This window comes from Vipera ursinii, assembly GCF_947247035.1.
Source record: "Vipera ursinii genome assembly, chromosome: 2".
NCBI lineage: Eukaryota > Metazoa > Chordata > Lepidosauria > Squamata > Viperidae > Vipera > Vipera ursinii.
In genome coordinates, this window is record NC_139513.1 from 56,020,830 (window position 1) to 56,092,918 (window position 72,089).

Genomic DNA, 72,089 nt, shown 5'->3' on the forward strand with positions numbered 1-72,089 from the left:
CTGCTGAGATATTGAATAATGGAACTAAACAGTAATAAGTGCTTGTGCTGTTTTAGCCATTCCTACCATCTTTAGCCAAACACTCATTAATGCTGAAGTGCTTCGTAAAATCATAAAGCAAACGAAATTCAAAAGCAATCTCTTCTCCTTCCCACTTCCCAGTTTCAGAAACTCTGGAGGCCACGGTCCTTTTCAGCTCCGGAATAGTTTCCCAAAGTACAGAGCAATTATCCTACAGGCGCTGTTCCCAGTCAGAACCCAGGATAACCATCCCTGGTGCTGGTACTGGTAGGGTTCCATGATTCATTCTCCATCCCTCCTTTCTAACAGCTTGTGTCAGTCTTAGAGACAATTTGTGCCACCTGGATTCTTTTGTGATAAAAGCTAGACTTTATTTAAGCAATCACATTCTGTACTCCCACCCACAGACTCATGGTGCTTGATTCTGAAAACTAAGATGCAGTTGTTATATAATTGGCATTCTGAATACATAGGAACTGAGGGGAAAAAACCAACCTCAGGACAAGAAACAAAAAAGAACAGCAATCTTGTATTTGCAAGAATCCTCCATGATGTCATTTGCCAATTCTACTTGGATGGAAATGAATTTGACTCTCCACTCATCCCTTCTGTTTTGATATATATACACTGCTGTACTTTATATAGTTTCAAAAAAGATACTGAATTACATCCTGAAGGTATAGAATTCCATCAAACCTGCTGTTTTCTGACATTCTTCCTTGTGGGCAGCACTTTTTGACAAACTGCATTGATTAAAAGAAGACAAGAGCTGGGGGCTGTGCATCATCCAGAGGCCCAGCAGTCTCCACCACTCCCATCTGGGAGCCACTGAACTGACATGCAACGTCCAATTTTCATGACAAGCATCAAAAAAGAGTTGGTGACTTCCAGCCTTTGGACACTGTATTCTGTGAACTCTGACATGAAGAACTGAGTTAATTATGAGGAAAAAATCAGGGCCTAGACTTTCAGATGAAAGATATTTCAAAATGGCATCTGAGTGGACTTGAGTTAGTCCCTTGCCTCGAGCAAAACTCACATCACCCACCAGTTCCAAATGAAGAGGAAAGGTTAGTTGTGCAAATGTAAAAAAAAAACTAAAAGAAAAATACAACATCTATTTTGCACAGATAGATTTTACAGGCGTAACACAGAATAGACTGGCTGTAAAGACATGTAATTTTAAATGTGGCTATTGCTACATTAAGGCTATTTCCCAAATAACTCTGGGAAACTCTCCCATACTCCATTGCAGAATTTATTCAACTGGGTCCAGGCTAAAATAATTGCACTTGGTGCTAATGAAATCTGTGGGACTTAACAAACTTTAGCAAATCAATATTCCATTAACCTGGAGTGAAATTAAATGAACGGTTTCCATTGATGAAACTGTTTCTCATCATTGGAATTGGGAGTGGATTAATTATTTGCATTGTGGCTCTCCCACCCACCAGCAAAAATATGAAGGAAGAAAACCTTTTTCATGAACGTTTTCACTTGTACACCCTAAGTTTGCACAGAATGAGAACCAGCAGAGGCAAATACATACAAGATGTTCAGAATGACATATTTGGGGAATGGGGGGTGTTCCTCCACTGGTATTTTTTTAAAAAAAGCCAATTTGATAGTAATGAATGGAACATTTGAAAACCTTAATATATCAATTAACAGAAAAGTAGTCACACAATATCCTTTGCAGCAAGCTGATTTTCATTTAGATCCTATTGTTTACAGCAGAGTTTCCCAATCTTTCCAGCTTTGCAGATCAGTGGGGGGGGGAGGGAAGAGGGGATTGTTCTGGGCGAGTGGGCAAGTGTGCACGCATGTGCAGGTCCATTTGTGTGAGCGGTGTGCACGCACACCTGCCACTCATACAAATGGAGCACGTGTGCACTTCTGTGGCCCAGTTGCAAACAGCTCATGCCCCATTAGTGGGCCATGGCCCGGGGATTGGGGACACCTGATTTAGAGTCTCAACACTGTAAGGTATTTTTTGCCTGTATGAGATTGCCTGATTTATCTCACCTAAAATCCAGCCCTTTTCATTGAAACCAATTCCATCCATACGGAGTCATAACATTTTGAGCCACAAAGTGTTGGGATTGCAATCAAATGACAGCAATGGATGTATGAAATGGTTTGCCTAATCTGAATTTGCATGATTTTCATGGCAAATGCAAGCCCAAGTGGGAAAGTTTTATGGAAATAGAGGGAAATAATGAGGCAAAATAATATCTTGTTCTGAGGTGTCACCAGGCTGTTTTGTATTTGTCATCCACTCTGCCTAATCTTACTTGATTTTATAGATACTGCTAGAGAACAGGTAAGAATTCCCCTTCCATCCACATCAGAAGCTAATATTGCATAATTAATTAAGCCATTACAGATAATGGCAGTGGAATGTATGGGCCCACCCACAAACCTATGGCTAAATTCTATTCAGTATTTTTTTTCATGTGGCATTTATTGAAAATATGTATTTCTCTCCCCTAATGACCTCTTTTTAATAAAAGATTTCATAAGGTAGCTAACAAAAAACCCTCAATAACTGAAACTATATTCAATGTCTTAAATGTTAACACATCTTTCCACCAAATTATTTCTATTAAATTATTATAAAGTGATATTACCAATAAACCAGAAAAATGAAAAAAAATGTAAATAATAGTATAATTCCGGCTGTATGGGAGGGATTTTTTCAGAGATGTTTTTCTCTGCAATTCCGATTTTGATATGGCACATTTTCAAACTCACACTTTCACCAGTTTCTCCCTGCAGATCAAATTTGGTTCCAGAGTCCCAAGACACTTTGCACAATTGCTTTTTAACATTCCATTGCACTGAACAGGAAAAGAGCCGTAATTATACCTGATAGATTTTCACTGTTCACAGCAGAATCACAGCTATTGACCTATATTGTTTCTCACAATAGGCAAGCAGTAGTTAAAACTAGAAAATGCAGAGTACCAGTTACAGCCATTCCCTACGACAGTGATGGCGAACCTTTTAGAGACTGAGTGCCCAAACTGCAACCCAAAAACCCACTTATCGCTGGGTGCCAGGTGGGCGTAGCCTACTAGGTGGGTGTGGCTGTGGTGGTCATGGAAGATTGGGTGGGTGTGGTCACCTCAATGTCGCTTGTGGAGAGGGACACCTGTGGGGGTGGCTGGTTGAAGAGAGACAGTTGCCACCCTCAAGGCATGGCACAGGTGCCCACAGGGAGGGCTCCGAGTGCCACCTCTGGCACCCGTGCCATAGGTCCGCCACCACTGCCCTACGAGATAGCCTCCAGAGCATTGAAGGCAATGGGAGTTACAATCCACCACATCAAGAAAAAAAAGTGAACTCAGCTTCTATTTGTATTTTATATTTCAAACAATATAAATGGTTTATATAGTTTTTAAATATAGTTTTTAAACCATATGAACCATACTTACAATGGTTCAAAATATTTTTTTAGTCAGTAAGAGATTGGACAGCCTCTACATGGTTGCCCATCTTCCACGACTGGCAAGCTGAGGATGCTGCTTTACCATTTCAGTTTTGATCTGTCGAGGCACTTTTAAAAGGGGCGATGTGTACCCAGTGAATGGAATTCTATGGAGTGGTTGCGAAATTTTCACTTTTAAAAATCAATGTGGATGATTTCGTTCAGAAAATTCATCGTACCCTTAATTTTTCACCCAATAATAAAGCAACAGTACCTTGAGCTTATGGATGCCATTATGGGCAATTTCGTAGACCGAATTCAGATGAGACAGGATGACTAGTTTTGGGGAATTGCATGGTGAGGAGAGTAAGTTTCCTATACATGCAGAAGTCCTTTGCAAGGAGGTAGTGTTAAGTTTCCAACAGACCTAAGTAGTGTCACTTAGCTGAGCAAAGCAAACCTCCAAAATATTAACCAAGAAGGAAAAGCATGAAACAGAATTATTAGCAAGATGAAAGACTGTGGACATAGGCAGAAAGATCAAGACTATGGGCCTAGGCAGAAACACTGATGAAAGTGACACCAGGTTCTAACATCTACCTGCATCATACAAAGCTCCAATGCTCGGATTTTAACAAGGATGTGAGACATCCCACATATCGCATCCCACTTGCTGGGGAGGTGGGAAAGAAGTGTCAAATTTGTTTTACTGTATTTTTTGTGACCGTGTAGACCATGTACTAAGAATACATTAGCACTGTGTTTCGAAAATAACTTATGAGGACCTCAATTTAAACTTAAAGAGTGTGTAACGTAATAGTAACATCCAGGATATTTTAATAAATGACCGACAGATTAGAAAGAGGACATCATCATTTGCAATGAACAAAAATATTTTATTGATACATATACACACAGGAATAACGGAGGTATCTGGATAATCAAATATGGAATGTTTACGAGAGTTAAAATAAATAATAAAGATACCCAGATGTGTCAGTGCTAAATCTAGCACCACTAAATGGAAATGCCCTCTTTTGAACAGCTCTGACTCTGATGGGGCTATCCCAACACAGATTGTACAGGCTGCTACCACAAGAAAGTGGTCAGTATTTCTGGAATACAAAGAGTCATTATAGTGCTTTCTACAGTTTTGCATTCTAAATGTTTATCCGCTACTTTCGTCCCTTATTTCTTTAATAATAAGTATTAAGTTTTGAAGTCCAAAAACATAACCCGTATCTTGGCCCTCGTGCACCACGCTATCTTCTCCGTAATACCGGCATGTAGTGTGGGCAAAGTCTATCATTCGAACATCAACGGAACTAACTGTAGGCTTGTAGGCATATGCACGTGCCGATTCATCTGATGATTCTTCTGAAAGACCTTCAATGTCTTCTGGGTCCGAGTCCACCACAACATCTTGTAATTCCTTCCCATCGTAAATAATCAGCAAAGAGCTGGAGTAAAAGCGGTAGGATTCCTGCTTCTCTAAGACTGATTTTAATTCAGTTAGTTTCTTTAGAACAGGTTCAAAGAGTTCTCGTCGCAAATATATGCCATTATGAAAAAACTGGTAAAGTGCTTCTTTAAATCCTTGAACTGAAAGTTTTCTCCCATGATATTTATTCATAAACATTAAGTGGCCAGAACTTGGCTGATAAACCTGTAGAAAGAAAAAAGAAGGATCTATTAGCACTAAATACAAAGGTAGCACTGAAATAAAATGGTATTAATGGATTTGCAAGCTACTCTACGACAGCTGAAGCAAAGTGGAGATTATCCCACCTGCTACCAATTCTCCAATGCATTATTTCTTCCCCTGCAAAGTATTTTTTCAGATTTACACTGTTTAAAAATAAGATATAACTATTTTAAGTAGGATTATAAATGTTTGCCCACTGTTTTGAAAATCAAGTCCTAACATGCATGTCACTCCATAACTCAGCCCATAAATACAAGTATCAAGCCTGTGCTTGTTAACTGTGTTGGCAAAGTTACTGGCACTTAAGTACTACTGTTTAGCATATTCAGTGGCCTATCCTTGAAGGAGAAAAATAGTATTTAAAATTATAATCACATGGTGGCCCATATCACACCTAAAATAATACACAGAACAAATCTGTAGTTTGAAAGAATTGACCAGAATGCAACATTTTCTACTATTTTATTACAGTGAATCCAGACTAGCCAGCACTTGTAGATCAAAACATAACTCATATCTTGACCTCATGCATCATACTGTAATCATGCAGTGTAATTGCATACAATATGGACAAAAACTAATGTTCCTCAAACAAAACACGTAGTGAACTAAGGGTGAAGATCCTTGCTGCTGAGTGCTACTCTGATTATTTATCTTGAGTAATGAAATGTCTGCAAAAAAACAACCAAGCTCCGAGAGCACCAAGGACCCCTCATTTCTACCCTGAACTACAAATATTCTCCTGTATTGAACTAAGGGTTTTCACAGTAGTGTAAAATTGAAATGGATTTATTTTTATTTTTCACATTTCAAAACTGCCCATCTCTCTCACAGAAGAATGCTGGGTGGTGCACAAATACAAATAAGTAGATATTGGTTTCATACGTGGTCACTTTTAATTGCAAGCTGATCACACCAAGTATGAGTTGTTCCTCCGTTTAAAACTTACCTGCATACCACACACACGAACTCCTATAACTGCTGAAGTACTTTGCTGGCATTTCCGGATCTGATTAGCCTTTTTTTCTTCAGATGCATCATCTCCGTGCTGCCGGGTCCCCATCTTGAGATCCAACACACACGGCACCTCATATCGTGAGGTTAGGTTTTCCAGTAAAATAAATTCTATTTAGTTAAGGAAAAATAATATAAGTAGTAACTTGTTTACACTTGAAATAAAAATAAATCCTGTAAACCAGTATTCTCAACCTGTGGTCCATGGACCCCTGGGGGGCAGCAATGTCGTCACATGAAATCTGCGAAGGTTTAAAGAAATGTTATGATTTAAATCTTAAGTAAAGTCTTGGGGGTCCATGGCCATAAAAGGTATTTAAAGCGGGTCCATGGTGAAGAAAAGGTTGAGAACCTCTGCTGTAAACAATAACAGGGATTATCAATGAGTGGAATCTAACATGTTTGATGGGACTTTCTCCTCCACTCCTGGCCACTCTTGTTCCCTCAAAATCAGTTTTGGAGGTTTGGGTGACCATCTCTGCCAGGGGACAGATGGGATCGTCTCTCTGGGTAATTTGTCATTAGAACTAACCCACGGGGTTTGACTGAAATGATTTATTGTTGTGCACCACATAGAGTCCAGTCCCTCAGTGAAATGGGCGGCTATCTAAATTTTATTAGTAAATAAACAAACTAAAATATCTGCCTTCAACTGAAGATAAGCATGTTTATTACATTACGTTACAGAACTACCATTTTAAACTGAACTGGCTGCACATAAGCCATTTACAGCCTGGTATCTTGATTTTTAAATTGTACCAAAAAAAAGTCCAAGGAAATGACAAATATTATGAGAACACAACTGTTCAACAACTGTTCTCAAATCTTTGGAAAAACCCGCAGATTATCAATTAAAATATTATGAACAGACACTTCAACCAACCCCCCTCACACACAATCAAGATGTGATCAATTTACACTAAGTGGGGTTTAAGAATGAAATGAGAAGCTGTTTCCCAAAAATATAAAATGGAGTAAACTCGATAGGAAATAGCATCATTTAAGAAATATGTGCCTGTATCTTAAAACTATGCATAAAAAGGCAAATTGATCTTTGTACTGACAAAACCCAAAGCAAAACTGAGGTTCTGGGATGACAAGCAGTCAATGCCTCTGCTGGTGCTGAGAGAGTCGGTTCATAATCTAGATTTGAACTCTAGCATATTCTTAATTTTAAAATGAACTGATATAAATACAGACAACTGTCTTGGAATGCCTTTTGATCTGATACAGCTCCTTCTTTATTGCAGAAACCGACATAATAATCAGTCCTGTCCTCAAACAAGAGAGGACACAAGCTAATCACAAGAAGCGGCAAAGGCAATTGACTTGCAAGGATATGCTAGGGAATACCTCCTAAGAAATATTATAACAGCCGGAATGCTCAATAGCAGAAATAATCCTTTAACACTGGAGGAATGCATCAGACTTCCAGAGTTTGAAATGTATGTTTGCTTTAAGTAATTTAATATTTCCTAGGTTGGGTTTTTTTCCAGTCTTTGCACAAATAGTATAAGTAGTATAAAAGTATACAAGTAGTATAAAACACACAAAGGATACTATATTGATTTCGATGTTTTGCATTTTCCTTCATTTGCTGGAGTTGCTGCTGATGGCACTTCATACTCCAAGGATTATGGTGCTTAAACTGTGAACTGACATTCCCCTTTTTCTCAACAGTATAATACAATACTTCTGATTTCTTAAGCAATTCAAATTCTTCCTCTAATTTGTGACTGAAACATAAAAGCAAACAATGTTTGTGGTCAAATACAAGTATCAAATACTTTCAAATATAAACTAACTGTGAATTGAATAAGGTGCCAACTTTCACATTTTCTTCATATTTATAAATGAGTGATGACACTCATTGGTATTATTTAAACAATTTGCTCAAACTCTCTCAATCAAGATTTTAGCTTTTTTTCAAAGAGCACTTGCATCTTATCAAGGATGGTTAAGACACAAAAGTTCACACTGTAAAATATATTTTATAGCTTTTAAATGAGAATATGCTTTTCTGAGCATCAGACTAATGTAATAAAACCCAAATTTAACCCCTTATATAGTCATCTGATACCGCAAAAATTGTTAGAGCATTTTGTTACTTCAAAATGTAAAGTATATTTAATGATATAAATTGGCATAAAATTCTACTTTCAATGAGCTCATTCCAAGCAAGTACTTAGTATGCTCTGATCCCGCACAAAATTCCTCGATATAAAACATAGGTTTATGCTCCAAATTAAATACAGGTGAAACTGCTGGAGGTCTTTTACAATCAAGAAGGTTTAAGTATATATTTTCAAAAATGAGGAAGCAAAACATTCAGTCAATTACCTTTTCATTTTTTCTTCTTTTCTATGCTGCCTGACCCATTCTTTAGTTAACTTTTCATTTTCTAGCAAAACAGTCTTTTTATTACTCCACCGCAGCAATTTACTTTTTGGTTCACAGTCAGAATTATCTATACTTTCCAAGTTATCATGATCTCCATTTAATGGATAGGCTATTAGACACAAGTTTCCATCTTCATCCTCTTCAAAGCTTACAGATACCACACCTTAAGAAGAAACATGAGATACTCAATTAAGAATGGGAGAAGTAAAAACAAAAACATCACAACACAACATAATTTTGCACTAAGAATATAGCAACTTTGGTTTTTCTCTTACCCCAAATCCTTAGTTTTTTATCTTGCCACAGGCCAAAACTCATCTGTCAACCTAACAAATATCAAAACATCTAGACAAAGTTGACACCTCACAGAGAAGACAGTTTATCATGAAGACAACACATTAATTATACAGGAGGTTCTTCTCTTTCTTGTGAGCACAGTAAGAATCAAATAATAACAGGAGACATTTTCAATTATTGAAAATTTTTATTATGTTTTAAAAATCTGTCTTATCTGACCCTAGGAGAGATGTAAAACATTGCATATTTACATCTTGCAGGGGGATATGCCCTGCAGAGAAACACCAAAGGCTTTAGGTTTTGCTCCATAGCAAATCTAAAAGCATTCATCCAAAACACAGGCTTTTGGGAATATTCTTAATAGATTCCAGAGAAAAGGAAAAGCTTGCAAGAGTAGAGCAAAACAAGGAACAACATCACACATTACAACAGACAACTAATTCAAAGGCTTCCACTCAGAATCACCACGTTTAATTTACAATGGTTTATTTTTCCTCTGGGGAATAGATTTTATTGGTTTCAGTTACGTAGCATCTCATAAATGAAATAACAAAATGAAGTACAAAACAAATTTAACTCAAGATACATCAAAACATGGTGAACCTTGAAAGCATTTTTGCCTCCTCATCTCAAAGTCTCTAGAGCACTGCGTTACTTTTGAGAGGACAGTTCTGATAGGAATGCAGCCCCGTGCCATATAGAAAAGTTACGGCAGAAGTTGTAACAACTGGCTGAATGGGATATTTTTTTCCTCAGTTCTCTCTTTATCCTGAAATCAATCAATCTGCACATTCTTGCCGCTCATCACTAGAGTTCGTGGCGAGAGGCTGGCACTTCTGAGCAGGGCAGGCAGCTGTGGGGCCTACAGGAGCAAGGGTAGGGAGTGCAGAAGCTCTGACTGACAGTCCTGCTGCCCATAGGAGAAAGAGCTACAGGAAAGGGGGGAAGCCAGCTAGAAAATGGCCTTTGGCTTTATCCTGGAAAAAACAACAGAAATGGACCAAATAATGCTCCCCCCCTTAATCCCTCCCGTACATCTCCACAAGAGAAAAACCACACCTGCTAGTACAATTTATTACATTTAATCAATATCATAAAGCACACATTCAACTATTAATTCTGAAAGTTCATAATCATAAACATTCAAATATTCAGTAAGCATGAATACCATTACAGAAATACAGCTAAAAAGCATTTTATCTTAGTCTTTGTTCCAAATAATGTAGAACAATTGGGGAAAGGGTGGTTTATTAAATGAATAAATAGGATACAGTATCAAAACTTCAGAATTTCAAATTCAAGTTATTGATAATTAAATTTCCGTCTTGGTCAACTAATACAATGGTAAAAAGAACTGGAATATCCACTTCCACATACCATCAACCTTTACGGCCTCATCAACAGTACTTCACCTTTTGCCTACCTATTGGCCACAGTATTTTTTTTTCCATTTCCTTAAGGGTAAAAACAAGCTGATTATGTTTAACAGTAATTTTTAGTTTTCATTACTCTGACAACTTGTTTATATAGCACGATCGTAATGTAAGCATTAGAGATCATCTGAAAATCCTTGTTAAGCTTCCACTAGGCAGCATGCCTTATACAGTTTATTTAATACAAGTTTTTTTTTAAAAAAACAATATGGTTTAAAAATCAGCAAAGAAAAAAAAAGATTATTACTAAAAGCACTTACAAGCTGTTATCAATATACTTACCTACCTGTGCCTAAGGGCGATTTATAGGCTATCAGCAGCAGTGTTGTTCTACTCTAATGCTGTTAGTCAGCCCAAAGACCCACTGGCAAGCATCTCCACCCTGCATCTCCACAGCCTGGCTCAGACAACATCAAAATATATGAAAAGAAACCCCCTAAAATCTCTTATGCAAAAGAGATTTTAAGGACAAAAAGAACATTGGACTTTACTAAGTGGATTAAACCCAGCCCCCTTCTAAAGGTGGCAACATACCTTCATACTGAGGAGTGAATTTACGCATTTCGGCGGGGAGAGTCTCATAGAACTGATGTTCTCTCTGAATAAGGGGCTTACAGATGGTCTCGTCATTAAACCGGAGGACACAGGAGTGACCCCCGACCTGGTGAACAAAAGGCTCCAGGAGGACGCCTTTGGAATAATGCTCCACTTCCATAGCTCCAAATGCCGGACTCATCCTTGTAGGACATTAGACAGACCCAATGGGACGGTGGTGAAGGCAACTCTCACAGAACTGTTCCTCCAGAGAGTATTTTTTTCCAGGTTAGTAAGTCTCTAGAAAGAAAAAAGAAAAAATAATCCCTGTGTCTTTGTTCTATTTTGTCTGGAACACCAAAGCTAAAGATTCTTTCGTTGCATCCAGAAAAGAAGCAGAAGCGAAACTCTCGGCACAAAAGCTGAAACTGAAAACAGACAACCGGATCTGAGCACTTAGACAAACAGGAGTGAGGTCATGCAAAAGTCTGCACACCACGCCCCACATGGTATTTAGCCAATGAGCATCGGCAGAGAAGCACTAGGTGTGTCTCTTGCAAAGCAGGGAGAACGTCAGCAGAAAGAGGGGAGGAAAAGCGTTACTCACACTTCTTTCAGTGGTCATGTTTGCTTTCAGCCAAGTTTCTTATCGCACAGGGCAAAAGGAGATGCATTACCCTTTTCTACTTTTCCCAGTATCACAATACCGATAATGAGCTAAAAAGCATTGTAGCCTAGAGTTTCCATTTAATGTTTTTCCCTTTATCATCTAATACATGCACACAGACATTCACATACTATTTAAAATAAAATTATTGACTGTAGCCCTTCTAAAGCAACTCTTACCAAAAAACCAAAAATATTGCTTAAATAATAGTTTCCCTTTAATTCCTGGATTTTTTGAAGTGGACATCAGAGAGAAATACAGCACAGAACAAGAAGTAACAGATGGAAACTTATCAAGGAGAGATCCAACCTAGAACTAGGAAGAAGTCTCTTGAGTGCAAGAGCAATTCATCTTTTTTAATTTTTTGCTTTAATTTTAAATTGTTGTTTTAGAATTTTATTCCAACTGTTTTAATATGGGCAATTATTTAATCTTGTTTTAACGTTTGTATGTAGTATTTTATTCTGCCCTGTGAACCGCCCTGAGTCCTCAGGGAGAAGGGCGGTATACAAATATTATTAAATTAAAATTAAATTAAATCTGTGGAATGGCTTCCCTCCAGAAGTCGTGGGTGCTCCATCGTTGGAGATTTTTAAGAAGAGATTGGACAGCTATTTGTCCAGAATAGTACATGGTCTCCTGCTTGGGCTGGGGGTTGGACTGGAAGACCTCCAAGGTCCCTTCCAACTCCGTTATTTTGTTATTCTTGCTAAAAACCTCTTAAGGCTATCAACTTTAAATTCAAAAGTAAGTTGAAAAACTACTTCAACCATTCCAAAGATACTCTATGAAAGCACAGAGATCACATTTAAAAAAAGATTTCCTCATTTTTATGACTTTTGAAAACTTGCCATGTAATTTTACAAATATTTTTATCATTAACAAAAATGTCCCAAAAGCATACAAATGATTTTAAGTTTAACCTAGTAAGAATTTATGTACATGTAAGGAAATAATATTTAAAATTTTAAATAGTACAGTTAAAAATTCAAAGACCCACTACATTATTCAACGTATTATCTTTGAAGAAATAAAAAATATTGTTTCTTAGCAGTAAATATAAGGACCTTTATACAAATTAAGCTACTGATTTTATCATTTAATTTCTCTATCTAAAAACAACTTGGTGCTAATTGCAGAGTGCTAAAAAGCATTACATGAATAATAATTCACTTAATTCTAAGAGACCACAAAGTGTTCTAGGTCACAAACCTATTTTTAGACATACTTAAATATAAGATCACAATGTACAGAGCATATTAAGTCAAAAACGAATCTCACAGAATTAAGTTATGTTTATTTCCCAAGAAGTCCACCCAGGATTGCAACTATCCTGTAACTAATGCCAAGGCATTACAAAAACCATTCATTATTTTGTTTATCAATAGGTATATTTATAGAAGCATAGGGAGGGTGAGGAAGTGAGGCTTTCAACATTGCATAACAGAATCTGTGTATATCAACTTAGCAGATCATCATGATACCAGCATTAGAAACTCTATTAAGCAAAATATATTATTTAAATTTACTGAAATAAATGAAATGGAAGAATGCCTACTGTAGCATAACATTCATCTAAAAGGTAAGCAGTAAGCATTTTTAATATTTATTCTTCTAGCTTGTTACTAGGGCTAAAAGTTCTCAATTATTGCATCAAGCTCATTTCTGTAACAAAGAGGTGTCCAGAAGGTGGCACTGTTATTATTCTTCTGTCAAGAAAAAGTACTTATTTTTTAAGATGCAAGAGCTATGTGGGAAATCAAACACATCCTTGTAGAAGGTAATGGGAAACCATTTCCATATTAATACCAAGAAAAAAGCAGGGACTTATCCATTAGGTCACTAGAACTGAAGTTTGAAATGAAGACTTGACTTTATTTATGTCTAATCAGCTGGAGCATAAACCTGGTGGGCCTTATTTTCAAATAAGCAAAGATCTGTTGTTGTTGTTGTTTTAAAAAAAAACCTGATTTACATTTAAAAGTTACCAAGTTATATTCAAACAATTTTGCTCTAACACCGAAAAACACACTTTGACAGAGAGAGAACATTACACCCAGTAAAAATACCAAAATCGTATCCAGAACTCATGTTCTTCAGAGAAAAGCATACAAGAATAAAAAAGCATACTACTCTCGTCTCACAATCATCCCTTGTGAACTAATTATAACTTGTTTTCTTTCAGCATACCAAACAACGTCCATGGGGAATTTTGATATCTGTGAATTTACAAACCTGAAGCCTCTTATGTATTAGCCAGGGCATGATTCAACAGATCTGCATCTAAACACACATAATCATTAAAGTTCTGTCTTATGCTAGGTAAGCAAAATATTATCCATTTTTGTCAGAACAGTTTAAACAAAATATTTTGTAATACTCTAGTTAAGGTTAAGATAGAACCTTGAAAATGTTACATCTCCTTCATGACTGAAAAATGTTCATAAGGACAATATGACTTAAAGCAGGGGTCCCTAACCCCCAGTCCATGAACTGGTACCGGTCCATGGCATGCCAGCAACCGGTCCACACAAACAAGCAAAGCCCCATCGATGGGATGCAGGCACCACAAAAAACCACACCTGCTCCGGTCCATGGAAAATCCTCTCTCCGTGGAACCGGTCGGTCTCTGGTGCCCAAAAGGTTGGGGACCTCTTACTTAAAGAACATAAAACAGACTTGCTGGGATGACTCTTCTGAACTGGAATATAGGAATTGGAGGATATAATTTGTTCAAAGCATACAGAAACAATAGGAAGAGAGCTGTTGCACTAATGTTACAATTGTCCATCACTGCTCAAGAATCAAAGTGAATCAATTTGGCAATTTTGCAAAGAACATCTGGGATAAAATAAGTGGAGAGCAAATAAAAATACTATTGTTGAGATCTACTCTCATCTGCCTAATCCAAGAAAATATATGGACTACGTTTCGAAAAAGCAAAATGCACGTCTTTTAAAGAGGCGTGAAACATACTTTGGGTGTTGGATATTGATAAGCTCATCCTGTGAGGTGTGATGATGGGGCATTGCAACTGTTGTTATGTCTGTTTTTACTGCTATAAACCATTCAGAGTTGCATTTTTGTGAATTTGGCAGTCATGTAAATCCTGTAACTAAATAAGTAACTTTTATATTGTTCTTTCTTTTTTAGAGGTATAACCTTCTCCAGATTTCAAGGGAAACTAGAGCTAAGAGTAGTAGTATTTAAATTGTGTAGGATTTTAATAAATTCAGAACAACTGAACTATTAAAACATCAATACATCTTAATATGACAATAATATATTTTTTATTCCAAATAAGTTTATTTTATCACCAGATTTAACTCTAAGGTGAAATAATTTTAATTCCAATGTCCTTTTTTATATGACATTTCTCCACCCACCCACCTCTCAAGAACTAGAGCAATCAAAGTGATTAAAAGGAAAAGCTCTAAGTCTCTAACATAAGAAGCATCTGTAACTATCCATAGCAAGATCAACTGCTAGAAAACATCTTATTTATTCTTAACCTCCCAATGGAATAATAGAGAAGCTTTGGCTATAAAGAATTGCCATGATTTAGATCTTGGTTGATTTAGCACGTTTGTCTCTTCCTGATTAGAAAACCCTAGTTCAACGTTTAGCTAAAGAGGCTAAAAGTCCATTTATCAGCATTAGATGGCATATACGAATAGAGACTTTTCAAGATGTTAAATTCCCAGAAGTAAACAACAGGGGAAGAAATAAGCCTGATTTTTAAAAAACTAAATCCAAATAAATCTGTCCAGAATTAACTAGATAAAATGGGTGGCCTATGAATATATATTAAAAAAACCAGTCACTGCATCCTTCTACAAAATTTTACCGTGGAGATAAATATGCAAATTACTTCAATTTTTTTAAAAAATATTGTTAAACATATATGAAATTAAGTGCCAAGATTTATCAAATAAATTATATGGGAACATGATTATATAAACCTGAAATTAACAAGAAAGCTAGTTTGGTCTAGTGGTTGGTCTACCATCCCAGACTGGTCTCTTAGCAGCCATATTTGTCTTTTTTGTTGTTGTTGTTTGCTTGTGGCCTGCAGCCCACCCAACTATTTAATACATAAGAATGCCTCTACAGGCTAAGTAAAATCCAAACACATTCGATACTTAAGGGTAGGGTTTTGTCTTCATTTTTTGTTTCCATTTTTTATCATTATAAGGATGTCACTAAAATAGGTGATGCAGAAAGTCCCAACTAAAGTGTCAGTGGGTCCTATAGACCAGAGGTCCTCAACCTTTTAGGCACCAGGGACCGGTTCCATGGAGAGACTTTTTCACCAACCGGAGGGGGTGTGGTTTTGTGTGTTGCCTGCATCCTACGGATGGGGCTTTGCTTGTTTCTGTGGCCCAGCTGCTGGCATGCCGCGGCCCAGTACCGGTAAATGGACCGGGGGTTGGGGACTCTTCACTAAGGATTCAGAAATCCCTCATTTAGATTATTTTTAAATTCTTTCTATGAGTGTTGAAATCTTTACTACACCCATTTACTTCAGGAAAACTGCAATAAATTATGTGATACTACAGTTACAGCAAAACAGATCCAGATGATATATTAGTGCAATGTTTGTCTCTGTGTCAGCTGTGCCCTTTTCTGGATTGTAAGGCCTTGCACTCAAGACACTCATGCCCTGGTCATCTCTCATCAGGATTAGTGCAATGAGCTCTACATGTGAGCTACCTTTGAAGAATATTTGGAAGCTACAATTGGTCCAGAATGGAGAGGCATTGATAGTTCTATCGCTCCCTAGGGTGGCATATGTAACACCACCGTTATATGAGCTGTTATGCCAACAGGTCCAATTCAAGGTGGTGGTTGTCACCTTTAAAGCCCTTTATGATATAGTATGAGGAATTATTTTGACCTACAGGACTGGCATGTCCCATTCATTCTGGCAGAAGGAACCTATTGCGAGGCCCCATCACACAAGGAATTTTGGCTGAAGGAGTCTAAAAGAAAAGTGTTTTCTGCCACAGTCTTTAAAACATCTTGCCCTGGAGGCAAGATCCATCCCTATCCTTTCTGGTCTTAAGAAATAGGCTTAAAACCTGGCTCTGCCACTGGATGTGGGGACCCAGTGGAAAAGCTATAAGCTGGAGGTAATTTTATTTTATTTTTTTAATCCCATTTATATCCCGCCCTTCTCCGAAGACTCAGGGCGGCTTACAAGCTTAGCAATAGCCTTCATTCTATGCATATGCCTGCTTATTAGGGCTTTCGCCCCCCCCCCCCCCAAGCGGCATTATTACAAAGTCAGCTTATTGCCCCCAACTATCTGGGTCCTCATTTTACCTACCTCGGAAGGATGGAAGGCTGAGTCAACCTTGAGCCTGGTGGGATGCGAACCTGCACTAATTGCAGGCAGCTGGTGTTACTTAAGGATGCATTAGCCCACTGCTCCACCAAGGCTCTTTTTAATTGGTGCAGTAACAGAAAAGGCACCAACCTGCTCTGCTCTGAGGCCATGATTTTTTTTCTTTGTATTTTATCCTTTGCAATTTTACTTTTTATATTTCTAATTTTTATTACATTGTAAGTCACTCGGTCACTTTGGAAAGTGAGGTGAGCGGCATATAGATTTAATTACATGTAGTATCAGTAGATATACACACAATACTACATAGACAATGTTATCATAGACATATATTAAGTTTAGGTAACAATGATGCCATTGTGTGTAGGCTTTTGTCCTTCTTAAGATAATCATCTCATTAACCACAAGCCTTTTTTATATTTGCAAATCTATGCATCTATCAGCAGTCCATCCAGTTGCTGCTACATGCAAGGATAGCCAACATTATATTAATGCTAATCTTTTGAACTACAATAAAAGGAAAAAAGTAAGACAGACTTCAATATTTCAAATAAGTTATAAATGTCAACGATGACAGTATTAACCTGATGTTCAGCAAGTATACAGCAACCTGATGTAAGAAAAGCAGTGTGAAAAACCCTGTACAAGAGCCATTTTAGCAGTTAAAATTTGAGCATATAAACAGTGCTTGTCAGTTCAACATGAAGTTTATCAGGTAAGCTGAATTAGTGAAGTGAAAGTATTGATATCACTAACTAAGGCTATCGGATCATACATTTTAGTTACTTTCTTCCAATGATTTTCATTTACCAAAAAATCTGAACTTCAGTTAAGAATGTAAAACACTTACCGTATATACTGTAATACATATTTTTAAATATGTGGAATCAACCATCCATAGGAGCCTTGGTGGAGCAGTGGGTCCACCAGGCTCAAGGTTGACTCAGCCTTCCATCCTTCCGAGGTAGGTAAAATGAGGACCCAGATTGTTGGGGGCAATTAAGCTGACTTTGTAATAATGCCGCTTGGGGTGTGTGTGAAAGCCCTAATAAGCAGGCATACACATACAATGAAGGCTACTGCTAAGCTTGTAAGCCGCCCTGAGTCTTCGGAGAAGGGCGGGATATAAATGGGATTAACATAAAATAAAATAAAATAAATTCTTTTTCTTACAGGCCTATTACAGCATCTATCAGATTCTAAGGGCTCATCTTCATGTCCTTCTAAGCGAAATATAAAGATGCCTTGCTATTGCACATCCTCATGATTTCACCTTCAAATGACACCTGGCCCAGCATGGAGGCAGCTTAAATTTGCATCTAACTTCAAAAGACCATGTGAAAATCCTCCTTGGGAAAAAACAGGAGTGATACTTGTCCCATTTCTGTTAGCACTTCACCGTGCCACAAAAACCAACAATCACTGCTTTACAATAAATTTCTAGAACAGAACCGGTTGAAAATAGGCTCCTTGTGGATGGCTGAAAAGGCCAATAAGAATAGAATCAATTTTCCTATTGCATAAGTGTTAGCTGCCTGCATTTAATGTTGATCTAAGACTTATTTTCTGGGACAAGTGACATATAAGAAAGACTTTCACTTGCAGACTTCATTATTTGTGGAAATGGCATAAGAACATAACCCAGGGTTACTAAATTGACTCATATAATATACTGACTATAAATAGAACGCATGGACTGGATTTGCACAACACATTAAGACTAAAATCTAATGGTCAGATTTGCAGTTCACTATGCATGAAATCATAAAATATGCCAATTTACAGAGGTTTCTATAAAGCAGAAAAATTGTTTTGAACTCAAAACCAACAGGAAATTCAGGTTGTCTTGCACTTATTTTAAGTCAGCAACAATTCAATAGAAGCATTATCTCCTCTCCCAACTTAACATAACCCCCTAACCAATCCTTTTCCTTTCTTTCTAAATAGCCAATGTTTAGATATCCTACAGACCTGCCTGCCGCAATCCCAAGGCCTTCCTGTGACGGTGCAGTGGTTAGAATGCAGTATTGCAGGCTAATTCTGCCTATGGCCAGCAGTTCTATTCTCACCAGTAGTTCAATTCTCACCCGCTAAAGTTTGACTCAGTCTTCTATCCTTCTGAGGTCGGTGAAATGAGGACTCAGATATGAGGACTCAATATGCTGAGATTATAAACCACTCAGAGTGCTATTGCTATATGAGTCATGCCTTTGATCCAGAAAGCACCATTCATTCATTTCAACAAAACTTCAAATTGCATCACACATATGCTAAAATACTTCTAGGGCAGTGGTTCTCAACAATTTCTTCACCATGGACACCCTTTAAATACTTTTTGTGGCCATGGGCAATGGCCATGGACCATTAAGACTTAAGATTTAAATCATAACATTTCTTCAAGCCTTCGTGGACTCCATGATGACATAGTGTCCCCTCAGAATCCGTGGACCACAGGTTGAGAACCACTGTTCTAGAGCATAGTCCTGCAATCTGGTACCCTCCATATTTTTGGAACTACCTCTCCCACAATTCCAAGCAAGCATGCTCATTCATGAAAAACTGTGTCATGATATAATGGTGAATTGTGCTCACTCCCGTAAAATAACGTGGTGAGTAATGCTGGAAATAAAAAGTTCTCCTTAGAAGAGGGTTGTTGGCAGGTCTATATGCACAGATTAGCATTATCTGTGGATCCAAGATGCAAATAAAATTATTTGATACAAAGGTAATTTATTGCATATCCGAATATATTCTTATCACATTCTTTACCACAGTTGAACATTTAGATCCACTGAGATTTACAATTAAAGCTTGCTACTGCAGCTTTATCTTGTTTGAACAAAATCTTGACACATCTTTTTTATCAATACCAGTTATTTCTGTGATTCCAGCACTAAGAACGTATCAGCTGCAATACCTTCTAAGCTTATCTATAATGGCTAGCCTAAGTCATGTTTTTTTTTTCCTGTACACTGGATAGGTCAAATCAATAAAGCAGATTCTCTCAACATTGTGGAAGGCTCAGTTGCTTTTCAGTTCCATTAATTCTTTGCAACTGATAAATGCAGCAATACTGTACCTGTTTGTTACATCATTATCTAGCCACCTGCTCTTTGCAAGAGTTCAGATTAAACCAATAGATGATTGTGCAGTCTCTATTTGACCACTTCTACTAAAAGGCTAATTAGCTCTTTTAGTAAACCACATGGAATGTTTTGCATTTTTCAATCACAGCATACAGTAGAATCCCTGTGTTTATTTTATGGTGCACACTGATCTAATAAAGTTAAACAGTATTCATTAATATTTGGATAGGGACCATTGTAAAATCCCATTAAAGGAAAGAAAAGAAAAAAGACAACTCAGGAAAAAGACAATGGAAAACCCTTTCTGAATTGTTGCTAAGAAAATGACATGGTTTTGTCCAAGGAGTTGAGCTCAAATCAAGTTTTTTTTACCTTTATATTACGGTATGTAAACATAGCCAATATTAAGCTAAGACAGGAAATGTAAGTTATGTTTCTACACTGATCACATCTTTGATTCCCTGAATGTACTGCAGTTCCCATACATATTTTTATTTATTCAACCTGTAATTAAATCCATGTACTTTTTATTATTTGTTAGATAGATTTATGTCCTTTCTTTTCACCAGGACTTAAAGTAGCATACATTCCATTTTTTCTTAAAACCATCTCCATGAAAGGCAACATATTCTACATTTATTGAGAGATAACTTGCCTGTAAGTCACAAAGTAAATTTCTGTGCCCAAGAGTGTTCCTGAATCTAGGTTCCCTGGTTCTACTCCACCTCAACTATACATGGTAGTTATTTTTGCACTATTGATTACCACACTGAGGTATCATATAAGTACTAAGTTGACAAAAACAATTGAGTAGTTGTAGTAATAATATATTAATCTTGCATGTCACTCAAGTCTCAATTATTCTGTAACGTACTGGCATTTGGTGAAGTTTAGCAAGAGCAAACATTATTTTTATTCATGAGAAGAAATCTCTTTAATATGAAGGCTTTTGTATCTTACAAAGTGGCTATGGTTTCATTATTCCATGTATACCTTAATACAGTTCATTTCAATGTGTCTGCACTGTTTTGTCGCTATGTATTGCTTTGAGCTCCTTGTTCTGAAAAAAGGAGCACATGTGCACTGTTATTAAGTGATTGCCAAGAATCCAGCATTTAGTCTGTGCATCAAACTATAAATTCAAAATGCATGTAGAAATGGGCAAAACTACTGTTCTGTGGAATAGATCTTTTTTAGCTTGGTGCCTTCTACAGCACATTTTGAAGAGAGTTCGAACTTTATTGAGCTGGTCCCAAATACATAGCTGAAGAGGCTTCTATTATTTATAATACACTGTATTACTTATATGATATGCATCCCAACATATAGTTCAGAAGAACCTATAAAAAGCAGACTCAGTTTTAAAACATCAGAGTAGAAATACAGAACACCATTAATGTCAGCAGTGCATAACAAAACAACCTAATACCAAAAAAAAAAGGCCAGGTATGTGTTTTTATTTAAATGCAAAGTAATATATTTTCAGCATTTTATTTTACGAGTCCATCAATGGAGAAGTCCATTTAAAGTTACACACCTCAGGGGAAAAAGCTTTGCACGAAACACAATTCAAAGCGTTTCAAAACTGGCAATGCAAAAATGTAAACACAACAGAAGGACGTGAGTATGCGAAGAGAGAAAGGCAGGCACGTGTGCATCTTTTAAAATTCCCCAGGAACAATGAGTCATATTATTTCCTGTTGCAACAGAAGCTTTGAAACTCGTCGTCCACATTCAAGTTTTAATTAACCCATCTTCTTCTGACGCGCTGCTCCAGTGCACCGATTTTTATCCTCCTGGCTGGACCTTCTAGCTCAGGGGTCGGCAACCTCGGCTCTTTTATGACTCGTGGACTTCAACTCCCAGAATTCCTGAGCCAGCTATGCTGGCTCAGGAATTCTGGGAGTTGAAGTCCACGAGTCATAAAAGAGCCGAGGTTGCCTACCCCTGAGCTATACTAAAAGGCTAATTTTCGAACTAGAGAAGAAGGAGGATGCTTCTTTTTGCCGGCCGTTATTTTGAAACACGCACCCCCTACACACACACACACACACACACAAAAAAAAAATCTCCTCTGTTTGCTAAATGCCTTCCACGCACCTTGCATCCCACTCCTGAGCCACCCCTATGAACGGGAGTTGTGCAATGCCAATTCTACCGGCTGGGCCATTCGAAAGAAGCCGGCGAGAAAGCCCACACGGATCCCAAGCGTACCCGGGCGGGCAGCCGTCTGGACACAGGCAAAATTGCTTTCTTATTGCAACCTCCCAGACTCACCCTTGAAACTTCGCTCGAGAGGGAGACAGCGTTGGTATGCCCTACAACCCTGGGATTCCTTTTCCACCAACCTCGAAATCGAAAAGCTCGCCCGGGCCGCCCCCACACCTTGGAAGTAGGACGCGGGGAGCAAGAAGGAGCCAGTTTCGACTGCGTTCCCTCAGTAAAAAAAAAAAGGGGGGGTGAAACTGGCAGCCCCAAACCGCTGCCAGTTATTTTAAGACGTACGAAAAGGCAGCGCGTCTAATACGGCTCTGGCAACCCATTGCAGGAATAAAGGGCACCGGATACGATGCGGCTCTTTCGGCTTTGCCACCTTACCGAGCACGCTCTGAGGGGAAAAAAATACACAAAACACGAATAAAGCTTCCTCATTACCTTCCAACCGGCTCCAAACCAACAGCCACCTCAACTCTTTTGTTCCTCACAGGCCAAAATGGCGATGCGGAGCGGGACGGCCCTTCCCCCGCGGATAGAGGGTAAGCCCCGCCCCGCCCGTCGCCATTGGCTCAGGGGGAGTCAGCCTCTGCTGATTGGAGGCGAAGGTACCAGACTCTGTTACTAGGGGAGCCGAGGCGGGCGGCCGGGCATCGTGCGCCGCGTGATGATGGGGAAGGGGAGGGTTAGAAGAGGAGAGAAGAGGACTTGGGGAGACCAGCAGAGTGTGGGGGGAGGGGCCGTACAAGAGTGGCGGGCGACTGGTAGCAACCACAAGCGGAGGGAGGGGAGAGCGGGAGGATGTTTCCTAAAGGAATTGTAGCCCCCTGGAAGCTTACTTCGAGTCCTTCAGCTGTTGCCAATGCTATTTTCCATCAACATATGTCATACCCAGCCTTAGGCAATGTCTCATCTTTGTTTTCATTCCGAAAAGCCTGGGTTCAAACAAATTTGTCGGTTTCCTGTTCTTTCCTGGCATAAAAATAATAAAAGCAATAAAATGCAATTTTCTATATAGGTTAGAGCCAGGAATTCATTGAAGTGGTTAACGGGAGAAGAAGTTTCTACACTTAGGGCATCCCAATACAAGTGCCAAATGGAGAAGGTGCTTGATCTCTACTTGCCTGCACATTGTCCCTTGTCTATGAGCTCAAAAAGCCTGTGCATTTTTCTTATCCAGATTGCAGTGCTGTGTCAGGGCACCTGATTGGTTGTTAAATTTCCATTCCTCTCAAATATCACAGATCACAGGCAAAGCTACCCCCAACTGGAATGAAGACCAATTTTAGAGGTTTTCTCTTATTATGCAATCAGCCCCATGGCCTTAGCTAAGTCATGCTGTCAGTTGCAATGGTGCAAAACTACTCGTTGCTTGACAACAGTGCCAAACCTACAGAACTTCCTCTGCAGATACACACTTTCCAATATGACTTCCTGATGGGACCATATCTGCAGTTGTAATGGTCATTCTTGCTGGACAGTGATATATACCTATTGGCTCCTGAAATCCCTTAGTGCTCTGAATTCCATACACAACAAGGCTTCCTCACTGCAATGTGCTGCCAGCCCAGAGAAAGTCTGATTCTGTGATTCTAAGCAGTGGCTATGGTATAGCTTCAAGATCGTGCTGGCCAGTAGATCCTTTTCCTCCTCTTCAGTCTCTAGGTTTCTTACCTGATAGGCTGCAGATCCATACACAGTAATTCAAGGGGGACTTCAATTGACTCTTTTGCAAACATCATGGCAACCATCCCGTGCCCATTAGCCCCCAAGGTTTCCAACCAGAAGAAAGTTGTGGGTGACTGTGATCAGCCATGTTGGAAGGACTGCCAAGCTGTGGGTATTGACCCATGTGCCCAGCACTGATCTTCATAGCATAATATCCTCCTGCTGCTGCATGCCACAGGCTGCTGTTTCCCTTTGCAAGGCACTTGGAAGGTGTTGAACCACAGGAAGGAAGAGCGGGCTGTTCATCAGACAGCAATTTTGTGCAGGGGGTGGAAGATCCTTCTTCACCTTTCTACTGGCCCTCAATCATATCTGGTTTGATATCATACAACCATTCCTTATCTGGGTTGTACCACCATGCAAAAATGCAGATTGGCTTCTCTACCAGCACAGAGTGATCTTTCATAAGTCCAGCTATGGACTGCCAGGATACAGTCATCAGCAAAAGGCCAATAGCCAACTATAATCCATAACCACATCTTATATAGAACCTACATTTTATTTAGTTAGTGGTCATTTGCAAGGCATTAGGAAAACGTGCATGTTGTATTATCAAATGTACAAATTGTCCTTTGCTGTTTTTGAATAAGTGTTAGGGGACTAATATGAACATTATGCAGGAACTGAAACTACTCCAAGTGTTGTGGTCCATGTATGTGCAACTGCCGAGGAACTAGAAGCAGAAGAAATTACAGAAGGAGTCAAGAATCCAAAAACAAAGTGTTCCCACTAGACTCATTATACTCCAGCACACTGAAGATAAACTACATAAAGCTTTCAGTTCCAAGCAGACAAGGGCCGAGGAGGCACTGGAAAAAAGGACATGTCATGAACTATGATGTATAGGTGGAAACAGAAATTCTTACAAAGAGATCCTTTTTAGACAGTGAAGTTTTCCATGTGTTTGGGTATTTTTAAAGGACTTATAATAGACTTCTTGAACTGTTTTGTAAAATAATCAAATTGAGGCACCAGTATAGACCTATATACTTGGTGTTTAGGTATTCAGATATTTTAGATTTTAGTGCAAAGCATAGAGTCTTCCCTGCTTATGTCTCTGTCCTATGTTAAATTATTCGAATTCATAAGCTAGTATTGTTGAATTTCTAAAATGCAGTCACATCTTATTGGAATCAATGAATCATATTAGTATGCGTGCTAGGGACTGCAGCTGGCATATGGCATTTGGAAATACAGCGAATGTTTAAAACCTGAATTATGAAAGAGTTGATCATTTTTCAGATTAGATTTTAGACGCAAGATTGCCTTCTTGCAAGCCAGGTTTTGAGCTGTAAGGGACAGAGGGACCCAAAGTTGCATTCCTGAGGCAATCATTACCCCAACTTACACAGATGTAATTAGCAAAGTGTCTCCTGCCTTGTCATGCATGAATATGCAGGCAAGCTCTTCTACTCACAGAGAACTGTACAGTACATAGAGGAATGTTTCAGTCCAGGCCATCATGTGACACTCCCCCCCTGACAGATCGCAGCAAGGGTATGGTGGGGGAGGACCCTGGCTTGAGGGGAAGAAAGAACATGATGTTTCCCCCTTTCATGACTGTCTAGTCTTGCATTGGCAGGGAGTGTGTAGGAAGAATGCTACAGTTTGCATGTCTTCAGTCTGAGTGCTCCACCTCCTTGGCACTCTGTTTACCCAGCATAGAACCCACATTTTAAGCAGAGTAGTAGCAATAGCACTTAGACCAGGGGTCTTCAGATGTGGCCCTTTTATGACTTGTGGACTTCAACTCCCAGAATTCCTCAGCCAGTGTGCCTGGCTGAGGAATTCTGGGAGCTGAAGTCCACAAGCTATAAAAGGGCCAAGTTTGAAGACCCCTGACTTAGACTTATATATCACTTCACAGCGGTTTACAGCCCTCTCTAAATGGTTTACAGAGTCAGCCTATGGCCCCCAACAATCTGGGTCCTTGTTTTACCAACCTTGGAAGGATAGAAGGCTGATTCAAATTTGAGCCAGTTAGGATCAAAGGAATCAAACTCCTGGCAGTGTGAGGAGAGTTAGCCTGCAATACTGCATTCTAACCACTGCACCACCACAGCTCTCAAGCAGTTTTCTCTCTTCTCCATGTTGTCCCACCATGACATTTTGCTGGAAACTTATTAAGTATTATAAAAATGGTGGACTCTGGAATGAGCAAGGGGGCACAGAGAAATATAGCAGAGCAGTGGAACAGCCAGGATGACTAACCATGGAAACCTAAGGGAACAATGAGGCAGCAGAGAGCCTTCATGGGAGATGAAAAGGGCAATGACATATTCTAGAGGGGGAAAAATCAATGCTATTGTAAAAGCTCCTACTTCTGAGAATTCTGCAATTGAAAAGTGCTTTGGTGGGCTCTTCCAGATTCCATCTTGCCCACACTTTCCTACAATTGGCCTACAATTCCAATGAGAGCCTATGGGAACCATAGTAGCTTCAAACCTCTCTATGAATTGTTTTCAGGTACAAAGCCCTCCATGGCAGCAGTTCAGAATGGAAAAACAAAACATATATACCATACATGTTCACAAAGCACCCTAAGAATCACTGGCCCCACAGTTTATTGTGGTTCAGCCCGATGTAGCTAATTCAGAGACCTGGTCATTGAAACAACAGGATGGTATGATAAATGATATTAACTGGGTGAGAGGGAAGTCACATTTTACCAAGCCACAGAACAACTGTGGGATATGAGTTGCTAGTATTGATGAAATGATGGAAATGAGGAAGATATGTGCTTATATAGTACCATCAAGCAGTTGACAGAATATATATATATATATTTTAAAAAATAAAAGGTTGAAAAAGTTTCTCCTCCTTCAGATCTTCATACAGGAAAGCCCTGAATGGGCAGAGAGGAGGGTGGCTCTGGCACAAGGGGAAAACAGTGTCAAAGGTCCCAGCTGCTTCTGCACAGAATGAGTCACACCCAGCAATTAGTCCAATGTGAACCAACTTAGCACTCCATGGTGAGTGTACATTCCAGCAAAAGATGTAAAATAATGGAAAACTTTGGTAGAGGATTTACTGAGCAGTTTCTGATGCACTTTTCCTATTCTGTAGGTGCTGTGTGGCTTTGTTGTGAATGTCTGAAATATTGGGATTTCACCAAACTCACATAGCAAGTTTTCTTAAACAGGCTGCCCCAAAACACAAAGCGGAGGGGGGGCGCTTAGGAGGGGGGACTTCAGTCAATTAACCAGCTCATTCTTGTTTTCCTCAATTCTGTAAAAAAAAAAGCAGAGGGATGAATATGTTTTCCCCAACATCACTGCTAGTTACTTTAGCCAGCATGGGGGATCAAAGGGCACCTCATGCAATGTTGAAATAAGTTAATAATGTAAATGACATTATTTTCTAGGTATAGAAAGGTAATAAATTTCCTTTTCTTTAAAAATGACCGTCAATTTTTTAGAGGAGTTCTGGTGTCCAGAGTCAGGCCTGAAACTCTGAAGCCTCAAATTAAAGTGAGCCCTTCTGTTTTCAAGAAGATGCTACGGCAGCAGCCCAGGGCCAGGGTGGGGGGGGAGTGGGGGTTGGGAGGAGGGAAGGACCACCACTCAAGCTAGGAATTGAATCCTACTGTGTCTTTAAACTGCCACAGAGTTATTCTATCTTTTTCTGTAAAAATCATTTTTTTTATTTTTATTTTTTTAATTCCATTTATATCCCGCCCTTCTCCGAAGACTCAGGGCGGCTTACAAGCTTAGCAGTAGCCTTCATTCTATGTATATGCCTGCTTATTAGGGCTTTCACACACACCCCAAGCGGTATTATTACAAAGTCAGCTTAATTGCCCCCAGCAATCTGGGTCCTCATTTTACCTACCTCGGAAGGATGGAAGGCTGAGTCAACCTTGAGCCTGGTGGGATGCGAACCTGCACTAATTGCAGGCGGCTGGTGTTACTTAAGGAGGCATTAGCCCACTGCTCCACCAAGGCTCTTGGTAAAAATCATACAAAATTCTATTCATTTATAAGTTGTTCCTTATTGTTGAGAGAGGTGCTAGTAAGTTGAGCATACCTTAAGATGGAAAGTTCCTACTCATTACTATTTAAAAGGCTTGGTGCATTACTTCAATCTTTTTTATTTCTTTTTTTTTGACCAGCATTTTAAATTTGCCAGTAAGAAAAAAAAGAGAAATTGCTGATTGGCTTCTGAATGAATACTAGAGAATTCCAGTGAAAACTGCATGACTGCAAAATAAAACGCTTATCAGGAAGCCTCCTGAACAGAAAAAGATGCAGGAATATTTTTTGGCCAGCCACATGGCCTCTAGTTTTTTGTCTATAGCCTATTTCCAGTTCCTACAGGACTACTGAATCTTGTCTCTGGTGTGCTTAAATCTAGCATTCCCATGAACAGAATTTTGCTCACACTGGAGAAATGGAAAAGGAAGCACTTTTTTTCCAATTACTCCTAATTTTACCCCCTGGAACCATGTGAGAAAACAACAAAAATTGCTTCCAGATGGAACCTCTACTAAATTGCAGTATTTTATGTTAACAGACAATATCCTTGTATCCATGGCCAAGTTCATGAGCATCTGACAACAGCAGTAGTGGAGGAGAATGTGCATCATGATGTGATGATGTCATCACAAAATTTAATATGTGATTGCGTCAATCACTGAATTCCTTCATGATGTGTTTCATCACTTGATGTTATCCTGGCTTTTATGGACACTGCTATAAACCACAGTTTGCAGGTCACAATAGTTGCAGCCATATAGCATTCTAAGCCAGAAACAAAAATGTACTTTCAGCCAATATGTTCCCTAGGCCCTGATCTTTTTCCATTATTTGTAATCCGTTTTTTAAAAAACCTTGTCAAATTCAGCTACAACTCAGCAGCTGAAAGAAAGATTTTCAAAACAGAGCTCACTAGTGGCTATATTAATATAGAGTGATTACATACTAATAATATCCTTAATTCTTGTATAATTAAAATATCCCTGCCATTTAACTTAGTGCAGCATTAATTAATTTTTCATTATCCTGGACTTTTATATGGATTATATAAGCTCATTCGCCAATCCTTTCTGCCTAAGGTCCTTACTGGTTTAAGGAAGGTGCTCATTTTGACATAGGCAGACATGGATGAATCTAAAGGTCATCGTTTCTTTACTTTTTAATTTTACATTTCTCATGTTAACAATAGCAGGCATTAATATATCATTGGCCTTAGCAACAGCTGTTATTTGTGGATAGTCAAAGACATCCATGGAAGGGGAGGGGTGCTGGTAAAAAAAATACATGAAAGATGGTGTCTACAACCATGCCATCAAACATTTTTAAAAAGTGTGTTTGTGAGGAATGACTTTAATCCTGTCGCGACCATTTGTCTTTTTCACTTCTCTGGGATGCTTGTGGGGGCAGCCATATAATACTGCTGCCCAACCACTGCAGTTTTTCTATCTTTTCTTAAAGTACATAATTCCCTTTTTCCTAGCCCTAAAAGATTGGAAGAGCAATTCAGCCTCCGTACATTTCAGTTCCTTCATGCTTGTCTTTATGTCTTTTTTTTTAAAGGGCAGGTTTTGACATGATGAGTGACCAGTCAGGGAGGTTAACTTTACCTCTCGTTTATGTTGGCCCTGTATTATTAGTCCTGTATTGTAGGGTACTGCAAAGCGCAGCTTTTAATATACAGTCTTTATGTCTCTTGGTGTAATTGTGCAGAAGAGTTTATCCAAGTGATGTCATTTTTTCCAGTTTTCTCCTCCTCCTGTTTTCCATCTATTTCCATTTTTTGTCTTTCCTTTGAAAAGCACTTATGAAGGACTAGCAAGGTTGAAGCTCTGTCAAATGTTGATAGGAAAAAAAATAAGAATCTAACTATAAACCTTTTTCAGATATTTTTCTGACTTGAAAAACATTCAGAACTCAGCCTGGAGCTTCTTTCTCTCCCCATCCAATATATGCTCAAGTCCAAAGAGCTGGGTCGGTGGGCTGCACATGGGGTACCAGCAATAAACCAAAATAGGTCTAATGTAGAAATGGCCAAAGCAACCACCTTTTTTCCAGATGGTTGTATTTCTATAATTAATTCTCTTTGTTTTAACTTTTCAGCAGCTGATGTTTGCATGGTCTCTGGAATAATATGAATATATTGCCTTTTGTTAAAATGTGCTGGGTTTATTTCTTTAAAAGTTCTTTTAATGCTCTATTATTTAAGTTTTTGTGGACACTTTTTTTCTCACCCATCACCTTTCTCTATAACCACTGTCATTTTGGGCAACGGGTGGTATGTACGAAGGTGTTAAATATGCCCTCTTTCCTGAAACCATCTGACTACGTGCCAGGTCAATGGAGCTGTCATGAACAGCAGCTGCAAATATTACAGATCTGCTTGCCAAGTGGCAGGAATTTTGACAATTAACATAATTACCATATTCCACCCAATTAATCATGTTCATGGAATTACTAGCTTTGTGAGCTAATTTTAAACATCTCCAAAGTCAGCAGGCTAAAATGGGCTGAAGCAAAGAAATTTCCTTTCTCCCTTGTGGCACATTTAAGAATTCTATCTGATCAGCAACAATATTCCAACATCTTGAAGTATTTGCAAAGAACTGCTTCATGAGTCAAGCATGAGATGGCACTATATAGCATGTTTCCAAATTTTGATACAAGATGGCCAGGGGAAAGCAATTTTTTAAAAAAAAAACAATAAAAAAGACAGTCATAGATGCAAGTCGAAGCTCTGCTATTTTTTTCTTCTGTGTGGTACAAATAAGAGACTGCAAAGTGGGGCAGAGCTTCAGTCATATGGACACGGCCATAATTTTGACCTCCCCCATAGATGCTGGAAAAACTGCAAATGTTTTCCCAAGAAAAATTAAAAATAAGATGGCTGACTTTTCAACAATAAATAAGATGTCAAAAGAAAGAATACTCTGTCACCACCTAAATCAGGCATGTCAAACTGTCAGTCCACCGGATGCATCATGCCGAAACCGCACCCACCCCATTGCCAGCAATGGGGGAAAAGTCGAGATACGTCATGCGACATCACGTGATGTCACGGGTTTGACATGCCTGCCCTAAATAAAGGACAAAAGGGGTTAGGGCTGTGTAACAAAGACTGAGCCATTCCCTTTAGAAATCTAAGAAAAGTACTAAGATTGTTTCAGATGTCAAATAAGAGATGGGGGGTTTGGGCTGTTTAACAGTCCCCAGAGTCAGAATGTTTGTGTAGCTTATTAATCAACAAAAGACCTTCTGACTTCATAAGATCTGAAATCTGGAATCTCATTACTCAGACTTTAATTCAGGTCATTCCATAATGTTTTGTGATTGTACAAATAATGTATTCTTTATAGTTCAATCTGAAGACTTTCAACCTTCAACTTTCAACAGATACATTGTGAATGCTGATGAAGGTCCATCACTTGTACTAGAGATCAATTGAGATGATGCAACAATTGATAGTTTCCCAGAAAATATACAGAATAAAGAGGTTAAAAGAGTAGTAGCTTAGCTTACAGAAAGTTATTGATACCATGATCACATCTTTAAAAAATTGAGGCTTTCCAGGCCTGTCTGGTATAAGCAGAACATTCTAGTACATGAAAAATCAAATTGTTTGGCTAATTTGAGCTCTAAACGATAGTGGATAGGTTGGTCATGGCCATGTTGTACTACAGTTGGAATGATTATGCTATATGAGACAGATTAAAGCAGTGTTTCTCAAAATGGAAATGAGGTGCAGTCATAGAGGCAATGGGGACAAAATGAAAAGGATACATTGTTAGTGTAGCCTTTATCTAATTCTGTAAATCAAAGAACCTGAGACAAATTTTTGTAGTATCTCCCCATCCTCTCAAGACAGCGCTTCTGTTTCATGGGTCATCCACATCAAGATACTGACAATGATGAAGTCACTGAAATAGGCCATATCACGGTTATTGCTTAGCTTTTGCTTTTTCCCTTTCTTTTCTATTCCCCTTCTACATTCCATGCCTTTTAGAGGTCACTGAGAGAATTCAGGTTTTTTAAAAAAAAAACTTTTGGAAGAAGAGACTGCTGTTTTTGTTTTTATTTGGAAACATTTTGTACTATGGCATGCCTCAGGATTCATCTAGTTGTTGTTGGCATTCAACCATATGACTGTACTATTTACAGAAATAATGATTACAGCTATGACTATGGTCCAGAAGCTACTTGAGAAAAAATAGCTCTGAGATTGAAGCATGCATGCCTTTGAGCCAAGCTCCTGGCTTCCTGACAGATGAAATTCTTTGCTGTTCCCGTTTGCCAGTTCAAAAAAAAAATTAGCCTAACTCTACAAAGTATTCAAATGAATCTGTCTGTTGATCTAATTATTTCCAGCAAGAATCTCTGATATTCACAGCCACCACCTCCAGCTCTCATCTGCCATGGACCAAAATTTATAGTTTAAAGACTATTTTAAGATCTTCCTATTCTGGTAGACATTTTTTGTGGAAAAGAGGTGAAGGCAGGGAGATGAAGCTGATTATTGATCCTTGTTGACTGTATGATTTTGATTTGATTTTTCTTTCTTATTTTGTATTAAAAATATAATCATTTGGTAGTGTGGTATTCAGTTTCTTTCCTTTTGTCCTTTTTGCAAATATTAGTGCATGTGTTGAAGAAATTATGTCTTTTAAAACAAATGAATTTTAAGAAGCCATCAGAGCTATGTTGGTCCATGAGGAAAAAAATCCAAAGTCTATAGTTAGGTGATACTTTTATTAGCAAAAAACAAAACATGTGTAAACTGTCATATCCTCTAGCAGGAGCACCTGTGCAGGGCAGGAGTTACCAAAACTAAAGGCAGGATGGAGATACAAAAAAAAATGATACAGGAAGAAGGAAGACACTTTCTTTTTTGAATGTTTAAACCATTTAATCTATAATTTGAAGAAGGACTGGCAGATTGCTGGTAATTAAACAAAGTATTTGAGGATGGTCTATTAGAAATCTTAGTATGAGATTTAGTGCACTCAGTTTCAATCACTGTATTAAGTGTCGAAGTTGTTGTCCAAAACAAATATCATATTAACACTGACCACTGTTGGATACACTATGCTGTACTGGTAATAGTATAATAAAAATACTCCTAGATTCCTGATCTAGGAATGGGTACGAGTGGCACACACAACTGTGCAAAGGCCCTTCTAGCCGCAACTGCTCTTCAGCAGGAGTTGTGAATCCAGGAACACCACCAGATTGTGCACCAGATCTGTCTCAGGCAACACAACTCCAACCAAAGATGGCATAGTCTTTGGCAGGCCAGGGTTCAGCTGAAGCCTGTTGTTCCTCATATAGACCCTCATAGGATCCAGGCATTAGGATAAGATGTTCACAGCACTGTTTAATTCATTGGGGGAGAGATGTATAAATAGTTATTGTTAGCATATTTATCATACTTCACCCCATGGTGACAGATAAACTCACCCAGCAGCCTCTTATAGGTGTTAAATAGGAGAGGAGAGGGCACCAAACTCTGCAACACCCCACCTACTGAGGGCAGGACCTCTCTTCCCCAATCACCACCAATTGGTATTGTCCCGGGGGGGTGGGGGGTGGGACGGGAGGCGAATCAGCACAATACTATTCCACCCATCCTCCATCCCTTGAGCTGATCCAGAAAACCGCCATGATTAATGGTATTGAAAGCTGGTGAGAGGTCAAGTAGGTAAGGATAGATGCATGATCCCCAGCCCTCCCTTGCCACAGGTCATTGAAAAGGGCAACCAATGCCATTTCTCTCTCATACATAGGCTTGAATCCAAACTGAAAGGGATCCAGATAATCCACTTCTTCCAAGACCCTCTGATGCTGCTATGCTCGACTCTCAAGCTACCTGCTCGACCAACTTCTCCCAAGAGCGGAGGTTAGATACTGGCCAAAAGTTATCCAGTATGGTGGGGCCCTTCTTGTGGACAGGGTGAACCAAATTTCAGTAAATTCACTTTGAAAATGATCAGATCTTATCCCATAGACATATGCATTGACCTTTTTTTGAAGACTCTTTCTTTTCTACTTCAAATTATGCATAACAATATGTGCTATAAATATTCTGTTATTATCTTTGAACCTGAAGATCTTACTTTACTGAGCCAAAACTGAAATGGAATGAGGGCATGCATTCACTCACATTCTGCATAAGCTCTTAGTCCCAGTTTATAATGCTGTCTTTACAAAACTATAAATTAAGTAATCATCCCAAAGTGTTCATTTTGTTGTCTTCAACAATTAGTGGAAGGTGAGCACTAAGTTACAGCTCTTTGAAGCCCTTATTGGAAGATAGGTGATTATCTTACTCTCCCATATGGCTTAGAATAATGATCACATTATTGTAGTCATATTACATTTCTTCAGACCTTACTGCTTTTTTCCCCCCTCCTGCTCATCTTAATTAGCAAGGTGAGATTTCGTTCCAGCTTATGCTGGTCATTTGCTTTGATCTCCCATGATTACTGATGATCAGTTTATCTACTGCTGTAGCTGGAATGAAGAAGATGAGTCAGCCCTTGGTCCAAAGATTGCCATGCTTTCCAGTTTGTCCACCATCCTCTTGTGTTTTGTGTTCTTTTCCCAAACAGCTACTCTCTTTCTCCAAGAACAGTTGGGCTGATTTTTCAAGACAACCATGCCAGGTTTGATCACACAGGGTAATTATAGCATGATACCGCACTAATAGAATAATCTTTCAGCATCATAAATATGACCCCTATGTCTTCCTTGGGGATTATCGGTATATGAAGTATGTTACTTCTCCTGGAATGTTAGAACTGGTTTATGGTTATGGTTAGCAGAATGTAATGGTGTCAAAATGCTAATGATGTCAGTCTGTCTGTATATATGCCTGTCTATCTAAGGGGTGTATTATATTCTCACTTACCTACTCTGGGGCCTTTCCATCCATCACTAAGCTCACAGAAGACTACTCTGGCAAGATATTAGTCTCCCATATTGTTAGCCTACCTTTATTGCCTCTGCAATATTCTGACATATTGATACGTGAAGCACTTATGGGTGACAACACAAATGGTGGCTGGATTCTGTCACCTCTAGGTTCCTATGCCCCTGCTTCTGTTGTATCCCATTCTGTTCTGATGTAAAATTAAAGATGTAACTTATCTTCTGCATTTGGGCATTAGGGTTTAATTTGTTTTCAATTTCTGTATTTGTGCATTTTGATATTTATGTCACTGTTCACCGCCCTGAGTCCTTGGGGAGAAGGGCGGTATACAAATCAAATAAATAAATAAATAATAATAAATCTTGTAATTTATGATATATCACTTTCTTGTTTGTATGTACTCTGAGAGCTTATGTTTGTAGGTACATTGTATGTTTGTTTGTATGTATACTGAGAGCTTATGCACTGGAGACAAATTCCTTCTGTGTCCAATCACACTTGGCCAATAAAGTATTGTTCTATTCTATTCTATTCTATTCTATTCTATTCTATTCTATTCTATTCTATTCTATTCTATTCTATTCTATTCTATTCTATTCTATTCTATTCTATTCTATTCTATTCTATTCTATTCCAAAATGCACATCAATGCCATGATTGGTACTGAGTCACAAATAGCATTCTTATTTAGGATTTCTTTCCCCTTCCTTTTTTTCCTTTACAGAGGCAACAAATGTTGATTTGCTAGCTAAGCAATCTAGCCCTGCTACTCCATTCTGAAGATCACTGCTGTATCCAGGTATTTAGGAAGACAATAGAATAGTACTAGACTAAGCTGACTGGAAACCAGAGAAGAGTCCAAAACAGCCTATAACTTCCAGTGATCCTACCTACTATCTGTCACTTGACTTCACCTCCAGCATAATAGGTGGCAAAGTGTAACCAACTGCACATACCTTGCTACTGTCAGTCAAGGAGGAAACATTATTATAATATCATTGCAGTTAAGGATGACTTTAGGATGTCTCCCTCACTGGCTGTGAAGATGATGGCAGCACTCCCATGGGGGACTCAGCAGGAAAAAAAAAGAAGCTTGTGCTATGGTTAAATACAAGTAGAGAGGAATAACTTATGTGTCTTTAGCAAGTATAATCCTCAAACCAGTTGAACTACAATTTACAGCACCCTTGTTCATTAGGGTGATTAGAGTTGCACATCATAACATCTGGCAAATGATCCTTCCTCAGCCTCACGTTTGCAATGTGTGGCAGATAATATTTATCGGCTTCTCAGAGTTTTTGTAAGGATGAGTATACAGTAAAGCACATTAAGTGCTTGAATCATTGAAAGGATTATAATAACAATGCTTTGTATTTGTAAATGCTTGACTACTTCCCTTTGTATAATTGTGTTGCTGCTTTAAAGTACTCTTTAAGGCCTGTCTTCAAGGCATTTTTATTCAGCAAAATTAATGGTTAATGAACTCCCACTTAAGAGTTGCTTTGCTAATGGATATGCCACTTTTGTGCTTATATTATTTGTGTTATTTTATACTTCTAAATTGTTTTTTGTGTGTGTTTTAGTAAGCCACTTGGATATAAATAAATGTGATAATGTCCTATGGATCTACAATTGGCAGTGTTCTGTACCAGCCTGCTACCGGCCCTGCAGAAAAGGCAGGGACAACCCCTTTTACAAGAAGGCAAGAGGCTGGAACTAAGCCTGCCAAATTTATGGATACAAAAGCAAACAGAACAAGACACGAACCATGAAACAGGAGCTATTCAAGCGGTTGCCTTCAGCAAACCAGCCCTCCCACGCATTCCCCTTTTATACAGTTCAGGGCGTGGCTTCTCTCTGCCTCCTTCCAAGGTGCCCCATTGCCTTCCTCTGTTTACTCCTGATTGACTGCCTCCTGCGTCGGGCGTCCTTGAACAGGGCCAGCTGTGGGTCATCTTCATCCACGCTGTCAGGCTCACACAGCTGGGTCTGCGTCGTGACCAGGTGGGAGGGGCCTGGCAAGCTCTCCAACCCCCTCAGCAAGCTCTTCAACACCCCCCTCCTCCTCTGAGTTGTCCGACCCAACTGCCGAACCCACAGGCTGACCCTGAATCACAACAGGCAGCCACTACAAAACACAAATATCTCTTTTCTCAATGCTTAGCTATTTTAAGTGCATTCAGAAACTTTTCTGAGTTGCTCTGGATCATATCACTTTCCTAAATTGTTACATCAAAGAGCTACAAAAATCTTCTGATATCTTAGCACACAGTTGCTTGAAAGTGGGATTCCCTCAGCCTGTGCATCTTAAACAGCCTTGTAATAAAAGCAATACTTGTTTGTAGCATGCAAATTACTTTCGCTAGCCTGCTAAACTCAGGTAACCTGAGATTTCATTCTGAAGGCAGGGGACAAGAGGTCCAATATAGAAACATTAGCTATGTTCACATGAAACATTGAATCACGAATAGCTAACTTCTTTTCATTCTGCCATTTTCCTAGAATCTAACTTGCACAGTTTGGTTTGAATTTAGTATCTTGTAAGGCAAGCCTTTACTCAGTTGAGTGCAGCTGGTGAGCGCATAGATGCCACCATAAAGTTTGCTTGGCAGTAGTGTAGATGTGGTTTACTGTGCCCTCTTCCACTGACTTTCTAATCTAGACCTGATATTTTTGATGCTCTCCCCTCTAAGTTTCAACCAGGTCAAATCCTATTAGCATTTTTAGATCATCAAAGATCAACTATGTGGTGCCGCACAGATGAATTTTTCAGTTTATTCAGAAAATTAGTTTGAACTAACCATGATACAGCTAAACTGGATCATGCATTAAGTCTGTAGTCATGAATTATAGCTTTTTTAAAAAATTATTTATATCCTGCCTTTATTATGTTCACAAATAACTCAAGGCAGTAAACATATTCAACACACCTTCCTTCTCCTATTTTCTCTACAACAGCAACCCTATGAGGTGGGTTGGCTGACAGAGAATGACTGGCCCAAGGCCACCTAGCTGACTTTCATAGTTAAGGCGAGACTTGAATACTGGTACACTGTCTCTTGTTGTCTAGCCTAGACTCCTAATCTTAATGTTGTGTGAACTCAGCAAACTGTGGTTTATTCAACAAAACAAACATAAATTTTAATACAGACAAAAGCAAGTTGATTAAGCCTGTGCACATGTCAAAAATGATTAAATGCTTCAAACCTTGAACATAGCATCTCTCTGCTTTTAGTAAAAGTAGTCTGGGTTTTTTCCCCCCAAGATTTCTATGGAAACCAGGAAAAAATGCCACTTTGGCTCTGCACAAGCTTGAAAGGTCTCTTTGGCAAAGCCCACAGACATGTTGCAAAACTATGGGGGTTTTTTGAGGGTTTTATTTACTGGAATTAACTCTGTTTTAGAATTCCTTTAAGCAGGAGAGGGAAGTGCAGCTGCTGTTCCCAATGAGCTGGAGCAAGGGAAATCAACAGGTGTTGAATTTGTACATTTTGAGCTTACTGTAAGGCTATAATTAATGGATGATCATTACCTAACTTTAAGCTCATTTTAATTTGGCCTAATCATATCTAGCAAAACTCTAATTAATATGTAATGTGCAATTTAAGAAGTATTTGTTTTGCAAATTACAAACTGGAAAAGATACAGCACCTTGAAATATACACTCTGTGTGATATCAATTACGCAAAAATGAGATGGCTCGGCAAACTGATAATAAGTAATGGAATTTTGGTTTATCTTCTCATTCAGCTGGGAGGGCGAGCATTTTCTATGTGCCCTGTGGCAGCTCCTCTAAGAGAATACGCTTCAAACCCCTGATCCCATGTGAGTGTGTTAGGGATTCCTTTTTATTTTATTATTTCTATTATTGATTTTATTAGTGTTAAGTAAATTTTCTAAATTGAATTTTATATGAATATAGTTGTGGGGTCTGGCTTGAAATTTTTTTAAAAAAATTTTTAATCTCTTATTTCATTTTCAGCACTTGGTGTGATGGAATGTGTAGATGACCTTGGGGGACAAGGGAAAGAGATGCTGCCAAGGAAACAGTCAGACAAGAGAAGGACAGAAATTCCCAAGAACGTAATGCTTTTGGAGTTAACGGTTTCTTTCCGAGAAACTTAGGAAGGACCCACCCTAATTGTTCAGACAGTTAAAAGCAGTGGTGGGAAGTTTTGCCTTCAGACCTGCAAATATTTGTTAATGTAGTCTTAAAATAAAGGAGATTTAGCTTAGCTCATCTAGTCATGTTTTCCTGTCTAGTTTACACAGGAAGGCTGATACCTACTGAGTCTTAAAGTCAATAATAATAATAATAATAATAATAATAATAATAATAATAATAATAAGAAGAAGAAGAAGAAGAAGAAGAAGAAGAAGAAGAAGAAGAAGAAGAAGAAGAAGAAGAAGAAGAAGAAGAAGAAGAAGAAGAAGTTGGAAGGGACCTTGGAGGTCATCTAGTCCAACCCCCTGCTCAGGCAGGAAACCCTATACCATTTCAGACAAATGGTTGGCCAGTCTCTTCTTAAAAACTTCCAGTGTTGGAGCATTCACCACTCCTGGAGGCAGGTTGTTCCACTGGTTAATTGTTCTAACTGTCAGGAAGTTTCTCCTTAGTTCTAGGTTGCTTCTCTCCTTGACTAGTTTCCATCCGTTGCTTCTTGTCCTGCTTTCAGGTGCTTTGGAGAATAGCTTGACTCCCTCTTCTTTGTGGCAGCCCCTGAGATATTGGAACACTGCTATCATGTCACCCCTCACCCTTCTCTTCATTAAACTACACATACCCAATTCCAGCAACCGTTCTCTATATGTTTTAGCCTCCAGTCCCCCAATCATCTTTGTTGCTCTTCTCTGTAGGACCAAGGGGCATTTTATTGGGATATTGCTTAAGGCATCAGTTGGCTTTAAAATGGCCCTGGTTGAGAATATAGGTACTCTTCAACTTGTGACCAGCCATTTAATAACTGTTCAAAGTTACAAGAGTATCAGGTGCAAGACATCAGGAAGAAGGGTTGTTCAAATGAGTACACGTTTATTTCATGCTACTCTTTCAACAAGCTACTAGCAGTCCAGGCAAATTGGTGGTAGATAAGGGTCAACAGAATTCAAGGAGGGCTGGACTTAGATTTCCTGTGGGCATAAAAGGACTCCAAACTGATGATGCACTTGACATCCCCCCCCCCGGGCTCAGCCTGGTCATCTCCTACAGAGGGTTTTGGAAAGGGTGTTTTCTAGCCATGTAAAGCATGACCCTGCCCTGCCTGACACCTGCATTCACATGATTGTGGTCTGTGTGTTTGACAACTTTTTGCCCTTACAATCAGTTGCCAACCATCCTGCACTTATGTGATCACTATTTGCAATCTTCCCTGCCAGCTTCCCCAAAAAGTCAATTGGGAAGACAGCAGGGAGTGTTGCAAACTGCTGAAAGGGCTCCCTCTCATCTCGTGCTGGCTGAAAAAGCTGCTTGCCAGGGACAATCTCAACTCCCTCTCCCCCCAGGCTGAGTTTCTAGTCAAATGAAGGATTTCCCCTCCCCTTTGTCCACTGGGGGGGGATATTCTTCATTGGGTTGTAGGAACAGAGTTAAATTCCTTCAGGATATTAACTTTGTTTCTGCAGTCCAACAAAGGATTTTCCCCTGGTGGATGAAGGGAAAGGGAAATCCTTCACTGGGCTACAATGTCAGTTTTGACTCCTAGCAACTGCATAGACAAATCCATGCAGTTTTCAGTCTTTGCTGAGTAACTTCTCACTGGATGATAGTATGATAGATTTTCAGTTCCCTGAATGTGTTTTAGTGACATATCAACTGGCTCAACATCAGACTCATATGATGGACAGTGGACCTAAATATGGCATCACACTTGTCAGCTGAAACAGCTGTTCACCAAACTTAGAATGGGAAAAGCCCTTAAAGTTATTCAATTATATCATTTTAACTCTATAAAGGCTAACCAGAAATGCAATCTCTATGTGTACTTAATTGCTCCTCATACATAAAATGAGGCCATTGTGAATCTTAATTTCTTTAAGGAAAAAAGACGTTGAGCTTGTCGATCAGAAGGTCGGCAGTTTGGCGGGTCGAATCCTGAGTGCCGTGTAACAGAGCCTGTTACTCGTCCCAGCTTCTGCCAACCTAGCAGTTTGAAAGCAAGTAAAAATGCAAGTAGAAAAATAGGGACCACTACAGTGGGAAGGTAACAGTGTTCCGTGCGCCTTTGGCATCTAGTCATGCCGGCCACATGACCACGGAGACGTCCTCGGACAAGCGCTGGCTCTTCGGCTTTGAAACGGAGATGAGCACCGGCCCCTGGAGTTGGAAACGACTATCACGCATGTGCAGGGGAATGTTTACCTTTTTAACCTTTACCCAGTTAAATATATATCTTAATATGCAGCTGATATGGAACTGGTGATTCCCATTTACTTTCAGATGCATTGTGATAAAGGGATTGTCACTCCTTTGAAGGACCCAAATTTCCACTTTATTTCTACTGACTAACACATTTTTAAAATGTAAACTATATTTAATTCAAAACATAGTTTTGTAGTAAATTACAAAATTCTTTGCCTTTTTAAAAGACAAAGAATTTGTAATAAAAAATTAAACCATACATTATATATGAAATAGATCCACATGAAGATCAATAATGCCCATGAAAATGTTCAGTCGACCCACAATAAAAAAAACCAGGATGTTTATTTAGACAAAGCCAGATATAACATTTTAAAATAGCAGAGCTAATTTGGAAATACCCCCAGGTGTCCAACCCAATTGTAAGTTTCTCTCCATGGATGAGAGCCAATCACTCTTTTTTAGTCCTAGGAAACAGCCAATGGCACCACTTGCAAAAAACCTTGCCAGAAAAACTGCAAGGATTTGTCCAGTTACTCGGAATCAGAACTGACTCAGAGGGGGGGGGCTGAGGGGGGGGGCTGAGGCCTCTCTTTAGAATTCTAATGTTATATTATTATTGAACAGTTGGAGCTGGTCAGATGACCCCAAATAAGTTCTTTTTACTTATAACATTTCAGTGTAATATTTCTGGGAGCTGAACTATCTCAGTTTGTACTACCTGTAGCACTTTTCTCTCCTGTTCTGAAAAAAGGCAGTTAATGAACAGAATTGTGCTGGTATTTGAGATCTTTAATGATGGCAGTAGCATCTTGTCAAGTTCTCTATTGACAGCATTGGTGATGTTATGATATTATATTACACATTCTTTCCTACTTCACACTATCTGGTGAAGTGGTGCCAGCAGAGAAATATAAAGCATGATGCTATGAGTCCCAGTCCCCAAGAAAACTGCAGTTGAGTGCCTGAATGACTACAGACCTATTGCATTAACGTCTGTAGTCATGAAATGCTTCGAAAGATTGGTTCTCCAACATCTTAGGACATGCCTCCCACTGGACTTTGATAAACATCAATTTGCCTACAGGGGAAATAGGTCGACAGACGATGCCATAGCTACTGCTTTACACTCTGTAGCAAGTCATCTCGAGAAGCCTGGAAGTTACGTCAGGATGCTTTTTGTTGACTACAGCTCGGCTTTCAACACCATTTTGCCGAGCATTCTCATCGAGAAGCTGACTGACTTGAAATTCTCCCCCGCCATCTGCGATTGGATTCAAGACTTTCTTAGGGATCAGTTACAAACAGTGAGGGTCGGCTCTGCTTTGTCCACCCCACTGAAGCTTTGCACCAGCACGCCACAGGGCTGTGTGCTTAGCCCCTACCTGTACTCTTTATACACTTATGATTGCGTATCATCTGACCCATCCACTGCGATAATCAAGTTCGCAGATGATACAACTGTGGTGGGTCTTATTACAGGTGGGGATGAGACAGCATATAGGGCGGAGGTACAAAAACTATCCATATGGTGTAGTAACAACAACTTGCACCTAAACATCGGCAAGATGAAAGAGATGGTGTTAGACTTCCGGAGAAAAAAGGAGGAACCTGCCCCACTTCACATCGGAGAGAACTGTGTAGAGAGAGTTTCCTCCTTTAAATTTCTGGGAGTCTACCTCTATGAAGATCTGACCTGGAAAGTTAACACAACTCAGGTGGCTAGAAAGGCCCAACAGAGGCTTCACTTTCTTAGGGTCTTGCGGAAGAACAGGGTAGAACAACAGCTAATGACCCTCTTTTACCGGTCTACTATAGAGAGTGTCCTCTCGTATGGTATTGTGGTTTGGTATGCTGGTCTGACAGCCGCAGATAGGAAAGTATTACAGAGGGTAGTGAGCACAGCACAAGACATTGTGGGCTGTTCCCTGACACCACTGGATGACATCGCCAGGGCTCGTTGCCTTGGAAGAGTGAGGAAGATTCTCAGGGATGACTCACACCCTGGACGGTATCTCTTTACTCTCCTACCATCCGGTAGGAGATATAGGAATATAGCCAGCCGTACCAACAGGCTGAAAAATAGATTTTACCCGTGGGCTGTTAGGCTTTTAAATGGGACATAATCTTATGCAGAATTGACTTGGGAGGCTGGTGTGTGGTGTAGTTGGTTCACATAGTGTGGTGGGATGGAGGGTTTGTTGTCACTGTGTGTTGGGGGGAGAGAGCACGGGGGGAGGCTCAGCTAATCTCAATGTACACATGTTGTACTTTGACAATAAAGGTTTATTTATTTATTTATTTATTTATTTATTTATTTATTTATTTATTTATTTATTTATTTATATAGGTTTGCCTAACTGTTGGACATATGGGGAGGGGAATCTAACTCAATCCAAAGCTATAGGTAGATAAAAATGCCAAATCCAATGTATATATCTGGCTGAATGCGCAACCAAGCATAACTACTTTGACATGGTTGGGAGGCTTGCATGCTCTTAGGAAAATGAGAACTATGCCAGAGGTTCACCCATGCTGGATAGATCTCACCAGAGGAGCCAGACCATCTCCCCCATAAATAATATGGTAAGATATAACTTACAGATCCCTATATTGGATCGGTTGTCATCCAATAAACAAGGATTCCACTAGATATTGAAGTTACTGAATATCTGGTGACAAGTGGGCTACAGCACTCAGGAGTATTGGCCCCTGCATAACTACTGGAAGAAAAATTGCATACCTATTGTTAATATACAATAACTGAAAACAAAGAAATAAATATTTCCTATTATAAATCAAGTCCAGTGAGAAAAGAAGATATCTAAAAAGAATGCACCAGTTCTGGAAAGAACATCATCCAGTATCAGAAATAACAGAATACAGGCTAGTAGATCAATTTTGATTAATAATACAAAACAAAGTATTCATAAAAGTAGAATAAGAATGGTGAAGGCATACTCAGAGGAAAGAAATTGGAAATTTTGCCAGAAAGAGTTCAAACAATAGAGGAGGAATTGGTAGTAGAAGAAGCCAGTATTGCCTTTGAACTGTTTTCATTTTCAACCCCAGTAGCCTTTTTTCTACCTTCTCTTCAGAAAGAATGAAGTCCTCTAACTGAAAAATAAGACAAATTGAAATGATGACTGACTGAGCATCTAAAACAGCAAAAAAACCCAAAAAAGAATAAGATTGTTTGTGTTAAAGTTAATTACCAAAAAAGTACAAGTATTAAAAGATGCCACTATTGTAATAAAATCTGGTCAGCAAACATTGCAGTGCCTGGAGACAGCAGAATACAAGAGAAAGAATTGGAGAAAATCACAAAATATATAGACCTGCAAATAAAAAGTAGGATTATTGTGGCAAAAGAAAGCAAAGTTAGTATCAACAGTAATAGGCACCTTGGATACAATTCCAAAACATTTGGAACACCATTTGAATACTGTTGGCATTGACAAAATCATAATCAGTCAATTGCAAAAGGCAGCTTTATCTGGAACAGCTACATCCTTACATTATTAAACCACAGTATCCACCTATGGAGGAGGACTGTGTAGGTCAGGGGTAGGCAACCCTGGCTCTTTTATGACTCGTGGACTTCAACTCCCAGAATTCCTGAGCCAGCGAGTCATAAAAGAGCCAAGGTTGCCAACCCCTGATGTAGGTCACAGGTCGGTAACCTGCAGCTCTGGAGCCGCATGCGGCTCTTTCAGCCTTCTCCTGCAGCTCCCAGTCGTCCTCTGCCATTTGCAGAGAGAGAGACAGAGAGAGAGGCACTTGTGCTTCCCTTCTCTCTCTCTCTCTCTCTCTCTCTCTCTCTCTCTCTCTTTTTGTTTTTTTTTTTAATTAAACTCTTCAATCAAGCTTTTCTCCTCATGCGCGCACGCGCACGAGTTTTGCGGCTCCCAGTGTTTTGTTTTCTCTGAGAAATGGGTCCAAGTGGCTCTTTGAGTGTTTAAGGTTGCCAATCCCTGGTATAGGTAGACAAAAATGCCAAAATCAGTCTACACATCTGACTGATTATGTGACCAACTAATAGAATAATAGATTATATCGCACATTTTCATCCTGGGAAAAGCAATAGAATAGCTTTAACCAATTTAAGAGAGAGTTAATAAGCATATTCACATTACTTACAATATAGGTCATCCACCAAGAAGAATGGAACTTTCTTTGCTTGTGTGAAATAAAAGTGATTAAAGATACTGCATATTGGTTTCTGTGAAATGATGCAACTACTCAGAGGAATGCTACAGTAGTGGGAATGAAAGCTGTCTCTGTTAAGAAAATATGTTTTCTTGGGCATTTGAGTTGTTAGATCAATCTATAGATCTCTCTATCCTTCAGTTTTCTTTCTGCATTCTGTTCTCTGTGCAGTGATATGTGATATATCAACAGACAGATGACCTTAACTGGCAAACAGTCATGTGCTGCAAAAATAGGAACAGATGATCAAACAAAAGTAAACTGCTAAGCAAAGAAGGACTTCACAAATTTCCCATAATAACAGCAGAGCTCTACATATAAAGTCACTACTGGGCAAGGAACAATAATAAATATCACTTGATCACCAGTGAAATGGGAAGTCCATGTACTGGCTAGAATGAGGAAATCAAAAACATTGTTTAAGGAAAATACAATGAATAAGGAAGTTTCTTCTTAAAAACAAATGTTTCCTAGCTGAAATTCAGCACATCGATATATATTGATTAAGCTTTTATTTTCTCTAATGTTAATCCTGGTCAATCTTGACAGGGAATAGTTTTACTTTGCTTCTGATACAGACCTAGATCCTAAGGGGCAAGTAAACCACATCCTATGGATATGAATGCACATGACATCTCTTTCCAGTAAGGATTGTTGATTAACTTTCAAAGTTGTAGTTAAACATGCATTTGTGTCTGATAATTATGTATGTGTATATAACTTTACTTGATATTTGTGTATTCGTATCTAAAGAAATGACTATTAGAAGGACTCTGACTGGGCAGTATCTGATGAGGGTGAAACGACGGGTCTGGCCGACATTATTTGGGAGGAGTTTGACCCTGTGACTCCAGATGAAGTGGACAGGATCATGGGTAGATTAAGTGCCGCCACGTGTTTGTTGGATCCGTGTCCCTCCTGACTGGTTTATGCGGCTCAGGAGGTCACACAAGGCTGGCTCCAGGCAGTGATTAATGCTTCTTTGAGTGAGGGGTGCTTCCCCACCGCTTTGAAGGAGGCGGTGGTGAGGCCCCTCCTCAAGAAACCAGCTTGGACCCAGCTATTTTGAATAATTTTGAATAATTTTCATCCTGTCTCCAACCTTCGCTTTCTTGCGAAGGTTGTTGAGAGCGTGGTGGCACGGCAGCTCCCATTGGTCCTGGAGGAAACTGAGTATCTGGATCGGTACCAATAGGGTTTCAGGCCTGGGTACAGCACGGAAACGGCATTGGTCGCACTGGTGGATGATCTCTGGCGGGCCCGGGATAGGGGTTATTCCTCTGTCCTGGTCCTATTAGATCTCTCAGCAGCTTTTGATACCATTGACCATGGTATCCTGCTGCGACGTCTTGGGGGGTTGGGAGTGGGAGCCACCATTTTACGGTGGTTCTCCTCCTACCTCTCGGGCCATTCACAGATGGTGTTGGCAGGAGGGCAGAGGTCAACTCCGAGGCCCCTCGATTGTGGGGTGCTCTAGGGGTCGGTCCTCTCTCCCCTCCTGTTCAACATCTATATGAAGCCACTGGGTGAGATCATCCACGGTTTCGGGGTAAAGTATCATCAATATGCTGATGATACCCAGCTTTTCATCTCTACCCCGAACCAACCTAGTGATGCCCTTGACGTGATGTCCCATTGCCTGGAAGCAGTACGAATCTGGATGGGGAAGAACAGGCTCCAACTCAACCCGGCCAAGACCGAGTGGCTTTACGTACCGGCATCTCGTGTAGTCCAGGATGTTCCATCTTTGGTTATGGGGGAAGAGGTGTTACCTCCCGTTGATAGGGTGCGCAACTTAGGCGTCCTCCTGGATGCACGACTCAGTTTAGAAGATCATATAGGAGTCGTGGCCAGGGGGGCATTTGCCCAGGTTCACCTGGTGCGCCAGTTGTGTCCCTATCTGGACTGAGATGCTTTACATACAGTCACTCATACGGTCGTTACCTCCCGTGTTGATTACTGCAATGCTCTCTACATGGGGCTGCCCTTGAAGACCACCCGGAGACTTCAGCTGGTGCAGAATGCGGCTGCACGGGTTGTGATGGGAGCATCCCGATACTCCCATATTACACCGCTCCTGTGTGAGCTGCATTGGTTACTGGTTGCTCTCCGGGTGAGATTTAAGGTACTGGTTCTTACCTTTAAAGCCCTACATGGCTGAGGCCCGGGATACTTGCAGGACCGTCTGCTGCCGGGAACAACTTCCCATCGCCCTGTGCGCTCACACAGAGAGGGCCTCCTCAGGGTGCCATCGGCCAGACAATGTCGGCTGGCGACCCCCAGGGGGAGGGCCTTCTCTGTGGGGTCACCTGCCCTGTGGAATCAGCTTCCCCTGAAGCTCCGGATGACCCCAGACCTCCAGTCCTTTCATCATGACCTTAAGACATTTATTTTCCAACAGGCCGACCTGGACTGATGATAATGGGGTTTTTAATCTGGTTTTAAGGTTTTATTAATTGGGGCTATAGATATAATTTAATTTAAATTTTAATATTTATATTCTCTTGTATTTTATTGTTGTTAGCCGCCCTGAGTACTTTGGGAGATAGGGCGGCATATAAGTCCCATTAAATAAATAAATAAATAAATAAATAAATAAATAAATAAATAAATAAATAAATAAATAGGAAAGGACAGGTCTGTGGGTTAAATCCAAATTAAATCATACAGAGTGTAGTCAGCCCAGTGAAGTCAATGAGGTGTTGGTCATGAATTAAATATATTCAGTGGACCTGCTCATTATATGAACATTCTGGATCAGCATTAGTCTACTAAAGAAAACTATATCCAAAAATATAAACTCCAAAGATAATCACACAGATCCAGAAGTATCTACAATGAGCAATACCCTTCATAAAGCACAAGCAAAAGCCTCAAAACTAAATACAAGCTTTTGAGTTCCATATAAGTCATCATCAAGAGATAGGAGATAGGAGAAGTAGCAAAGTTCTCAAATTAGGCCAAGTATTGATAGAATACCAGTCTGAAATGGCCTACAAAGAGCTGTGGTGGCACAGTGGTTAGAAAGCAGTACTGCAGGCTACTTTTGCTGACTGCTGGCTGCCGGCAGTTCAGCAGTTTGATTCTCACTAGCTCAAGGTTTGACTCTGCCTTCCATCCTTCCAAGGTCGATAAAATGAAGACCCAGATTGTTGGGGGCAATAGACTGACTCTGTAAACCACTTAGAGAGGGTTGTAAAGCACTGTGAAGCGGTATATATAAGTCTAAGTGCTATTGCTATTAGCTAATAAAATCCTGCTCCCTGGGTGTAGAATCATAAAGCTTTTTCAAAGGAACGTCCCAATTTGCTCATATTATCTGAGCATTCTGTCATTGCACCTTTTGTTGTTCTCTCCAAATGAAAAGCAGGTCCGTAGGGATTCAGGCAGAAGTTTTTCCTGCTAGGGATTGAATCTTCTGTTAAGAAAATTCACCCATGAACTACCTGGCATGGGAATTCTGTGCTAAATAAGTGATTTGACTCCTTGCCATCCCATAATCAACTGTTTACTGTCTTTTGAAAGGAACCAGATGACTTCAAGGAGCAGAAAGAAATGTTTTGATAAAATGTTCTGTTTCTTGTCATCATCACCTGAGGTCACTGCAGGATGTTAGCTGCCATAGCTCAGCAAATGTCCTGTCTGCATGCTTGAAAATCCAGTCACTCAACAGATGGCTCCATTCCTCCTGTTTGGATAATTCTGGGGATGACTGTAAACGATACCATTTCCTAGTGGAGTGAGAAAGTGTAGCCTCCTCTGAGGACTTCAGGAAGGCACGAGGGAAAGTCACCAGTCAGAAAAGGTTTCCAATTCCTCTCCAGTTGCTAAAGCCCACTTATAATTGCTTGTAGTCCCTAGGTCTCTTTTCTAGGATTGTCTCCTATTGATTTGAATCCTATGCTTATTTTAAGGAACGCTCCATTATAAAAATATCTGGTGCATTTTTTAAAGCTAGGCAGAATGAGAAGACAAATTCCACTTCTTTTCGGGAGCCATTTATTAGATTTTATTTTCAATTTCCTTTTTCTTTTTGTAGATTTCACCTTTATTTCCCACTCCACTTTTTTTAAAAAAAAATTATCAGAAAGGATTGGAAAATGAAGTTGTATTTCCCTTGTATCCCAGTGTAACATGCAAGAATTCTCTTTTAGATTAGTATGATTATATTTAAGAATCTTGTTGTCATCATTAGGGTTATATTTACATAAATATATAATAAAAACTATAAACAATTTTTATATTTATATAATAAATTGCAAGCACTTTTCAATGCCCCAAGTTTTCCAGATCAGGGGGCTGAAGCTGTAGTTCCCCACTGGATGGTGAGTTTCAAGAATCTGGCAAAAGGAACTCTAGAAAAAAACAGAGTGGATCTTTGGGTCCATTTCTGGCGGGAGTTTTTTTTTGTGAAGATTTGAGGCGGTTTAAGGGTGGAATGAGAGCAGTATGAAGTAAGCATGTTTAACCTGAAGATCAGATCCGGTCATTTCAGCAGCATGATCTGCAGGTGCTTTGGTGTATGTAGGAATAAACATTACACAGGTAGTCCTTGACTGTTGACTACAATTGTGCCCAAAATTTCTGTTGCTAAGTGAGACATTTGTTAAGTGACCTTTGCCCCATTTTATGACCTTTCTTGCCAATCACTGCACTTGTTAAGTTAGTCACACGGTTGTTAAGTGGATCTGGCTTCCTCACTGACTTTGCTTGTCAGGAGATCTCAAATGTGGATCACATGAATCCCCCGGGACACTGCCACTATCATAAATAGGAGTCCCTTGCCAAGCATCTAAATTTTGTTCACATGACCATGAGGATGCTGCAATGGTTGTAAGTGTGAAAAAGTCATAAGTCACTTTCTTCAGTGCTGTTGTAAATTTGAACGGCCACTGACCCAACTATTATTTATTTATTTATTTATTTATTTATTTAATTTATATACCGCCCTTCTCTCAAGAGACTCAGGGCGGTTAACAGGGCAATACATAAAAACAGATAGAAAAAAAATTAAAATTATTAAAACATGATTAAACAGTGCCCATAATAATACAAATTTAAAATTAACATCATAGTAACAATCCCACCCCGTCCCATCAGGCCTGTTGTAAGTATACTTATATATATACTCTGTTACTCTGTAAAGTCTTTTGTCTGATTCCATGTGTGTGACAGGTGAAGGAGAGTTCACTTGATAATCCGGTGTTGTCTTAACACACAGGTCTGCAACCCGCGGCTTCGGAGCCACATGCGGCTCTTTCAGCCGTCTCCTGCGGCTCCCAGTCCTCTGCCATGTGCAGTCCAAAAAAAAAAAGTGGGACTAAAAAAGTTCAACCAAGCAATTCAAATATGCAGGGTAGGTGCATATCTTGCCTTGGCTCCACTCTTCAGTCAAACCCTGTTCTGCACATGCGCGCATGTACGTGCATGCATACACATTTTTTGCGGCTCCCAGTTTTTCCTTTTGTGAGGGAACCGGTTCCGAGTGGCTCTTTCCCTGTTTCAGGTTGCTGACCCCTGTCTTAACAGCACTCTACTTCGGTGTGGTTCTGAGGGTTTATGAATATATCTTCCCTATGCAGTATCTAGTATATGATGAAAGAATTGGGTGTTGTTGTTAGCTGCGAAGTCATGTCGAACCCATCGCGACCCCATGGACAATGTTCCTCCAGGCCTTCCTGTCCTCTACCATCTTCTGGAGTCCATTTAAGCTCACGCCTACTGCTTCAGTTACTCCATCCAGCCACCTCATTCTCTGTCGTCCCCTTCTTCTATTGCCCTCAATCTTTCCCAGCATTAGGCTCTTCTCCAGTGAGTCCTTCCTTCTCATTAGGTGGCCAAAGTATTTGAGTTTCAACTTCAGGATCTGGCCTTCTAAAGAGCAGTCAGGGTTGATCTCCTCTAGGACTGACCTTACATTTCAGCAATTGGCCCAGAGTAGCTAAGAAACAAGCTTTAAAATATACTGGAAGAAGTATTACAGATAGGCAAGGATTAGTCTTTCTGTTTCCACTTCAAGGAGGGCAGTACTTCTGGGAAAGGCAGGGTTAGTAGCATTTAACAGAGGAATAACAAACGAGCACTTGCCCTTTTTTTAATTAAATCCATCTAGCAAAATTGTGGGGCAAGCTTTAGGAACATACCTCGAGATTGCTTTTCCTGCTTGGTCAGCAGGCATCCCCAAATCTAGACTATTCCCGATATCATTATGATCATTAACTCAGCAGCTTTGTTGCTCTGTGGCCAAGGTTAAACTGAGAAGAGCATAAAAGTTACGTGAGAAACTATATCATGTCAGCAAAGACTGGGCAAGGCAGCTGGCATGCACATGTGTTTTTATAGCTAGACCCAGCAGGTAAAAAGGGCTATATGGTGCTGCATTTCTCCATCATCAAGGGGAATTCAAGAGGCTTAACTCATTCATATTTATAAAGCATATGTTGTTCCTCATGGGAGAAGCTTAAGAGATGACATTATTAATATTATCATAACCATCATCATCACAATTTATATGACCACCCATCTAGCTGCAATGGCTGTGAGTAGTGAACAGTAATAAAGCAAAAATAACAACCCAAAATAATTAAAAACAGTTACAATAACAATAAAGACACCTTGTGTCACAGTTGGAAAAAAAATCCCTTTCATCTATATACTATTAAAATTCTCACGTCCAAAACGTTTAACTGGGAGAAACTGTGCATCATAGGGCAAAACGTTTTCAACCAAGGTATCTCAAAGGGGCTAATAACAGAATGCTGGGACCCATTACTGCTGAGAGAATGAAAATTGGGGAAGTTGTAGCTGCTTTAGCACTAAGGGGCTGCTGATGCTTCAGCACTGCTGCTGCATTGCCACAATCTCATGATCCTCATTTTCAACTTTCTCAGCCATTTCTACAATCTCTCACTCCCTTCCCCAATTAACAGCAGTCATGTGCCTGCCAGCTGGGAAGGGGAGGGGAAGGGAGGGAAGAGAAGGGGAGGTAAGGAGAAGGGGAAGGGGAAGGGGAAGGGGAAGGGAGGGGAGGGGAGGGGAGGGAAAGGAAGGGAAGGGAAGGGAAGGGAAGGGAAGGGAAGGGAAGGGAAGGGAAGGGAAGGGGAAAAAAATTCCAGCGCTTACTGCCAGCTTCCCACCAGGAAACTCAGTGGGAAAACTGGCAGGAAATTGGAAGTCACTCCTGCTCCCACAGATTTTTTGCCTGCCGGTAGTCATTTTGTTTCTCTATTTAGGTAAGAAAATATTTTTGAAACAACGGTCAGGAGTTGTCTAGCTTTATAGAGATAGCAACAGCCAACTAATAAGCTCACCTATTCACATGACCCCAGGGCTTGAGGAAAAAGTCACATTTTCAGTGCCTTGCGGAAGGCCAACAGGATTGGCGTTCATCCACATTTTGGGGGAGGATGCTGCTCCACAGGACAGGTGTAATGACAGAGAAGGCACAGAGGATAGGAAGCTTAGTATTAATGAATAACCTCCCTGTCCTCTGCATTGCTGAATAATACTATCCCACAGTTTAAAGTATTGTTCAGCATGGTAATCTACAGGGTGGACAACAATTAAAAAATGAAATAATGTGATATGATGCCAGTCATGTCTATGACTGTGGTGTGGTGCAGTGGTTAGAACGCAGTACTGCCAGCTACTTCTGCTGACTGCCGGCTGCCAATAGTTTGACAGTTCGATCCTGACCAGTTCAAGGTTGACCCAGCCTTCCATCCTTCTGAGGTCAGTAAAATGAGGACCCAGATTGTTGGGAGCAATATGCTGGCTCTGTAAACCACTTAGAGAGGGTTGTAAAGCACTGTGAAGCAGTATATAAGTCTAAGTGCTATTGCTATTTTACATTTCTCTAGATCACTTTTCCAAAGCAATATAGATGGCTGTAGTATTGGCTTTTCCACAAACTGAGATTTATTATGGGTAATAATGATTGTTCCATTATCAACAGACTGTGACTTAAACTGCTTCAGCAGTTGCTTTGATGTTAGCAACCTTTGCAATCCTACAGATAAAAAAAAGCTTAGTGAGGGTAAAGAGTAACTTTCTCTTAATTTGCAACTGCACTTATTTAGGGCACCTACTGCTGAAACATCGTAATGAAGGAGATCGGCCAAAGTTCAATAAACAACATGTTGTTTTGTAGTGCAGGCAGTGGCGTAGCGTGGGGGGTGCAGGGGGGGCCGGCCGCACCGGGTGCAACATCTGGGGGGGGCGCATTAGATGCATTTTACTTTAATTACATCAGTATTTTCATAACAAACAATACACGTGCTTAGGGGGGGTAAGGGTTTCTTTAACTAATCTAGTGGAAGAGACTCGAGTGCTAAAATCCACAGGTTAGGGGGGCGCAAATTACTTGCCTTGCCCCGGGTGCTGACAACCCACGCTATGCCACTGAGTGCAGGTCAAGAAAGCTCAGGTCCTTGAAAATGTTTCAAAGCTTGTTGTGTTCGTTGAAATTGCTCCTCTCATTTCAACTTGGGTAATAATTTATTTTCCTTCTTGAATAACCTAAGCAGTAGAAATGTAGTAAAGCAAATGATTATTTTAGAAGTAATAAAGCTATTTTGGACAGTTCATAGGAATCTAAAATAATTAATGTTATTTGGGCTTTCTGAAGGATCTCTCTCTCTCTCTCTCTCTCTCTCTCTCTCTCTCTCTCTCTCTCTCTCTCTCTCTCTCTCTCTCTCTCTCTCCCCCCCCCCCCTATCCCTATCCCTATCCCTATCCCTATCCCTATCCCTATCTCTATCTCTATCTCTAATCTAATCTTGCCTTTCTTATTCTTCTACCTTATTCTCAGGAGTCTTCTTCAACACCAAAGTTTTAAAAAGTAAATACTCTTATCCTACGTCTTCAAAGTAACTTTAAGGCATTGTAATCAAGACAATTAATACCAGCAGTATTTACAGTAAACAAGAGAAAGACCCTAGATTCCTGCATTTTTTAACCCAGGAAAAGAAAAAGTTTTATTTGGACAAATGGCAGAAGATGGTTAGGCCACCCTCCTCTTTTGTTTACACTTTCCTGATTTCAATCATCAAAATTGTGAGAGATGGTTCCTATGGTGTGAGGGACTACAGTAAGGGGGCAATTTCCCAGGAAGGAAGGAGCACATTCCAGAAAGGGGGCAGGCAGAGACAAGAAGCAAACCAGTCCAGAGTTGGAGAGGAAATAGAGAAAGTTCAGATAGTCACTCCCTAGAATCTCCAAGGGTACATCCATTAGGCTAAGAATAGAAAGGTTTAATCTGGCAAGATCCTGTCTATTATGTGTAAACAAATAAAGAACTGTACTTTGGCTGAATTGTTGCATGTCATTCTTGAGCTTAGTCTGACAAGAACTGTTTTATTTAAATTTTAAAAGAACTAATAATCACTGCATGTGGAGTTTTGCAAACATTACCACACAAAATGAGAAGATAAGCAGACGAGGGAACAGTTATTTTTAGCCTAGCCTTCTCCCTGACGTGTTTCTGTGGAGAAATGATTAATGGTGAGGTCTTCCTGCACACTCCTGGTTTTCCGGAAGAATCTAAAAACTTGGCCTGAGGCCCCAGCATGTGTTGAGGGAGGCTGATAGGGTAGAGAAGCTTCTCACCCCCTAGGTCACCCATCATCTTGATTTTTTAACTTTCAATTTGGTTGTGTAATTTTTCTAATTTTAATCATTTTTGGCACCTTTAAACTTTTTATTACGGTATATTGTATTGGTGAGATGAGTGGTCTAGAAATAAATAAAACAAACAGAACAAATAAATAAATAAATAAAATTCCTGGGAAAGCCTTCTCTCACATGAGCTTCTGACATCTAAATTGCAGAGTATAGTAGCTAAGATCAAGGTTCAACCTTATCAGCAATAAAAAGGGGTTTAAATACCTGGAAATCTGACTACCAAGTGTGGGAACATGGTATCACCTTTGATATGAGCAGTAGTCCAGATTCATCTTGTGTTAACATCAAACGATGGTATACTCCAATAAATGCAAGTGGGCCCAGCCTTAGCCAATTATGGTATGAGTCAGGGGATGTGCTTTTATGGAAATTCAGGTGACATTTGCTAGGCATTCCCAGGGGACATACCAACAGTTTCACAACAAGATTATCTCTGTTCGGTGAGTCACTAAAAAAGAACAGAACCCAAACTGGCTTGAAACTATGGTTCTCCTACAATGTCACTTCCTGGAAATATTAACACCTCAACAGAACACACACACACACACACACACACACACACACACACACACACAAATTGGCTCCAATATTTGAGGCAAGCCAGATTACTAAGTAAAAACATTCAGACAGATATCTCTCTCTTTTTCTCACTGCCTTTCTCACTAGATGAAACTGGCAGTTACAAAATAAGTTTACACAGGACAAAATATTTCTTTGGATTATGAAACAATAAACTATTGTCAGTTAAAACACATTTCTACAAAATATTCCAACAATGTTAATCAGTTTTAAAGATTGCCCTGAATAAGAAATTATTTAGAATCTGTCAAACATTTTTTCTGCTGAAAGTGTTGCTCTCTTGGATACAATTGGTTGGGGTGGGTGAGGCTGAAGCAGGGGGTGGGTCTGAGGAAAGCCAGGAATCCACTTAACTGAGACAGACTCCTTTTCTTCTTTCTAACTCCTAGAATCTGGAAAGAAAAGGTTTATTTTACAATTTTATAAAATGCCCAACTAAACAGATTCTGGGTAAGTTACAACATATAATTTTGTAAGAAAACAATGATGAAATGCCATGAGACAAGAAGTTTACAAAGGTAAAGAATTTCAAAGTGTGAGGGCAGGCATAAAGCAATGTGCCTCTGACATCTTTATAACTCTGTCTGTGAATCATCATCATCTATATTTTACTAAAACTCTTGACATGACCTTTAACTGGGCAAGATGATATATCATAGGAAAACAATTTTTGAACCAATATATCTCAAATGGATTATGTTACAGAATGTGTCCAAAATTCAAGACCCATGACTGCCAAGGGAATTAAATTTGGGGAGGTAATGACTGTTTCATTGCTACTGGCTGCTGCTGTGCTGCTGTTGCTGTCATGTGATCTTTATTTTCAAAGTTCCATGACAGTTTCCCAGCCAGTCTCATAATCCCTCATTCTTTCCCACACCCAACAGTAGCCACTTACCTGACTACAGAGAAGGGGAGGGGAAGGGAAGGGAAGGGAAGGGAAGAGAAGAAAATAAATGACAGAGGGAGGGTAGGAAGGGGGAGGGGAGAAGGAGACAAGGAGTCAGGGAAGGAAGGAGGGAGGGATAGAGGAAAAAAAGAAGGTTTCCGATGTTCCCTGCAAGCTTCCCACAATGAAACTCAATTGGGAAGTTGACAGGAAATCAGACGTCACTCCCACAGCTTTTTTACCCATCCATGGTCATTCTATTACTCTGTTTAGGTAGGGAAATAACTCTAATATGATGGGCCAATGGGGCACAGGTTGTATAGTAACTCTCTAATCAGAATGGGATCACGTTTTAAATTGGGAGAGAAGAAAGATCAGATCTGAATACAGCCCAGATCAGGTCAGGTCAGGGCTATGATGGAAAACATTTCTCAATTCATCCCTATGGAAGAGGCTATCAGGAACACACTTGGGATACACTTGACTGCTCCGATTTGATCCCCGTCCTTCATCATCTCTTAATATGATGAGATGTCCAACAGTCCATTGAAGAGTTGAGGAGGGGACATACTATGGCAAAAGAGACACTCCAGCCCAGGGAACAGGAGAAGCACAAGAAAGAGACTCAGAGCAACTTTGCCTTAATTGGTGCAAGAATTGCACTGACAGGCTTTCAAGAACTTGCTCTATTACCCATTAGCAATGAAGACCTTTCTTAAAATCCAAATGGTTCTTGTTTCCTGAACTTTGCAGCTTTGTAGTGTCTGGTGCTTTTCATGAGATCCAGGGAAGAGTGAATGCAGCCCACCTGAGTTTCCCAATGCACACATGCGCATAAACACACACAGTTATGATATGAGGGGTGAGCAGAAACATCTCTGTTCATTCAGGGGATTTCTGGTAAAGCCATGATTTGAATGTTGCCCTATGTTTTTTCTCCTGTTTGCAATCTTATTTGAGCAACCATTTTCAAGCATGCGAGAGGCTGCAAAAAAGAATTAGTTTCTTCTTGTTTTTTTAAAAAATGTATTGCTCACTTGCCACTTTTCCTTTGTCCTTACATGCAGTATTTGTTATCTGTTGCACCGCCTTTGAGAACTGACAGTTTTACAAAATAGCTTTTCTCAGTACTTTTTTTGTAAGAAAAAAATTGCCGGAACTCACATCTTGTTAATCTTTTATTTACCTTTCACAATCACTGTGCACACACCCACACACATCAGTTGTGTAACAAAACATAAAAGTCATTCCCCACAGTAAGCACTCAGCGCGTTATTATTATTATTATTATTATTATTATTATTATTATTATTATTATTATTATTATTATTATTATTATTATTATTATTATTTTATTTGTATACCGCCCTTCTCCCGAAGGACTCAGGGCGGTGAACAGGGCAATACATGTTAAAAAACAAGAATACAAAAATTAAAAGAGATTAAACAAGATGCCCAAAAACTATAAAAATAAGTTAAAATACATAATAAGCAATAAAACCCAAACCCATCACCCATCAGGCCAGGCCGGCTTGTTCGAACAGGTAGGTCTTTAGATCGCGCCGGAAGGAGCGAAGGTCGGGCGCCATCCGGAGCTCAACTGGAGAACGCCCTCCCGGAGCCCACAGAGAACGCCCTCCCCCTGGGGGCCACCAGTCGACATTCTTTGACCAGTGGCACCCTGAGGAGGCCCTCTCTGTGGGAGCGCACTGGGCAGAGGGAAGTTGATGCCAGCCGCAGGTGCTCCCTGAGGTATTCCGGACCCATGCCATGAAGGGCTTTGTAGGTCATTACCAGCACCTTGAATCTCACCCGGAAGACAACTGGGAGCCAATGCAGCTCGCGGAGCAGGGGTGTAACATGGGAGTATCGGGAAACTCCCAACACAACTCTCGCGGCTGCATTCTGTACCAGTTGGAGCCTCCGAGTGGTCCTCAAGGGCAGCCCCATGTAGAGAGCGTTGCAGTAGTCCAAACGAGAGGTCACGAGCGCATGAGTGACCGTATGCAAGGCATCCCGGTCTAGATAGGGCCGCAACTGGCGCACCAGGCAAACCTGGGCAAAAGCCCCCCTAGTCACATTTACTATATGGTCTTCTAAAGAAAGCTGTGAATCTAGGAGGACTCCCAAGTTGCGAGCCTTATCTACGGGGGGGGGGGTAATAACTCACCCCCACATAGAAAGAGATGGAATATTCTGAATATCCCGAGATGCCGGTACGCACAGCCACTCAGTCTTGTCAGGGTTGAGTCGAAGCCTGTTCCTCCCCATCCAGACCCGAACCACCTCCAGGCAATGGGACATCACGTCGAGGGCATCACTGGGGTGGTTTGGGGTCGAAATGAAAAGCTGGGTATCATCAGCATACTGATGATACCCAACTCCAAAACCACAAATGATCTCACCCTGCGGCTTCATATAGATGCCTTGGTGGAGCAGTGGGCTAATGCCTCCTTAAGTAACACCAGCTGCCTGCAATTAGTGCAGGTTCGCATCCCACCAGGCTCAAGGTTGACTCAGCCTTCCATCCTTCCGAGGTAGGTAAAATGAGGACCCAGATTGTTGGGGGCAATTAAGCTTGACTTTGTAATAATGCCGCTTGGGGGTGTGTGTGAAAGCCCTAATAAGCAGGCATATACATAGAATGAAGGCTACTGCTAAGCTTGTAAGCTGCCCTGAGTCTTCAGAGAAGGGCGGGATATAAATGGAATAAAAATAAAAATAAATAAATAAATAAATAGATGTTGAACAGGAGAGGTGAGAGGACCGACCCCTGAGGAACTCCACAAGCTAGCGGCCTCGAGGTCGACCTCTGTCCCCCTGCCAACACCGACTGCGAACGTCCCAGGAGATAGGAGGAGAACCACTGAAGAACCGTGCCTCCCACTCCCAATCCCCTGAGACGCCGCAGCAGGATACCATGGTCGATGGTATCAAAAGCCGCTGAGAGGTCTAATAGGACTAGGACAGAGGAATATCCCCTGTCCCGAGCCCTCCAGAGATCATTCACCAGAGCGACCAATGCCGTCTCTGTGCTGTACCCGGGCCTGAAGCCCGATTGGTACGGGTCTATATAATCCGCAATCACATGACCAATCACAAGCCGAGCATTGCCCCAAGCCGAGCAGTTGGATGAAGTACTCATGCATTGGACTTGACACACAAGCAGCCCGCATGCTTCATTTTAATGATTTTGCCGCCGACCTGCTACACTCAACAGGGTGATTCAAGTCCATGTGAACCAAACATCAAATTTTCAAAAGTTACTTTTAAAACTTGGAAAATCTGTCCAAAAAAGGTGCTGGAACTCTGTTCCGTTGAGTTCTATGACAAAAAAGCCCTGGCTTTTCTAAATCTTTCCTAATACACAGAGACGGTTTTCTAGCATGGTTTGCTGTGCAGCCACAGTGGTTGATGGGTGGGGAGAAGAAGATAGATCTTGGGAAATAGTGGCCGAATGTCAGCAATTTTAGAAACCAAAGGGCTGCAGAATAGTAAAGAATTTCTCACTCAGGTTGTTTTAATGGTTGCTCTCTTGTTTTGGATCCCAAACAGTAACTAGAAAGCTATAATCTTGGCACTGTGTAATTATTGCTATTTTTATAACCTGGATCATTCTGTCAATATCTTCCATTTGGTTCTGGGCATACACTTCTTTTGGTTACATAATCAACATGGACCAAAAACCTGAAGTATAATATAAGAGAGGGGAAAGGTGTCACTGGAAACACACACACACACACACACACACAGAGAGAGAGAGAGAGAGAGAGAGAGAGAGAGAGAGAGAGAGAGAGAGAGAGAGAGAGAGAGAGCGCCAACATCATAAGCCATTGCTTTCCTCTGTCAGTTTCTGGAGATGAAGAGCTGTTCATAGAGAGCCATTTCTTTAAACCTTTGGAGCAGGGGTTGGATACCTCTGGCCAAAGACAGCCTCTACTAGGCCACCTTATCAAATCCTCCATCCCTCCCCCTGTTCTGTCCGCTTGCCAGCCCCCAAATCCTGCTTTTTTGCTCCCAACATTTTGTGTAGTGTAGATGATGCCCCCATTGGGGAAAGACTTAGAGATAGAGAGGTCTTAAACTGAGAACTTAAAGATCTTCACAAGCTCTCACTCCCAATACTTCCATAGTCTATGGAAACAGCTGAGCAGTGCAGGAAGTGGAAGGCAAAGGGAATTGGGGGCCAATTATCAAGATGGGGAAAAAGAGGCCTGGATTCCTATAAAAAACCAGCTTAATGCGTTATCAACTTTAAAGTAAACCACTAGTCCTAATCAATCCTGTTATCTTAGTGGCATGAAAGGGCTACTTGTGATAAAGTACACATGGCTAGGCCAACCCCTAGTCAATGCTAGGACAGTTAAGGGTTTTGGTGTACAGGCAGTCCTCAGCTTAAACCACAACTGAGTCCAAAATGCCCATGGCTAAGCAAAATAGTTGTTAAGTGACTCTTGCCCCATGTTACGACCATTCTTCCCACAGTTGATAAGTGAATCACTACAGTTGTTAAGTTAGTAACATAGTTGTTAAGTGAATCTGGCTTCCCCATTGACTTTGTTTGTCAGAAGGTCGCAACAGCGATCTTTGATGATCTTCATGTGATCACATGACTTCCAAGACACAACCATCCTAAATACATGCCAGTTACCAAGTATCCAAATTTTGATCATGTGACAGGGGGATGCTGCAATGGTCATAAGTGTGAAAAATGGTCATAAGTCACTTTTTTCAGTGCGGTTGGTTATAAGTTGAGGATTACTGTAATCAAATCATAAATGCGATTTACATTATATTAAAAGTAGACCGTTAGTTTTATTAAAGCTTTCCCCCTTCTCCATGGCACATTGAAAAGAGCTAGTTGTAAACCAGCTTTGAACTCTGATCCAAAGTAATCAGAGGCTATACAGATTTGGGGCCTCCAACTCTGCATTCCTGTATTATTTTTACTTTCATTTCTTTTTTAATTCAAGGTCCTTCTAGTTGCAAATGTGGATTCATTTTCAGTATTGACTTAGATGCCTTTTTCATATTTGTGTAATGATTAATTTTATTTTGTATTAATGTATTTATATTTGGAAATTGTTATATTATAAAAGCTACTTTCAGAGGACTTTTACTCTTAAGGACAGTCTACAAATATTTGATTTGAAGGTGATTAAACCAAATTGGCAACTCAGCTCTGGTCTTCAAATTGAATCTCTGAAGCCAAAGCATTGAATCAAATTGGATGCCTCTGAATTGATCTAGAAACATACAAGCCAGAGTGAATAGGATTTGACAGGCGTTTTGCATATGTACACGTGCATTTTTTACGAAATCAGTGTGAAAGTCTGAACAATTGGAACAATTGTTGATCCACGTGTTGAATCAGTTTATGAATTCAAATCAAAATCAGAATGATTCAGATACACAAGTATATTTTTGTACTGATCTCTATTAATTTCAGTAAAATGATGCTTAATGCATCATAGAGCACCCTCACTAGTGCAAAGCTAAACATAGAAATATATGACTATAACAGCTGGGATAAGGCTGAAGCTGAATAAGAAATCTTAATCAGAACTATATTTAAGAATTAAACCCATGAAAGAAAATAAGTAACTTGCTACTTCAATCCAAGCAGTAATAACGATAAGCTAAGAAGCCAACCATGGGACTGTCAACTCATGTAATGCTCAAGAACAAAGCAGGAGAGGCCAGGCATGTGTAATCAGGAGGAAAAAAGCCTATCATTTTACATAAATAAAAGGAGTCTTGGGAGATGATGAGAGGAAAAGGAAAAAGAAATTAAAGTGTTATCAAAAAAAATAATAATGAAGCAATATACACAGAACAGCTGTTGCTACTTCAGAGAAGGCTTTTAAATAGAGAGATACATGACGCCTACTCGTAATCTGGAATTATTATTAGCTTTTATTGTTGTGGGAGTGCTGGTAGCACTTTGCTGTAGCTTTCCCCAATGATGCTCTAGATATGCAAACATCCCTATTACCTGGTCAGCAAAAGTAACAATTGTGGAGGGGCATAGTAATTTGCTCAATGAGTTTGAGATAAAATAATGTCATGGGAAAATAATTTATTTATATAACCACCCATCTGACAATGAACAGTGTCTGGATGGCCAAAAATTCCCTCTTCTGTTGCTCACATCCCACTAATAAGGTGGTACATGGAGTGTATGTATATACCGAAGATAATTAATTTCATTTAACTATAAATAAAACAAATTCAAATTGAGTTTTTGTTCTGTCTTTTTTTAAAAAATTATCCTGGTATCACATTTGAATACGATTTTCAGATGCGTTGAAGCTACAAACCCTCGAATTCACAATACAGATCATCAGAATTGATGGGAGATCCTTGGAAAATGAAATCTGACAAATCCAAAGAGTATTAAGAAACTCCCAAAACAAAGCATATAATTTACTATAAAATCTAATAATCCAACCCATTGTATTCAGAGCTTATAAATCTCAGATTTCTTTCCCTTACCTTTACATAGTAACAGAATCACCTTGAGGCAAGATGGGTGGCAAATACATTAAATAAACAAAAGAGAACAGAATTTCCAACTCATGCTTTGATAACAATCGTGCCTTATCTCAGGGTCTTTGATTCCAGCTTTGTCAACTTCAGCCTTCACATGAGAAATGGTCATAAAAACATTTCAGGACCCTGGAATTGGATGGATGGATGGATGGATGGATGACAGAAAGAGAAGGAAATGCCAAACTTGCTATTCATACCACTCACCGACCCCAACCACCAACCCTGTCAGTGAAACCCAAACAACAAAACAAAAACTGCTTAAGCCTTTCTGCCTATACTGACACGTAGGCTGAAATAACTAAGTCCATCTTCTAGCTAGGACAGGGGTGTCAAACTCAATTTCATTGAGGGCCACATCAGCATTGCGGTTGCCCTCAGGGGGCCAGGTGGGTGTGGCCTGGGTGGGCATGGCCTACTGGGTGGGCGTGGCTAAAGTGCGTATGGCCTACTGGGTGGGCATGGCCAGCTCTACAGGGTGCCTATGGGGGCCTGGGCAGGAGTGGGACAGATCAGAGGGTCTCTGGCCGGAGGAGGGTCTCTGGGCCAGGACCAAGGCAGTGGGGGCCGTTCCCTCACTGTTTCCAGGATGGCTTCGCGGGCCACATGAAACCACTTCATGGGCCGGATCTGGCCCCCGGGCCTTGTGTTTGACATGTCTGAGCTAGGAAATAGCCAAATACCAGCAACTCAATCAAAACCATAAAAAATCTGAAACTGTAGGAATTGGTCCTCAAAACATTTATAGTATTGACTTATGAAAACATCTGGACCCAGAGCTTTGTCTGTTTTCATTTTTTTTAATAGCTTCTGATGTTTCAAAGATGTTACTGGTTCATTCATAAATTGTCTCTGAGCTTATGAGAGCTTACATAAATGTTGCCTTTGTAGATAATTGTTTTTTCTGTATTTAGTTCCTTTTTCTTATAAAGATTGGAATAAAATTATAAAAAAAACTTTTTAATGAGGTCTGTTATTATCATCTCACCTTTTCGGATTTTCTCTATCATTTTCTTTTCTCTTCCCTTTCTCAGATTTTATGCCAGCCATCTTCCAAGTTTATTTGCGAATTCAAAATGCATCTGTTTTGTATAATTCAATTTAGTTTCTGTTTCTTAGACTGTTCACAGAGGCAATCTTGGTGTAGCAGTTTAATTTGATGTAAGATTTTAGAACCATTGATGTTTTTTGCAATTCAGTTTTTTATTTCTAATTTCATTTAGTATCCTTTCCATCTTTTCCTGAGATTTCTTCTTCCCTAAATTATGTTAAATTAAATTATATTATATAACACAACTCCTCTTTATCACTTTAACGGCTTCCCAAACAGTCATTAAATTTTCCATTTGTCCAAATTATTGTCAAAATATTCATTTAATTTCTTTTTACAGTCCTTTATAATTGTCTCCTTTTATAATGTATCACATTATACAGTATTTACCATTGTTGTCTCTGATGGTGATGGTGAACAATGTTGTAATCACTAAGGCACAAGGGCATCTGCAGGGAATGCCAGAAAATTAAAAATGGCAGCCATGATTACATACCGTAGTTGAGGCTTTGCCCCTTTCCTACATGAGTCAGGCAGCTGTCATCTTGCACAATTGTAGCTGCCATTTTGACTCTTTTGATCCTCCTGCAGACATGATTACCGAGTAGGTGCAACATTAATGTTAACATTTTCCTAGTTTTGCTCTGAAAACTGTTACATAACAGTATTTTTCTCCACAAGGACTTTGCCTGACAGTTTGAATGACTCTATTTTTAGCCTCTTTGCCATGAAAACAACTTTGCTATGGTAATGAATTACTCAGATATCAAAGCTTCTTCACAAAAGGAGTGCTATGGGAATCAAAGGGAACAGCATCACTTTGTTCAGTAGAATATATACAAATCCATCACTGTTCATGCCCAGGAAAAGAAAAAAACAACCAAAGGCAATAAAATAGGAAAGTGCATTAAATCCAAAGGGAGCCAAGGAGGATGATTTAATTGGACATGGAAAGGACCACGCCTTGATGTTGTTAGGGGATAGGAAATCACCAGAAGGCCCCCAAGCCTCAAGTGTCATGCAGGTCATATTCTGGACTATTCCCAAGCTAGGAAAGGTTTCCTTCTTTGGTCTGGATTTGGAAAAACTAAAACCACCTACAACAACTATGGGAGCACCATCGTGCTTCCCCTGGGTCCCTCCCATCTGTACAGTTTTACAATTTTTGATAATAATATTCTACGTTTTAAAATTAATAGCTGAACCAGCCAAATGGAAAGCTCTTCTAGGCTTCCAGCTTTTTTACACCTCTGATAATTTCAGCTTATTGTTCACAGCACCTGTAGGAGTGGGGTTTTTGTGTTTTTTTTTTTGTTTTGTTTTTTGGTTGAAGTCTTTGTAAAGCCCCCACCAAAGCTGCCAGAATTTCAAGGGGAATTGCAAGGCAAAGCAAAGGCTTTGTTGACCAGAATGAGTCTTGCCTCTTCAGCTCTATGAAGAGAGTCATGTTGCTTCATGTCCCTAACACAGATTTCTTAATTCTGGCAGATCCAACATTTCTCCCTCAAGTTTAATGCATTTCATCCTTTAAAGAATAAGGGCTACTTAGGCAACTCTAAGTGTGTTTGATTTGGCTTGATCAGAAGAAGCTTAAGAACAATTTTTTTTTAAAAAAATAGCACTCTTAAATTTGCAGTAATTTAATTTTGTTGCTTCTCAAGAATTGCATCACATAAATGTTCAGTAGCAAACTGTGATACAAACCAAGGGATACATCTCATTTCTTAACTCCTTCAAAAGTAGGTATGTCTGTGAGGGGAGACCTGGGTCACAATCTCTGGCAGAGTTTTTATTTCTTCATCCAATTTACCTCCTTCAAGCTTCTGTTTGTTATGCAGAAAAGGTGTATTTGTGTATTTCTTTCCCACCATCCAGTCAGAGCTGAAGAAGCTTCTTGGATGAGAAGAAAAACAAGAAAGTCCGGTTGCCTCATGAAAGAGCAACTTTGGAGTATTTCTTTTGTTTGTTTAAGTGAAATATAATATGGTCTCACCAATCTATTTCCAAGCCAAACTCCTGACATACCAAACTTGTAATCAATGGTTTTGCTTTAACCGAAAATAGACAACGCGGTAGCTATATTTTCTTTAGATGTATCTGTTCATTTTGGAATCATGTGGAATCAATCAAGAATTATGAATATTTTGGGTATGAGACATGTTCAGAGAATGACCGCACAAAACTGGAAGAAGAAAACTGCACCTGATTAGCAGCAATACATTGCTGCTAAGTATTGTCAAAATTAGAATTAGATTTTTTTTCCTTCAGAATGGCAGGGAAGAAAACCTGAAAAATAAGGACAAACTTTTTAGGAGTTGTTCAGTTTGCAACATAATTTTTCAGCTTTTTATTCTTTTTTCCTTTTTTTAAAAAAAAATACCGTGATAATTAATTTTGAAATCAAGATTGTTAACGCCATATGTGTATACATTTTCTTCTGTTAATTAGTTTAGCATTAAAAATCCATGCATTTGTCTACCCTCATTTTTTGTTACATCTTTCCTGTGCCTTTCCTATTAAACATTTTTTTACTGCTTTTACCTTTTATAAAAATAACATTTGCAATAATTTCATAATCCGTTCAGGAAACTTCAGTCATTGAACAAATTAGAAGCTCAGTCAATCTGTCAGAAAGAGATCTATTCATAGCACCATTTTGACTGAGGAACCGGTGGAGGGAACATTATGGTAAGAAACAGCTGTAAAAGTCAAGATGTTGTTATGACACCACCACCCCCATTACAGCTTAGCCCTCCAGCAGTCCTGGCCAGCATGAATTACAGAATCACAAGTTCTTAAAAAGGGGCACTGCTTCAGCTGATGCTACAAATTATTGCTTCCTAAACAGCATTTTGTTCAGCTCACCAGGCAAGGGGAAGCACCCAACAAAAGAGTTTTGGCATACAAAGAACTGTAATACACAAGCTGCGAAAGGGAAAATGTAAGATATAACTTTCTGGGAGTTCAGCTTTATGAATCTGACAGTTCTCCCATAAAGAATAACTCAAACAAGGCTGCAGCTGGATTCCCACAAATAGCAAAGTTTAGGATGTGCACAATTATAGTCCAACACTTAATGACTATTCCATGCTGGCTTTTACGCCTGAAGCCAAGCACAAAAACATATGTCGATTTTTTTCCCCTTATATCTTCTGATTTTTGCCCTCAGTATAATAGTAATCTATACATACTTACCTGGGAGTAAGAGTCTCTTAATTGTACTTAGTACTTAATTGTACAGAGTAAGCATGTGTAAGTTTATGCTTTGTCAGCCCAGATTTCTGCACTTTCTCTTTCTCTTCATGACTGCAATTGTGTATATGTGTGTGTACAAGAAGATGGCTTATATCTGTATGTATACAATAATTTTGCAAATATAGTATTTTCTTCACTGGCAATTTTTGGCCTGGATCTGTCTTTTCTCGCTGTATATGTATCTACATATGTGTTTTCAAACATATGTATTAATAAAAAAAGTGTGTCCTTTGTACACAATCTCCAAGCTAGTTTCAGTGAGAAGTGGAACTCTAGCTGGCAAAATTGGGAAACTATGATTTCTCAGATGTTTTTCATCCTTTTCTGTCCAGACTTTCTTTACAATAAGTTTTACCTTTATTTCCTTTCAAGTAAATATATAAACCTCTTCACGTATAATCAAGAGAGAAAAATCACCTTTAAAACATTATCTGAACCTGTATATGTTGGATAAAGACAAAGAGAGAAAGCTATAGTAAATTGTATTGATCAGTAACTATTACATTTATACAATAATTTAATTACCTGCTATTCAGCCTAACTGGAGTATCACACAAATTCAAAATACAATGAAACCTAATGCAGAAAAGGTACTTGCAAACCATCAACAATAGTGAGATTAAAATGTGGCAAAGGCCAATGTGGAAGTAAGTTAATTTTAGACTGGTGCAAATGAAACCAAAAGTTGCTATTTATAAATTGCAAGGGAGAACAGTGCCATCACCAGCATTCCTACCAAGATGAGCAGCTATATCATCACCAATTCTTCTTTTTTTAAGCCATTTCAATACTTTGATTTATTCTGTTCCTACTATATAGGGTCTATTTTGAATTGGGCTGCTAGATGGCAGGGGGATTTTTAAAGAGGCATTAAGCAGGCCACTCCTTTCAACATCTATTTTTCCCTTTCCTTCCTCTTCCTCTTCCTTTGGGCCAAGGGAACTCCCAGGAAAGGGACCGATTGTTCTTGTGTTCTTGCAGCAGGCCTGAACAATACCTGGTTCCTGTTGAATAAGCTTTGAATAGGCGTTGTTCAGTGAACCCCTCCCTTTATTTCAGAGCCTTGGATTATGCAACGTGACACCCAACTCCATGTCATGAGTTTCAGACATAAGCTTTTGCACTACTGAGTTCCGTCCTTTTGATCTGCTGCTACCACCTATGTTCTTACCCTACCCAACAATTTCTCTTTAGTGTTTTCAGCGTGAACACCAGCACTCACCCAGAATTATAAATTATCCTTTATATCGGACAAGCGCTGGCTCTTTGGCTTTGAAACAGAGATGAGCACCGGCCCCTAGAGTCGGAAACGACTAGCACGCATGTGCGGGGGAACCTTTACCTTTACCTTATACCAGATTTGGAGACCACGTTATTCTGGAATGTTGGGGTAACATCAAAAATGCCACTCAAACAGAGAACATATGTTTAGCAGAAAACTATCATATCTTATCTGGCATAATAATAAGTGTCATTAGGTTAACTATGACGTTCAGCATTGCCAGAGCTTTCAACACCAGGAGCTTATTATGGACTTGAAAAAGCAGTCAACTGTTTTGGAAATTTGTTGAATTAAAATTGCAGTTTCATACTCATTTTATTCACATCCCTTGTATTAGTTTCAGGTAACTTATGCTGATGGTGAAGAAAAGCATGGCTGCCAACTGTTCTGTTGTTGTGTCTTTTAAACAGTCATTGGATGTGTGGAGTCGATGTTTGTAGCTAAGATTTGTCTCCATTCATTGCCAAAATTAATTTGCTAATTTCTGTCTGTAATACAGCTACTTGAACCCCAGTAACTGGCTGAGAAGAATAACAGGAAAATGGAAGCTAATTAGTTAATTAATTAATGGTTAGAAATATGTACACAGTACAAGTAGTCCTCAACTTACAACTGCAATTGAGCCCAAAATTTCTGTTGCTAAATGAGACAGCTATTAAGTGAGTTTTGCCCCATTTTATGACATTTCTTCTTACAGTTGTTAAGTAAATCCTTGCAGTTGTTCAATTATTTACACGGTTGTTTAACAAATATGGCTTCCCCATTGACTTTGCTTGCTAGAAGATCACAAAAGGTGATCACGTGACCCCCTGGGACAATGCAACCGTCATAAGTATGAGTCATTTGCCGAGCATCTGAATTTTGATCATGTGACCATGGGGATGCTGCAATGGTCGTACGTGTGTAAAATGGTCATAAGTCACTTTTTTCAGTGCTGTTTTCCAGGTGAGATCAGGTGACATTTTTTCCCATTATGAAATACTACCCCTGTTGAACTGCCCCTGAGAACAGGCTGTATTTTAATATCTAGTAATTTTCCAGCCAGTTATCAACCCCACACCCTTGTTCCAGTTTGGTGATCTGAGAATGCAGACCAACCCTCTTTAAAGCAAGCAAATCTAGTGATTCCTCCAGAACAGACATGTCAAACACAAGGCCCGGGGGCCAGATCCGGCCCACGAAGTGGTTTCATGCGGCCTGCGAAGCCATCCTGGAAACAGTGAGGGAACGGCCCCCACTGCCTTGGCCCCGGCCCAGAGACCCTCCTTCTGCCAGAGACCCTCAGATCTGTCCCACTCCTGCCCAGGCCCCCATAAGCACCCTTCATGCGAACGATGTAGAGCTGGCCATGCCCACCCAGTAGGCCATACGCACTCTAGCCACACCTACCCAGTAGGCCACGCCCACCCTGGCCATGCCCACCCAGCCCCCTGAGGGCAACTGCAATGCTGATGTGGCCCTCAATGAAATTGAGTTTGACATCCCTGCTCCAGAACAACATGCCTCTGAGCTTTTCTGGCCATGCAGTCACTTGAGTGATGTGACTGATTCAGATTAATTTTAACAAACAGAGCCCAATAAATCCAGATGAAATCTAATATATGCTAATCATACACTTAATCACCGGCTTCAAACATTTCTGTAAAAATTAGGTATGTGAGACTTCTGTTCCTTATTTGTTATTTTATCAAACAATTTTTTAAAAAATATAGCATCCTGCAATAATAAAGACAATAAAACCCAACAGACCTAAGGTAAAACAAAACAATCCATTGTAAATGTAAATAAATACGGTATATACTTTTTGGAAAAGACTATTGTGATTTGACACTGAAAGGATATATACTGCTCAAAAAAATAAAGGGAACACTTAAACAACACAATGTACTGTATTTAATAGTAGGATGTCTTATTTTCTGTTCCCTTTATAATTTTGAGCAATATAGATAGTCCTCAACTTAGGATCACATCTGAGCCTAAATTTCTATTGCTAAGTGAGAATTTGTAAAATGAATTTTGCCCCATTTTAGGATTTTTCTTGCCATAGTTGTTAAGTGAACCTGGCTTCCCCATTGACTTTGCTTGTTAGAAGGTCACAAAAAGTGGTCATATGACCCTGGGACACTGTGACCATCATAAATATGAGTCAGTTGCCACATGAATTTTGATCATGTGACCATGGGGATGCTGGAACGGTTGTAAGTCTGAAAAATGGTTGTAAGTCACTTTTTTCAGTATTGTTGTAACTTTGAACAGTCACTAAATGAACTGTTGTATGTTAAGGACTACCTGTACAGTTGGCACCAGTTATTATTCCCTTCCAAAGGACAATGTAAAGTTATTGCATTCCAACAGAGAAAGATCTCAGTTTTGGAATCTACTGTATAATGGGCTTTCTGTTAGCTATGGAATTATGAACAAGGCTTCTGATGGAAAGGAAGGAAGGAAGGAAGGAAGGAAGGAAGGAAGGAAGGAAGGAAGGAAGGAAGGAAGGAAGGAAGGAAGGAAGGAAGGAAGGGAGGGAGGGAGGGAGGGAGGGAGGGAGGGAGGGAGGGAGGGAGGGTAAAAGGTTCTCCTTGGGCACCTGGTCTAAACCATTTAACTTAAGGCATGGGTTACCTAGGAGATATTCAGGCACAACACTATGTTCCATGTTAATTTATTGGTGCTCACCAGGCTATCTGTTTTATTTGTGTTATTTCTTAATTACTCTTTTATTTTAAAGAATGCGTAGGAAGCTAGATGTTGCATAGCAGAACTCTTAACCACATTCTGTGTTTCCAACAGGATCTGTGGACCCCAGAGGTCCTTCAGACAGTCTCAGAAAATAAAAATGCAGGGCAACATTCTGTTTGCAAGTTACTTACCCAGGCAAAAGAAAAAGGAAAAGTTAAAGCAAGCATCCTCAGATACTAAAGAGGCTGATGAAAAGCAGTTCACACTAATGTGCCAATGTGCTCTCAAAGTTTCTTCTCCATATTATCATATTGCAGTGTAATCCATATATTTCACAGATTTGTTATAAGTACAATATGTGCCAGTAATGTGATAAGCATGATTTGGACTATAAGCTGAATACACATATTTACTAAGCGTAGTGAACTAAGAAAGTTTGCTTATTTGGTATATCAGTAGGATTCAGTGTGGCATGGAAACCAAACATTTGAATATGTTGTCCTGGATTCCAGAAGACATAAATCCTGCTCAGATTATTCTGCTTTGTCATGAAAAACCTGTGGCCTGACTTTATCATCTCCTACATTGCCCAGTCCAAATCTTAAAAAAAACAAAACATTAAGACCTGTTTTCAAGAGGAGTCAACTCTTATATTGTCCTTCAGGTACTTCTGCATAAATATTTTAGAAACAGAACAGAACAGAACAGAACAGAACAGAACAGAACAGAACAGAACAGAACAGAACAGAATAGAATAGAATAGAATAGAATAGAATAGAACTTTATTG

The 72,089-nt window shown here is 39.8% G+C and overlaps 1 protein-coding gene across 1 annotated transcript; it reads right to left on the reverse strand.

Annotated features, from left to right (window-relative positions):
• Positions 1–4,323: 4,323 nt before the first annotated feature.
• Positions 4,324–22,654, reverse strand: IP6K2 (inositol hexakisphosphate kinase 2). Its single transcript, XM_083355699.1, has 6 exons — positions 22,590–22,654; positions 10,835–11,134; positions 8,511–8,733; positions 7,731–7,906; positions 6,106–6,281; positions 4,324–5,117 (listed from the first exon to the last, which is right to left on the reverse strand). The coding sequence occupies exons 2-6, from the start codon at positions 11,034–11,036 to the stop codon at positions 4,620–4,622; spliced, it is 1,275 nt and encodes a 424-aa protein (XP_083211825.1). The 5' UTR covers positions 11,037–11,134; positions 22,590–22,654; the 3' UTR covers positions 4,324–4,619.
• Positions 22,655–72,089: the final 49,435 nt, after the last annotated feature.

Coding starts and splice junctions, on each gene's coding strand:
- IP6K2 (XM_083355699.1), bottom strand. CDS start 11,036: ATGAGTCCGGCATTTGGAGCTATGGAAGTGGAGCATTATTCCAAAGGC. Junction 7,907..8,510: donor AAAGAAGAAAAAATGAAAAG/GTAATTGACTGA, acceptor TTTATGTTTCAG/TCACAAATTAGAGGAAGAAT. Junction 5,118..6,105: donor TTCGTGTGTGTGGTATGCAG/GTAAGTTTTAAA, acceptor TTCTTTCTACAG/GTTTATCAGCCAAGTTCTGG.